The sequence below is a fragment of the Aquarana catesbeiana genome, linkage group LG01 (genome assembly GCF_042186555.1).
Source record: "Aquarana catesbeiana isolate 2022-GZ linkage group LG01, ASM4218655v1, whole genome shotgun sequence".
NCBI classification, from domain to species: domain Eukaryota; kingdom Metazoa; phylum Chordata; class Amphibia; order Anura; family Ranidae; genus Aquarana; species Aquarana catesbeiana.
In genome coordinates, this window is record NC_133324.1 from 391,571,362 (window position 1) to 391,643,450 (window position 72,089).

Here is a 72,089-nt window from a genome sequence, read left to right on the forward strand (position 1 = left end):
CATGAATAATCAAGAGTGCTCATTTTAAAGGCTTATATGTAAGTTATTGTCATAAAAAGTGTTTGGGGACCTGGGTCCTGCCCCACGGGACATGTATCAATGCAAAAAATATTTTTAAAAACGGACGTTTTTTCGGGAGCAGTGATTTTTTAAATGCTTAAAGTGAAACAATAAAAATGAAATATTCCTTTAAATATTGTGCCTGGGGGGTGTCTATAGTATGCCTGTAAAGTGGCACATTTTTCCTGTGTTTAGAACAGTACCACAGCAAAATGACATTTCTAAAAGAAAAATTGTCATTTAAAACTGATCATGGCTGTAATGAATTGTTGGGTCTCGGCAATATAGATAAAACTCATTGAAAAAAAGAGCATGGGATCCCCCCCAGTCCATTACCAGGCCCTTTGGGTCTGGTATGAATATTAAGGGGAACCCTGAACCAAAATTAAAAAAAAAAAAATTGCGTGGGGGTTCCCCCTAAAATCCATACCAGGCCCTTCGGGTCTGATATGGAAATTAAGGGGAACCCTGCGCCAAAATTTTTAAAAAATGGCGTAGGGGTCCCCCTCAAAATCCATACCAGACCCTTATCCGAGCACGCAACCTGGCAGGCCGCAGAAAAAGAGGGGGGATGAGAGAGCGCCCCCCCTCCTGAACCGTACCAGGCAACATGCCCTCAACATGGGGAGGGTGCTTTGGGGTAGCCCCTCAAAGCACCTTGTCCCCATGTTAATAGGGACAAGGGCCTCATCCCCACAACCCTTGCCCGGTGGTTGTGGGGGTTTGCGGGCAGGGGGCTTATCGGAATCTGGAAGCCTCCTTTAACAAGGGGACCCCCAGATTGTGGCCCCCCCTGTGTGAATTGGTAACGGGGTGCAAATGTACCCCTACCATTTCATAAAAAAAGTGTCAAAATGTTAAAAATGACAAGACACAGCTTGGGGACAAGTCCTTTATTAAAAAATAAAAATGTCCCACAATGTCCATTCATCTTCTTCTTCATGCCATGACGGACCGCAAAAGAAAAAATAAATCTGCCACCGATCCTCCTCTACGAGAGGCTTCCGGCATGTGTTGCTTCTTTACTGATGACAGTTCCTATATAACTGAGGGCGGGGCTACCCAGTGACGTACCCAGGTGACCCCACCCCCTCTGATGCCATGGGGACTTTCCCACGGCTTCCCTGTGGCATCAGAGAGGGATGGAGTCACCCGTTTACGTAACCGGGTGGCCCCGCCCCCCTCTGATGCCACGGGGAAGCCATGGAAAAGTCCCCATGGCATCAGAGGGGATGGGGTTACCCGGGTACGTCACAGGGTGGCCCCACCCTCAGTCAAGAACTATCAAATCTTTTTTCATCGGCGGAGCGATATAAGATGAATGGACATCGTGGGACATTTTTATTTTTTTTATTTTTTAAAAAGGACTTGTCCCCAAGCTGTGTCTTGTCGTTTTTAACATTTTGACACTTTTTTTGTGAAATGGAAGGGCTACATTTGTACCCCGTTACCATTTCACATGCGGGGGCCGGGATCTGGGGGCCCCCTTGTTAAAGGGGGCTTCCAGATTCCGATAAGCCCCCTGCCCGCAGACCCCCACAACCACTGGGCAAGGGTTGTGGGGATGAGGCCCTTGTCCCTATCAACATGGGCACAAGGTGCTTTGAGGGGCTACCCCAAAGCACCCTCCCCATGTTGAGGGCATGTGGCCTGGTACGGTTCAGGAAGGGGGCACTCTCTCATTCCCCCCTCTTTTCCTGAGGCCTACCATATTGCGTGCTTGGATAGGGGTCTGGTATGGATTTTTATGGGGACCCTATGCCATTTTTTTAAAAATTTTGGCGCAGGGTTCCCCTTAAAATCCATACCAGACCTGAAGGGTCTGGTATGGATTTTGGGGGGACCCCTATGCCTTCATTTAAAAATTTAATGCAGGGTTCCCCTTAATTTCCATATCAGACCCGAAGGGCCTGACATTAACAGTGACTTTAACAGTGTTCCAGTGGCTTTCGAATTTGCCCTGAACGCTGCATATTGTTTGGGGTTCGCAGAACATCCAAACAACCAAAGTTTGGCCCGAACTTATGCTCAGGCCGAACCGTTCGCCCATCCCTAGTAAAAAAAATGTGCACCCTATATGTGCATCAACCTAAATTAAATAATATTGTGAACAACCACTAGATGTCTCCAGTGGATAAGCATATGATAATCAACATGTGAAATCTGATACAATATTCACACAAAGTGCATACGTGCAAACAATTGAACAAAAATACCCCCAGATATCTCCAGTGGGTATATAAGAAAATGTAAAGTGTCCAAAAAATCATTTAAATGTAGTGTCCATAAACTTCCATCAAAAAACTTCTAATAGTGCATAAGTGCTAAGCCTCTTCCATCAAGAAAGTGACTGTAGATCCTCCTCTACCAACACCCATCACACAGCCTTCTCACGGGAACTACATTACTCCCATTACAGGAGTCATATACAGCGGATGATCTCTCAAATGCTGCAACGATTCAATGAACAGGCTCCCAAACCATATAAGTGCAATCCTTCAGGTGTCCAGTCGTCAGCAAGGCATTAAAGGATAAAACAGCCTCCCATGGTGAATTACGTAGAATGTATTGTATAAAAATTGTGCTACATCAGCACTTGGAATAAAAAATGTTTTCACATGTTGATTATCATATGTTTATCCACTGGAGACATCTAGTGGTTGTTCTTTCACAAATTCCCCTTATTAGTTTTGTTGCTCTTCTTTGGACTCTTTCCAGTTCCAGCACATCACTTCTGAGAACTGGTGACCAGAATTGGACAGAATACTGAATACAGAATACAGAAGCCTAACCAGAGTTTTATAGAGTGGTAGGATTATAGTTTTATCCCTGGAGTATATCCCTTTTTCATGAATGCTAATAGTCTGCGGGCTTTGGCAGCTGCAGCTTCACATTGCATGCTATTGCTCAATCTGTCATCTACTAGGACCCCCAGATCTTTCTCCTTCCTTGATTCCCCCAGCGGTTGTCCCCCTAGTGAATAGTTTGCATTTATGTTTTTTGCCCACAAGTGCGTTACCTTCAATTTTTCCACATTAAACCTAATTTGCCATGTATTTGCCCACTCCATTATTTTGTTCAGGTCTTTCTGTAAAATTTCTATATCCTGATGTGAAGTTATTGCCCTGCTTGTCTTCTGCAAAAACTGAGATTGTGTTATTCATCCCATCCTCTATATCATTTACGAATAACTTGAATAGAATTGGTCCCAAGACAGAACCCTGGGGCACCCCACTTACCACTCCAGACCAGTCTGGGTACACGTTATTTATCACCACCCTTTGGACACGCCCCTGTAACCAGTTTTTTACCCAAGAACAAACCTTATGGTCCATGCCTGCAGACCTCAGCCTGTAGATTAAGCGCTTATGGGGGACTGTATCGGATGTCTTTGCAAAATCCAGGTACACTAAATCCACTGGCCTTCGCCTGTCTAGATGGCAGCTCACTTCTTCGTAGAATGTTAACAGATTGGTCTGGCAAGAACGACCTTTCGTTAAACCCATGTTGATAACTACTTATGATATTTTTTCTTCAGTAAATTTTGAGATATAGTCCCTTATCATCCCATCCAATAATTTACCAACAATTGATGTTAGACTGACTGGGCTGGGATTCCAAGGATTTATCTCTGTCCTTTTTTGAATATTGGTACTTCATTGGCTTTTCTCCAATCAGCTGGTACAAATCCTGTCAGTATGCTGTCCACAAAGATTAGGAACAATGGTCTGGCTATAACCTGACTGAGTTCTCTGAGGACTCTCGGGTGTAAGTCATCTAGTCCTGGTGATTTATTATTATGTATTAAGTTTATCTTTCCTTCACTAGGGTATGCCCTATGATAAGTCACTAACAGTACTGTGGCGGACACATTTTGACCATACTCTTACCAGAGAGGCCATGGCCATTTGACGAGTGTGCAAGTGTGGTGGTGATGCCCGTGGAGGATTAGAAACACAGAAGAGAATGCATGTATACAATTGTTTTGGCACTGTAAGCACAGTGCACTTTCAAAACAGACACTAATGATTGATTCACAGAGGATCAGCATTGGAAAGCAATTGGACACTTTGTATGTGGACTATTATGTTTGAGTTCACTAATGAAATAAGAAAGGCGATTTTTGCATTTTTGATGTTTGAAAATATTCATGCACACGAGCACTTCATGTTAATGATTAATTTATAAGTTTCACGTGGTTGATTAATAGTGCGGGTATTATTGCTACATATGAAAAAGGGTCTTAGGCATTACCTCTTCAAAGTGCCACATTTTAGGGTCTGGAATGGTGGCAGGAATTTAGACCTTTTAACCTTGAATCAGGTACCTTATAGGGCAGCCATCAATAGTGGTCTCTCTCTTTGATGACCGGAAACCTGGGGTCCTTGCACAGGCATTTGAGCATAAAAGACCCCATTCACAATTGCCTGCAAGACCCTAGTCCTCTGCGGTACGGTTCGCACCAGAACTCCTGAACATAGCAAAAGTTCAGACTCGAACTCCAAACCCCATTGAAGTCTAAGTTCAGACCCGAACGTGAAAAATCAAAAGTTCCCATTTTGAAGGCTTATATGCAAGTTATTGGCCATAAAAAGGTATGAGGTGCCGGGTACTGCCCTAAGGGACATTTATAAATGCAAAAAAAACTTTTAAAAAATATTGTTTTTAAAGGAGCAGTGATTTTATTGATGCTTAAAGTGAAACAATAAAACATGAAAAATTCCTTTAAATATAGTGCCTGAGGGGTCCCTTTAGTCTGCCGTTAAAGTGGCAGAACCTACTGCAGCAAAACTGACATTTCTAAAGAAAAAAAAAAACATTTAAATTGCCAGAAATACAATACCTTTGCAGGCAATAGAAAATAAATGGCATGGGGTCCCCTTCAAAATCCATACCAGACTCTTATCTGAGCATGCAGCCTGGCAGGTCAGGAAAGGGGGGATGAGTAAGCACTCCCCTCCTGAATCATACCAGGTCACATGCCCTCAACATGGGGTGCGTGCTGGGGGGTGTTGATGGGGACAAAGGCCTCTTCCCGACAACCCTGGGCTGGGGACGGGGAGCTTATCTAAATCCTGAAGCCCCCTTTAACAAGGGGGCCCCCACATCCCAGCCCCCCTCTATGTGAATGAGTATGAGGTACATAGTACCTCTACCCAAATCAGCCTTCATACTGTCTTTTTAAAAAAAAAATATTTAAAAAAAATATCAATGTTATTGAGGAGTTTCTTCTGTAGCAGTATATATGGAATATATTTGGCTCTTTTAAAGTGGTAATAAACTCTATTTTGAACTTGTACCTACAGGCCTAAGTCTTACCTATAGGTACAGTGAATATCTCTTAAACCTGAGGTGTTTAGGAGATATTAATACCCGAAGCAGCCGGTGACATCACCGGCATATGCGCACTGCACTCTGCAAGGATGGCATGCCATAACTTCAGAGCTGTATACAACAGCCGATGACTCCTCTGTGCATGCGCGGGAGTGACTTCACCGCAGCTAGGCCATTCAAACAACCAGAACCTGCAAGCATAGAAGGAAGACCTGGTGAAGATGGAAGCCCTGTCAGCGGGGATAAAGGGCAGTGAGCTTCGGTTCCTGATAGCCCTGAGAAAGTTCTCCTCTTCCTCCTACTGCTGTGCCTCCAGTACCTAGTCTATTAGGTCATGCAGTGTGTGCTCATTGAGGAAGTCCTTGTTAACCACTCAACTATGCATCCGCAAACCTCTTACCTCCTAGGTTTGCCACAAATCCACTGTACGCTGAATCCAAAACTCATCCCTAATCTTGGTTAGTACAGAAGATTTGTTATGAATGAAACAGTATAAAACTGAAAATACCATCCAAAATATTTTTTGGTAATGTATCATTTAATATATGAAATTTGAATACATGTAATTTTATTACAATTGGACTTCACTTTCTTATTGAAAACGAATAGACAATATTAAAAGCACATTTAACATGTATCCGTTTGTATTTATGTAATTATGCTTTTGATACTTTTGGGACTACAACAAAGAGTTTCATGGTTTCTTAAAAAGTTAGTTATCATAGCCAATAAGTGCAACCAAAGCAGTTTCATAATCTCCAGTGGTTTCTGCCTACAAATCAAAGAAAAACATGCATTTAGTATCACAGTAGATATACAAATAGCTAAACAAGAACTTTAACCTAAATGCAGTCAATAGGTCAATAACACAGCTCAACCAGTATCATCAAATCAGCCTTCATACTGTCTTTTAAAAAAAAAAATATATAAAAAAATATCAATGTTATTGAGGAGTTTCTTCTGTAGCAGTATATATGGAACATATTTGGCTCTTTTAAAGTGGTAATAAACTCTATTTTAAACTTGTACCTACAGGCCTAAGTCTTACCTATAGGTACAGTGAATATCTCTTAAACCTGCGGTGTTTAGGAGATATTAATACCCGAAGCAGCCGGTGCCATCACCGGCATATGCGCACTGCACTCTGCAGGGATGGCATGCCATAACTTCAGAGCTGTATACAACAGCCGATGACTCCTCTGTTCGTGCGTGGGAGTGACTTCACCGCAGCTAGGCCATTCAAACAACCAGAACCTGCAAGCATAGAAGGAAGACCTGTTGAAGATGGAAGCCCTGTCAGCGGTGACAGTGCTAATGTGCTAGTATACGGTGCATACTAGCACATTATGGCTTAAACCACCTGGGGACCCAAATTTATTATTTTTTGATCAAAGAATTTACTACCACTTTAAAGAAAAATTGCCATAACTGCATTTTGCATGTAAGGTGGTCACATATAATCCCAATGCAATTTCAGAAAAAAATAGATCCACATGCTCCCCCATACCCATAAGTACCTGACATTTTTCTTTACTAATAGCAGTTGAATTTATTGGTATGGGACCAAAAGAAAGGTGAGTGTGTGCTGCCTGTGGGACTACCAATAAAATGTATCTTTTTCTTTGTCCTGCAATGCTAGAATTATGATTAAAAAAACTCTTTTATTACTTGTAACATTCCAAAAGAGTGATTTGATAACCCTGAAAGAACTAGGTCAGCCCACCAAATAGGAAGGAAGTCTAAGTCATACCTTAATATCCTCACGCAGGGAGGTTTTATACATCTGTGTATATCGAGCTTTAATTGCTTTCATGTCAACTTCGGAATGTGAAGTTATCACCCTGTTCAGGACTTTATCACGAGTCCCCAAGCCCTGTGAACAAATTAAATTAATTGAATACTAATGATTATTCTTATTTGTAGAAGTATCACATACTACATATATTTGTACATTATTTCCATGACAACTTAACAGGCTTTATATAGAAAAAGCACTAGTGACTAGAGATTATTTAGTTTATTTACAAGTTGCAGTGTGAGTTAATTTGCCTAGTAAATGTTAATAAATTAGGTAAAAACGAAATTATGTGTAATGGAAATAAAAAAAAAAGACAGGATATAACACATGACTGGTTGATTGGTGTAAGCATAGCTTTGCCTGATTTACTAGGCTCAGTGAATGTTCACTTTGGTGAGTGAAAGGTCTTTACTAGGGATAAGTTTGTGTTTGTTCCAAACAGGTTTGTGTCCTCCCACTTACAGGGAGGAATGCCAGATGCCATCACTTACCTAGGCAAAGTCTGTCCTCCCCAGGAGCTAGCTGCTGATGTTATTTAAAAGCTGGTATTGCTGGTGCCATGCGAACATGGAAGATGAATGTTGATGGCATTGGATTACCAGATGGCACCCCTGTATTTCTATTTTCTGAACTGTTGGAACTCTTGCCCACACTTTCTTTGTTTCCTCCAATCTGGTTCCTCCTGTTTATTGTGTGCTGAAAACCCCTTAATAAATGCCCCACACTTTGCATTTAGCCTCCATATGCTCTCTCTCTCTGTTCAATTCTATTTCATTACAAACTGAGCCCAACGTGCCAAGGTATTTGGCTGTTTCCTGGTATAAAGATTGTGGAATCCTGTTCTGAGACATTAGACCTCCTTTGCGGGCATAGGTATTCATTGATCAACCATGCAGATCAGCTGACTGATTTACACACTGCCTAGTTTTTCATGTAACATATGTTTTATAGAGGATGATGATTTTTAAAAACTAAAAATAATAACAAATAATAATGACAATAATATATTAATACTAATTATTATTAATACATTTATGCACTATTATTCAGGAGCCCCAAAACAGCAACTATTTCAAATCCTAAATAAAGCTCTAATGTAAAGAAAAACGAAAACAAGTTTATTGCCCTTGGAGGCTGATGAGAATTTATACCTGTATTAAGTAGTAAAATTAGCAGCAATTCTGCAGTTTTTAAAGAGAGCAAAATCATCTCTTCTATTCAAAGACATAGGCACTCAAAAGTTGATTCAATAAAGGAATCTTTACTTGTGTGAATATTCATTTTAATTATCGAATTAAAAAGCAAATGTTCACAGTAAAAAAAGCACAGAAGATTTTCACATGATTGGACAATTGAAGTGAATATTTACAGAATATTGAAAATTCCTAAAAACAAATTCCATGCACAGGTATTTTATACATAGTTACATTGTTCAGGCTTGGAACAGCATAACAATGTATATACCATACCTGGCCAATGCTCCTGAAAGCTGGAAATCACTGAAGTAGACACTGCTACTCCAGTGGTCTCCCCTTTTTTCTGGGTGCTTGCCCAGCGGCTGCACTTCTGCTTAAAGTGATAGTTTTTTTGTTTTTTTAAATAACAAACATGTTATACTTACCTCCTCTGTGCAAGGGTTTTGCACAGAGTGGCCCCGGTCCTCCTTTTCTGGGATCCCCCCACGGCGCTCTTGGCTTCTCCTGTTCTCAAGTGCCCCCACGGAAAGCCGCATTCCATAGGGGCACTCGTGCGGGAGCGTACCCGAGTCCTGCTGCTGCATCCATTGACACAGACAGCAGGACTCAGCCCCACCCCCGACTCCCGTGTCACTGTATTTGATTGACAGCAGAGGGAGCCAATGGCTCCTGCTGCTATGAATCTATCCAATGAGGACCTAAGACAGTGACTGGAGCTGCTGTGCTTGTCCCCGTTGCTGGAATGATTGGGTACAGGTAAGAAAAAGAGGGGGGTCTGGTGTGGGGGTGCTGCAGCACAAAAGGTTTTTCACCTTAATGCATAGAATGCATTAAAGTGAAAAACCGTGACAGTTTACAACTCCTTTAATGAACACAGGAGGTCAGGCACTTGACACTGGTGCTATTCAGAGAATGTTTTGACATTTCTGAATGATTGCAAAGCATTCCCTGATTGAATGAGTAGAGAGGCTGGTGGTAATGTCACACTCTCCACCTCGTCCAATCAGAGAGTGCTTTGCGTTCATTTAAAGAATGCAAAGCATTCTCTGAAATGGCACCTGTGATGGATGTCAGTTTTGACATTCATGCCCCTTCCATCTGTGCTTGGTGGACATGCCTGGCCCCATGACAGCTCTATGGGTGACCTGATGTAAACAAACTCCGCTGTCTGTTTATATCAGGCTACATCTGGTCCATCACATTTATATCCAGAAAAGTGGAAAAGGACACAGTCTTTTTCATTTTTTTACCAGACCTGATCAGAGGTAGGTGAGTGTAAACGATCACAAATCCATTTACTTCCGCCTGTCCATAGGGCTGCAAATAGCTTCTGAGCATGTCCGCCTGAAAAAGCAGAAGTGCAACTGCTCTTGCTTGCAGCAAATGGAATTCACTGAAGTAGCAATATCTACTTCAGTGATTACCACATTACAGACATTCCTATATAGGCCAGGTATGGTATATACTGTACATAGCTACATTGATCCAAGCTGGACTAATAGTGACACCATGGTGACATTGTACTGCTCTGGTTTTTAATTTGTTCTTTTAAGCTCAATTAAATAAACTGTGTTTTGAGTTCCAGATGTATTTGGCATTCAAAAGTTTACCTAAAGTTTAAAGTTGGTTGGAAACTATAGCAAGTGTAAGTTAAGATAAAGTCAATTATTTTCTACAGCTAAGGGTCCTTTTTAATAGAGTGTAAAGAGAACAGGACTTGGCTCACTAGTTGATAGAAAGGATGTATTTTTAGCTAACCGTACCAGGAGGAGCTAACAAGCATAGGTTATAGCATACTCAACAGGTTTGGTAAAATGTGTCTAAACCCAAAATACAAAAAATCTCCAATGTGATGGCTGCATTTGTTTTTTTATTTAGGCTTTTTATTCTATTATTTTCACCTGGTAATTCTGTCAGTAACTCACTTCCTGCACCTGAGTGGTTGCACTCATTTAATTCCTGTATCTTTAGAGGAAGCCCCCATTGTAGCCCAGGCTGCTGTCTAGATTTCTACTACAAGTACTCCTCTTTTCATTTACATTATGTGGGGGAGGTAATTTGTAGTTTAAAGGGTTAGTTCACTGTTGCCAAAAAACTGCCTATGCAGGTAAGGGGGGTATGTAGATAAAAACAAACTGTGCAGCTCTAACTAAAATTTATTGATGCCCTTGCTAGGTGTATGCCATTTGAGTACCTCATAAAGCGTGACTGGAATACTAGCAGGATATTGCTAGGACTTTGGTGAAAGAGGCCTAGTCATTACTGCTCCCCTCAACCATCACAGAAGTGAGCTTTTTTTCTGATTCAAATTCAAAGGGTTGGGTATAGTGTGACTTCACTGACCAAATATGGCCTCATGGTGTATTATGTACCTCTTATTCGTTCATTCATTCATTCATGAGGGAAGGCGGGTTCTGTGGGCCCCCTTACCATTAAATGGTCTGATATGGGATTTGGGGCACACCCATTTCTTTTTTGTGGGGATTCATCATTATTTTCTTATACCAAACCCCACCTAGGAGGCTAAGGGCATCCTTAATAATTAAAGGAATTTAGCTTTTTTTGATGTTTAACTTGTGGAATATATGACAACATCATCAAGGTATCACAACATTCCTAGATAAGGAGTTAACTTTACAGCTTCAGAAAAAAGACCAGATGTGATTCCAAATGCACCAAAATAGGATTTTTATAACAGCTTACCTGTAATATCCTTTTCTTGGAGTACATCACGGGACACAGAGCCATAGTAGTTACTATGTGGTACTATGTGGTTATAGGCCACCTTCGGGTGATGGACACTGGCACACCCTAAGACAGGAAGTCCATTCCCTATATAACCCCTCCCACTACTGGGAGTACCTCAGTTTTTGTAGCAAAGCAATATACGTGTATTAGAAGAGGAGAGGGACCTCTGTGTCCCGTGATGTACTCCAAGAAAATGATTTTACAGGTAAGCTGTTATAAAAATCCTATTTTCTTTATCGTACATCACGGGACACAGAGCCATAGTAGTTACTATGTGGGATGCCACAGAGCAATGCCAACTGAGGGGAGCGAGACACAACAAAAGTAGGGCACCATGAAACTAGAGGACTTATACTGCTGCCTGCAGTACACTACATCCAAAGGCAATATCCTCATGCCTTTTTACATCCACCTGTTAGAATCTGGTAAATGTATGGACTGAAGACCAAGTTGCGGCCTTGCAGATTTGAGCCATGGAAGCTTGGTGATGCACTGCCCACGAAGCACTAACAGCCCTAGTGGAGTGCGCTTTGATTTGAGAGGGTGGAATCTTCCTCTTCAAATCATAAGCTTGAACAATTACTTACCAAATCCATTTAGAAATAATAGCTTTTGATGCTGACTGTCCTCTTTTAGGACCTTCAAAATGACCAAGGGAATATGCCATATTGGCTCAAAAGGCTGTTTCTGCAATGCCGACAGAACTAAATTCAAGTCCCAAGGGTTCAGGGGGGATCTAACCGGAGGATTAAGCCACGTTACCCCCTGAATAAAGCTACGACCCAAAGAATGCAAAGCAAGTGGTCATTGAAATAATACCTATAAGGCCGAGACCTGTCCTTTGACAGTATTTAAGGCCAGCTTCATTTCTAACCCCATCTGCAGAAAGTCAAGGATTATACCTATGACATACTTCTTGGGGTGCCAACCCCTGGATTCACACCAGGAGACATATGCCTTCCAGACTCTATAATATATGATTCTGGAGGCCGACTTCCTTGCATTCATCAAGGTAGATACCACTGAACCTGATAGCCCATTCTTCTTCAGAATGTTGGTCTCAATAGTCAAACCGTTAAATTTAGCGTTTGTAAGATAGAATAGAATACCGGACCTTGCGAGAGAAGGTCTGGATGTAGTGGTAGGGTCCACAGGTCCCCTACTGCCTTTCTTATGATCTCTGTATACCAGGATCTTCTGGGCGACGCTGGGGCCACAAGATTCACCGACTTCCCTTCCTGCTTGACCCTGTGAAGAAGTAGTGGAAGTAGCAGAATAGGAGGGAATGCATAAATCAGTGAGAACTGATTCCACGGGAACACCAAGGCATCTGTTCCACACGCTATCGGATCCTTTGTTCTTGACACAAAGTTTTTGATCTTTTTGTTGAACCTGGACGCAAACAGATCTACGTCTGGGATCCCCCATCTTTAGCATATCGTCAGGAAGGTATCGGAGTGAAGGGACCATTCTCCCAGGAACAACTGCTGGCGACTCAAGTAGTCCGCCTGCCAATTTTCTATTCCTGGAATGAAGACTGCCGATAGGCTAGGTACATTGTTTTCTGCCCAAGTTAGGATATGATTCACCTCTCTCTGGGCCACACGACTTCTCGTGCCCCCTTGGCATTGTCGGATTGGATCCTGACAGGACAATTCCGTAACCTTAACGTCCAGGCCCTCAGGGCCAAGCGCGCTGCCCGAATCTCTAGAATGTTGATGGGTAAGGTCATTTCTGATCTGGACCATTTCCCTTGGACAGTCGCCTCTTCCAGGACTGCTCCCAAACCTGAAAGGCTGATATCTGTTTTTCCTGCGCACCCTTGGAGACAGACACATTGGGAAATCTAGAGCTTGGGCCCTCTTGTTCCAAGCCAATAGGATACTGTTTTGCAGTATCCTCGATTTAGCCTCGATTGAAACTGAGCATAAGGAACGGCCTCAAATGAAGTCACCATCTTTCCCAACAACCTCATGCAAAATCGAATAGAAGGATTCTTCTTTGCCTCTACCGCCTGAATCAGTTCCTTTATGGCACTGATCTTCACCTGGGGCAAGAATACCCTTTTCTGGTCTGTATCTATGATCAGACCCAAGTATTCTAATCTCCCTGATGGTTTTAAGGAGGATTTCTCTAGGTTGAGAATCCAACCTAGGTATTCCAAGTAAGTGACTGTTATGACCATACTTTGGTCTAAGCGGGCTACTGACTGGTCTATCAAGAGCAGATCATCTAGGTAAGCTATAATCGTTATACCTTGGGCTCTTAATCTGGCTAGAGGAGGAGCCAGGACCTTTGTAAAAACAGTTGAGATGCAATAGCTAGATCGAAAGGCAGAGCTACAAACTGAAAATGATGATTTTCTACCTCGAAACGTAGATATTTCTGGTGAGCGGGAAAAATAGGCACATGGAGGTATGCATCCTTGATGCCGATTGACGCCAGAAGTTCTCCACCTTGTAGGATGTAGGATCAGATTGACTTCATGTGAAAAGAGTGGATACTCAGAAACTGGTTTAGATCTTTGAGATCTAGAATGGGTCTGACATCTCCATTTGGTTTTGGTACCGTGAAAAGGTTTGATCTGAGAAAATGAGGAGATGGGAACTTTCGGAACTCTAGTTTGTACCCTAGAGTTATTGAGGAAGTCACCCATCTGTCTCGACACTCTTCCTGCCAGACCCTTGAGAACTGTAGAAGTCTTCATCCACTCGAGCGAGCGGGGGCGTCCCTTCATAAGGAGGCTTTAGTATTTTGTCTTGTAGGTTTCTTCCCCCAGGACTTCTTTTGTCCCTGGGGTTGACCCTGAGGTTTACCTCTTGAACTTAACGGCGGAGGCCGTCGTGACTGCCTGGAGGCAGATGCCCCTGGCACTGGAGAAAGAGCTTGTTTAAATGAAATACGTTTATTCCTCTTCTTAACTGGTAAAAGGGTACTTTTTACACTAGAAATTTTTTGGATGTATTTATTCAAATCATCCCCGAACAGCCATTCACTGTGAAAAAGAAAACTAGCCAGGAGCTTCTTGCATGGCGCTTCAGCTGATCAATTTTTCAACCATACGATTCTACGCATATGCACCAGCCCAAGAGTAAGGTGTGAGGCCTGGAGAATAGAATCCCTCATAGCGTCTATTGCAAAACATAAAGCCCCTGGTAGCTCGGCTAAATCCTGGGCCTGCTGATCAGAAATAACGAGCACCTGTTTAAACTGGTCTCTCAAGGACTGACATACACCAATTGCTGCCAGTGCAGGCTGAGTCACTGAACCTGTCATTGAAAAAGTGCTTTTAAATAGGAATTCCAACTTCTTATCTGTTGGATCCCTAATCATTTGAGAATTGTCTACCGGACAAGTCAAACTTTTATTCACAGAGGATATAGCAGTGTCATTTGCTGATATCCCCCACTTTTTAGTGAGTTTTTCCTCCATAGGTAAAGTGTTGAAAACTTTTTAGGAGGGAAAAAATGTTTATCTGGGTGATCCCACTCAGAATACATAAGCTTTTCCAGCAATGGATGGACAGGAAAGGCATGCACAGCTTGAGGAGGCTTTAGCAAACCCAAACAAGAAGTGGGATTATCAACCGACTCAGTTAGGGGTAGCATAAATGTGGAACGGACCATTTCAGTAAGAGATTGCACCATTAATCTTTCAGATTGTGCAGCTGATCCTTCTGCATTTGACCCCTCAGAAAAGGAGTCATCAGCCTCTTCACGGTCCCCTGAGAGAAATTCGTCTTCTCCCGACCCCAGTTCCTCAGTTTGAGGGTCCTGGGTAATGGAAGGGGACCTGTCGCATTTTGTCCCACACTGGGATGCGATTAAAGCCGCTAACCTTTCTTCCAAACCTGTCATGGCTGAGGAAAAAACCTCTTCAGTAAGACAGACAGGGGCTGCAGTATTGGAAACAGTTGCAACATTTGACAGCCCTGATGGCTCACTCTGCCCAGTCACCTCAGGTCTCTCAGGGGGCCATTAAGATGATTTTAGGGTTTTTTGAGCTTGAGGGAGTCCCTTTTGAGCCCTTTTTTTGGGTGATTCTACCTCCCCTTCTGACCATAGCCCGATGCACACATGCAGAGGTACTACCAGAAGAAATTGCACCCACTGCTTGAGCAAATAGTCCAGCAACTGCCGCTCCTAATAGTGCTCAGCCTGGTGCTTTAGTAAATGTGCCAAGGGAATGCCTGTGTCACCACTTACATGCCCCCTTTTTGCTCTTGTGTCCCTCTGACAGCTGCAGTCAGCAAAATGGAGCTTTTAAAATGTACTCCCACACTGGATGTTGCTGCATGCCAACGCCGTGCTAAGCCACGCCCCCTCCATATTCCCACCGCGCCCTCCTCCTCTTTTTTAAAAAGAGCATTTTCCAGCACGAGCATGGGCCTCCGATCCGACGGGATCGGCATGTGTGTGTGGGGGGGTGGCGAGGAGGAGAGCTGACAGACCTGCCTGCAGAGGCAGTGGAGAATGATCGTTATGGCTTCCACCTCTCTCAGGGAGAGGGGGAAAGCTTCTGTCCAGGTGGGGGGGTGGTTTTGGAAAAAAATCCCCCCCAACATCTTACCGGAGGGAAGTCTGCAGCTTCTGCTGATACAGAGTGATCTGAGGAAAGCATGACAAGGTACATGCTCTATACAGCCCCCAGTGGTGACTTTTAGGCATGACAACATTTACTTTTAAAAGGAGACAATTCATAAGAAAATTAAATTCCTTAGAAATCTCCACTTACCTTTCCCGCTGCAGGGATTCTGCGGTAAAACCAACAGGCCCAATCTTCACCCCTCACGTTGGGATCCGTTAAAAAACCTTCATTAAGCGGGGCCCCTATTTATGGGGGGATCCACACTCTGGACCCATAAAGCACCCCACCAGGAAAACGTTATGGCTGAAAAAACCAAAGCACTGGATCACGGGGTCCAGCTCTCTAAAAAGAGAAGTGTTATGTTTCTTCCACCACGAGGCCCGGGTACCATTCAATTCGGCCTAAAAAGACTCTTTGAATGGATCCGGTTGCATAGCCTGCCCCAGCAAGGAATATTCTAGTGGAGCACAGCATAGCACATCTTTACTCATGACCAACACCTAAGACACTGGCGAAAAAACTGAGGTACTCCCAGTAGTGGGAGGGGTTATATAGGGAGTGGACTTTCTGTCTTAGGGTGTGCCAATGTCCATCACCTGAAGGTGGCCTATAACCACATAGTAACTACTATGGCTCTGTGTCCCTTGATGTACGATAAAGAAATATTGTTGGCTATTAAAGTGTTTGTAAACCCTCTCATATACACAGCGAAGTGAATAACCTCAGGTGATATACAGTGATGAAACAAATCCTTCTACATACGTTTTACTTGTTTATCTGCAGTATTCTATTTTATACATCCTCTCAAAATGATGATTTTGGATGAAATCCTTCTGCATTTTTCAGTATAACAGAGGAGGGGGGTGGAGAGCTGCAGTTAGAGTGTGTGAGAGCTGATCTGAAGAAAGGAACACACCCGCTTCACACACAGCAGAACTATGGTCTGAATAGACAAGCTGTGTGCTGAGCTCTCCTCCTCATCACACATTTAATCTCATGTGTTGGTTAAAGTGACTCATGCTGATAACAGAGGAACGAAGCACCAGAGAGAAACGACACTTAGAGCTTTGGAGAGAGACAAGTAAACACTACATATACTGTATATTTGCTTTGTTCAGATTTCATGACTGAGGTTTACAACCACTATTTTAATAATTATAAGACATTAGATTGCTGATCCAGGGAACCAGGCTATGTTTGAGGTTCAGAAAGGAATTCGTTCACTATTAGAAAAAATGTAAACAATGCTGATTAATGGTTTTATTGCCTTCCTCTTGATCAGCTGTGGGTTTAAGGTTCTGCAGAAGCAAGGTTGTTAATATCATTTTTGTTTATTAGTTGAATTCAAAGGATGTGTCCTAACTATATAAGTGTATCTATCTATGTAACATTTCCTGAACAGAAGGTGCCACAGTATACTGCCACTACAAGTGTAAGGTCTCATAAAGCACATTGTACATGTCAATGAACCTGCAATGACCAAATATCAATGAAAGGGAGAAAATCCATTTCAATGCAATGTGTTTGTGTGGTTTACTAGATTGTTTCTGTTGCAGATCATTTTATACAAAGCAATTTAAATAAACCTTACAATTAATAAAATGCTTTTATAGAACTAAAGTTCTATAGATGTACATTAATTTGTGGAAATTGAATGTGACAGTTTTAAGCAAAATAAAAATAGCCTTATTCTTACCTTCATTGCAAGATGCAGTTTTTCTGCAAAGAAACCTGGTTTGTCTACAGCATATTTCACTAAAATAGAAAAATGTACATTCAAATATTAATTTCAGTAAGTACATATGAATGTTCTGATGATTTATGCAGATATTATTTTCAGGCACTAAGAGAATTGAATTTGGAAGTTCAAAATGAATCATGTACAGTTATACATGGGAATGTGCACAAGGAAGAGAGAAACTTAGCTTTTTAGGCATTTGTGACAACATACTGAGAAGTATTTTAGTATTTTCGACATTAACTCCTGTCCAAATAAGAGTTCCTATATATAATTCTGATCTTTCAAGCAATATGCCATTGCCATTTTTGGATACTGTAGGGCTACTCTGTATGTTAATCAAATACTCCCTAAAAAAATTGCCCAGTGAAAAGTATGTTACCCACCAAGTAAGATTCTACAGGATAGAATATGTGTCAATAGTCAATTAAACGGCTTTGTAGTGATCGTCATAACAACAGGGTTTTATTAGACATGCTTTATCTAAGAATAAAAAATACAGGTTTTTACAATATATTTTGTGTCTCAGTCACCTAATATATATATGCAAAGTAAAGGGCGTTTTTCAAATTCCAACTTTGTGATATAGAAGTAAAGTAATTTTACTTATTGCAAGGAACCACATCACAAGTGTAGCTCATATAAGCAGTGGCTGTACTTTCTCAACATGTTTGGCTGTCAGTTTCAGGAGAAAAATAGGTGATCTAATTCAGTAACACATAAACATATAAATATGTCATAACAACATTTCACCAAACATGTTATATCTATGCATTTTCATGTATTTATAGAACTTATATAAAGCATAAAAACAATAAAAACAATGTTTTTGCCCTAATCTTCACAACTATGGGACAATTGCAAAACCTATACAAATATTCATATAAAGCACTGCATATCCTCCACAAAAATATATATGTTTTGTACTGTATATGCATAGAAACTTTGGTAAATTTGAGATAGTGAATGTGCACTTGCTTCCTCCTCTCCTAGATCCCAAACAAGAGGTGCACCTCCTGGCTACAGAGTGGATGCTGGCCTGATCCATTGGACCACCTTGACATTTTTTAATTTTTTTGTGTCTTATGTAAGTTCTATGAATGCATGAAAATAAATAGTTACAACAAGTTTGGTGAAATGTTGTTGTGTGACATACAGTATATACGGTATACTTATATGTTATAATTTTATCTCCCCTCTTTTTATCCTGAGAAAGCAGACAGCGGACATAGGGGCCATGTCCTTGTGACTAAAGAGGAGAGGGACCTTCTGATTTGTTATCCACTCTCAGTTCAAAAGCTTGCATCTCTGATGGTATGAGGGTGCATGCGTATGGAATGGGCAGCTTGCACATCCTGAAAGGCACCATCAGTGGTCAAATATATAATCAGGCTTTAGAGCAAAATATTCTCTCATTCAAATGACTTCTTTTTCAGGGAATGCCTTGCATATTTCTGCAGGAAAATGCGAAACCACATACTGCCTCTATGACACCATGGTTTCGTAGTAGAAACGCTTGGCATGCCTGCAGCCCAAACTTTTCACCAATTGACAAAATTTGGAGAATTTTGATACAAAAAAACACGACAAAGAAGACCCAGGACTGTTGAACATTTAGAATCCTATATCAGGCAAGAATGGGACAACATTCAAAAATTCCAGCAACTGGTTTCCTCTTTTGAGTGTTGTCAAAAGAAGAGGGGATGCTACACTGTGGTAAACATGGCCCTGTCCCAACTACAGTAAGGGAAAAAAGTATTTGATCCCCTGCTGATTTTGTACGTTTGCCCACTGACAAAGAAATAATCAGTCTATAAGTTTAATGAGGGATTCCAATCTCTCCACCGTGTCCAAGACCAAAGAGCTGTCCAAGGATGTCAGGGACAAGATTGTAGACCTACACAAGGCTGAAATAGGCTACAAGTCCATCGTAAAGCAGCTTGTTGAGACGGTGACAACAGTTGGTGCGATTATTCGCAAATGGAAGAAACACAAAATAACTGTCAATATCCCTCGGTCTGGGGCTCCATGCAACATCTCACCTTGTGGAGATTCAATGATCATAAAAACAGTGAGGAATCAGCCCAGAACTACACTTGTCAATGATCTCAAGGTAGCTGGAACCATAGTCACCAAGATAACAATTGGTAACACACTATGCCATGGAAGACTATAATCCTGCAGCGCCCACAAGGCCCCTCTGCTCAAGAAAGCACATGTACAGGCCCATCTGAAGTTTGCTAATGAACATCTAAATGATTCAGAGGAGAACTGGGTGAAAGTGTTGAGGTCAGATAAAACCAAAATCAAGCTCTATGGTATCAACTCAACTCGCCGTGTTTGGAGGAGGAGGAATGCTGCCTATGACCCCAAGAACACCATCCATACTGTCAAACATGGAGGTGGAAACATTATGCTTTGGGGGTGTTTTGCTGCTAAGGGGACAGGACAACTTCACTGCATGAAAGGGACTATGGACGGGGCCATGTTCCATCAAATCTTGGGTGAGAACCTCCTTCCCTCAGCCAAGGCAATGAAAACGGGTCGTGGATGGGTATTCCAGCAATGACCCAAAACACACGGCCAAGGCAACAAAGGGCTCAAGAAGAAGCACATTAAGGTTCTGGAGTGGCCTAGCGTTTATTGATTGGTTTGCGCAAAAGTTATAGCATCTGCAAAATAGGGGATAGTTTTATGGCATTTTTATTAATATTTTTTTTTACTAGTAATGGCGGCGATCAGCGATTTTTATTGTGACTGCGACATTATTGCGGACACATCGGACAATTTTGACAAATTTTTGGGACCATTGGCATTAATACAGCGATCAATGCTATAAAATTGCATTGATTACTGTAAAAATGTCACTGGCAGTGAAGGGGTTAACCACTAGGGGGCGGGGAGGGGTTAAGTGTGTCCTGGGCAGTGATTGTAACTGTGGGGGGGATGGGCTAGCAGTGACATGACACTGATCGCTGCTTCTGATGACAGGGAGCAGACGATCGGTGTCCTGTCACTAGGCAGAACGTGGAGATGCTGTTTACATCGGCATCTCCCCGTTCTTTAGCTCCGTGACACAATCGCGGGTATCCCAGCGGCGATTGAGTCCACGGGTCCCGCGGGCACGGTCATGGAGCTCGCAGCAGGTGCACGCACGCGTGCATGGCGGGAAATTCAAAGTAACGTACAGGTATGTTACTTTGCCCAGCCGTGCCATTCTGCCGACGTATATGTGCTGACAGCGGTGGGCAAGTAGTTAATGACTTGGAGAGGATCTGCAAAGAGGAGCGGGACAAAATCCTTCCTGAGATGTGTGCAAACCTGGTAGCCAACTACAAGAAATGTCTGACCTCTGTGATTGCCAACAATGGTTTTGCCACCAAGTGCTAAGTCATGTTTTGCAAAGGGGTCAAATACTTATTTCACTCATTAAAATGCATATCAATTTTTATTTTGTTTAAAATGCATTTTTCTGTATTTTTTTTTGTTTGTTATTCTGTCTCTCATTGTTAAAATAAACCTACCATTAAAATTATAGACTGATCATTTCTTTGTCAGTCGGCAAACTTACAAAATCAGCAGGGGATCACATACTTTTTTCCCTCACTTATATTTTTTTATTCTTTATTTTGTTGCTGCCATCATTTCCAGAATTACCTTATTTTTTTCCCTAAAATGGTACATTTTCTCTGTTTAAGCATTTGACATGTTTTCAATGTTCTATTGTGAATAAAATATGGGTTTATAAGATTTGCAAATCATTGCATGCTATTTTTGTGTAAATTTTACACAGCGTCCCAACTTTTTTGGAATTGGGGTTGTATATGTATTGTATATATTACCATATTTGCATTTCCACATGTATGTGCCTAACACCAATGTGCATAAAATGTCTTTAATGATAAGATATGCAGAATTCAGGATATGATTCACAAGGGTTGATTTACTAAAAGGGTTTAGAATATAAAAGCTACAGTATGTTCAGCTAAAACTTAATCATGTGCAAGGGAATTTAAAAATGCAGGATTTTGTACACATGAATGGATGGTGTAAGTGAATACCTGTCAGTATTTCAGTAAAGTGTTTATACTGTACATACCAATAGCTACCAAGCACTTCTCAATATCTCCCTTTAGCTCCAGATCCAAAGCCTTATTGAGATCATGTTTGCTGTAAGTGGAATACTTTTCAAACACTGCATGAGGAAATGAAAAATTATACAATTTGTTACTTATAAATAACATGTAGGTACATTTTCTTGGTATTTGTAGGCTCATTTACCAAAAATTGTTGAAAAATTGTAATAGTCTCTTTAATCTTTACTGTGAGTAAGGTCCACCCATCCTCCTGCAGATTCCACCCCCACCCCACCCCCCCCGTTCTTTCCAGTACCCTTCAGCCCAACTGAGCCCTTGAGCCTGCTCAAGAGTCGCATGGCCACCATAAAGCCTTCATATTTTTGCTCCCACTGCAACATAGGAATAATCTTTTCCCTAACAGAGACAAATGACATTGTTGGACAAATACTGGTGAAATAATGTTTTAACAATCAGACCATCACTTTCTCCTGTTTACCTTTTTTTAAGTGTGAAAAGCTTCGACTGGTGAAGATTTCAATGAATACCAGAACATTTGCTTTCTTCTGCTTTTCTCCAGCTTCATACAAAGCCTGATAAAAATACTAATGTCAGCTAGCCCAATCAAGAGACTATTTAAAGCACATACCTGTACCAATAAATATACTGTAGTTCATAATAAATAAGAAAACCTCTTTACAATAATTTGTACCTTTGCATCTCGATCAGCAAGGTTTTCATCAACATAGCATTCTTCACTACGAGTTCCCTGCAATCAGATTTTGAAAATATTATATATTTTTTAAAAATGTGTTTGTTTGTTTTTTTTATTAATTTCATATATATAATACAATCTCACAAAGAGGCTGATTATTCACTCAGTAAATTGTATCTGTGTTCACTTTACATACCCAATCATGTGCAGATGTAATAACTAAACAATAATTTGTTTTTTACAGGATTGGATAGTAAGAGACATTTTGCAGCATTTATGGACATTCTTAACTCCTCTAGTAAATCGGTTGCAATATCTCAAAGATAACTGTACCTTTAAAAGGGAAAGTAAAGCCTTCTGAAAATCTCCAGATGTGTCATCTATTATATCCTTTTCGAGATCAGTTTTGAATTCTGGGGTGGATAATGTTAATATTATGAATTTCACATAGCTATAATATACAATCACCATGTAACTTACATGTATGTTCTTATTAAGTATAACATTTTTAATAAAGTTTTGCAAATAAAATATTTTCATAATTAATGTTGACTGCTTAATAACCTCTTAGCAAATGTATGTGCAGTAATCATTATCTTGTATATTGCATAAGATACAGTCTGATACTTCCCTTGTTGGATAGGGACAGGCCTCTGGTTTAGATCAAAACTAATTTTTTTTTTAATTTTGGTTTATTAGAGTCTGACTCTGAGTTTTGACGGTGAAACGAATAGAGTGCTTAGCCAATTACCAAGCACCGAACCTTTGGCTATGCAGAAAAATCATATTAAGTAGCAGTATTACTACCACTACTAAATATTACAGCTTCCGCAGGGCACCTGGCTGTTAGGGAGCCGCGGCCAACTTCCAAACAACCCTGACTCATCTTCTCTGGCCAATAAGCTGTCAGCTAAGCATTACCCACTGTAATGTAAATGTAAACAATAGGACAGGAGATGGATGACTGACATCCCTGACCAAACATGGACATGGATAGATTTGTTTAATGGTATTTGCAACCATACCCACCCCTTTGTTGAAATTTCAGCTGTCAGCATGGACACTGTCAATCAGCAAGTGTAGCAACTGGACCAGACAGATCATGTGGGTCTCAGAATTCTTTTGTTTCAGCAGGCATTAGGTGTTGTTTATCATGAATGATGATAGATTTACATTGTGGGACTTTTTTTTTTTTTTTTTATGTTTTGATATAGGATTTGCCAAACAGTGTAGGGTTGTGGGGAAGAGGCTGTTTTATTCTTCAGCATGAGGACAAAGTGTTTTTGCAGGGGGATACCTTCCCTATGTTGAGGCATGTGACCTGGTCTAGATCAGGAGGTGCATAATTGCCTCCAACCTTTCCTGGCTAGCCAGGCAGTATTCTTTGTTTTTCACCATAGGAACAAGGTTAAAAAATATATAATAAAGGCTTCTTTCTGCAAGACGTCAGCCAACTGACTTCTACAGGGGTATCCCCACATTCTTGCAAGACCACACTAGAGATAGATGGTCAACTCCTGGGGGTGAGTGCACATCTATGTGGGGCACCCAGTCTGAGCACATCTGCACAAGGATACGTTACTAGGCACAAGCACTTTATACCATCACTTATTGGAACTGCATAAGATATTAATGCGTATATATTTATGTACCTACACTAAGCAAATTGTTTTTTTAAATTGTTTATTGCTTTTCAGTAATTGTTTCACTGCAACTGGTGTATCGTTGTACAATTTACTAGCATCCACAGGTGCTTGGGTTTAAATTTTCGTTGTAATAGAATAATAATGCTGGGATATGGTTTGGCATAGGGTGGGGGATGAGGGTACATTTGGGTAATCCTTGGACATATTTTTTAAGGAAGTATACATAACAGAATATAATTATTTAGCAACTAACAATTAAACCATCACCCTTATGTGCAGTCATCAGAAGAGCCAGGTCAACTCTTTGTAATTCTACCATATCAGCAGAGTGGAACTGAATACTAGTTAAAAAAAAATCGAATTTGCCAGTGGGGCTAGTAAAGCCAATGCCAGTCTTTACTAATCCACAGTGGCAAATTAATCACAATACAAACTAAGATTATTGCCAAGATAAATCTTGTATGGTGATATAACCTCTACCTACATATGCTGGTCTATATAATCTTAGAGATTATTTAACCATACTTTCAAAAAAATATACATATTTTGCCTATATCTATCATCACCATGGCATGCTTTGCTGCCACATTTTTTTTGGTATTAGGTTGTCTCATCTATGTTTCAGATATTTTAGAGCCATAGATTCCCTTTTATTTTACTGTTTTTATATATGGTAAGACTTTGTGAATTGTAATTTGTATTTTTATTAATATTGTTGTTATTAATATTGTTAATATGAAAACATTAACAATAGATATAACACCAATAAAATATAATTGATTTAATTTGTCCATGGACCCAGTACCTTTACTGTATGCTTTCTTGACTTGCTCTATTTGCTGCTTAGTTCTTGTTACCAAGATTTCAATGAGTGTGTCTTCATCTGTTCCAAGACCCTGTGAAAGAATGTATTTTTTTAAGGAACAAACATACATTTGTATAGTTGTGTTTCTCATGCTTTATATTGAACATGTTTTAAAGTACAGTATATCTGAACCCTAACATAAATGTTTCCTCAAAGGGTGATAAATCATTAAAGTGATAAATCATTAAAGAAACATCATAGCACTTTCAGAAATCAAACTTCGTTGACATAAATAGCTTGTTTTGCAGTTTTTGCAAGAAAATAACATGGCCCCCTCCAGAACTAAAGGGAACCCATTCATCACACTAAAAGTGTAAGGTAATTTCACAGGAAGTGATAGCTGAATATTAGTCGGAAAACTTCTCTTAGAGAACATCAATCAATCTATTGTATGGCCAGGCTGTTTCTTGGTAATACCTGCACAGATGGCATGACGCTATCTGTGAAACGGGAAGGCACACAGACAGAGAAAGCATGAGCATGCCTGCCTGCAGACTGCACCTGGAGATACCCATCCAAGAGTAAGCCACCGCTGTACTGAAATGCCACAGCAAGCCTGGCCACCTTTGGTACAAAAGTGGTTGTATCTGGGGAAATCAAGTAATATAAAAATATCAGGAATTAAAAATGTTATATGCAAGATCTAAAATAAATTAGTACAGGAGCCAAAAAAGGTCCTATGAGCCGCACATCACTACAAGACCTGTGTATAGAGTGTGAAACAGTCTTAGCCCGGGCTTCAACCAGGCCACAGCCCCCAATGTGTTTTGCCCCTCCCCTGGGTCTTAGACATGGGAAAGTCCAGGCTGAGGCTGTTTCACACTCTGTACACAGGGTCTTATAGTGATGTGCGGCTCATAGGACCTTTTTTTCTCCTGTATTGATATCTGGAGCTGAGACAAGCTCCTTCCTTGCCTGTACTCCCAGCGGTTGATTCATACAAGGGGACCTGTCGAAGCCTCGAGCAGTACCCCCAAATCTTGTATTGGTTCACAGTGACTACAACAAATTAAGTTTAACTTTTAAGGTCCACATTCACTTTAAATATACAATTATTATGTCATAAATAGAGCTCTCCAAGAACTAAGATGTTCACTGTATAAAACTTCAAAATGTATCCCTGTGACGCAACATAGCAAAAAAAAAAATCTTGGGGATAGTTTTGCATAACTAAACACACTGCACCTTTAGATACAATACCTTTGTTGCACGTTTAAGCTCATCAGCATCAAACTGAGCTGGGGTTTTTAACAAACCCAACATGAGGGGTTCAAGTTTACCACTGAGAGCTTTCTTCAGGCTTTCATCCAAAGTCTGCAAAAAAAAAAAAAGAATACAATTAATAGAAACATGTCTATCTAGCTATAACTGTCTATTAAATAAACAGGAGTGTATGTATAGAACATTACCTAGCTGTTTGTCCATTGAAACTACATGTACATTTATTCTGTGAGGGAGCAAAATCAAATGTTCTTAGGCTACATTGTCTGCAGTTTGAATGTGTGAATGTGGAAAATGCCACATTATGCTAGGTAGTGGTGATGAGCATACTTATTTCCTATGATGTTTAGCACCATCCACTGCAGTGATCATAACGTGACTTTTTCTTTATCCACACATTCGAATTGTAGAGAATATTGCCTGAGCACGTTCGATTTTGCCCCATTTGCACAGCTATGGAATTTTTTAAAATAAATTCACTCATACTCCTTAGACTATTTAATTATATATATATATATATATATATATATATATATATATATATAGTATCTCACAAAAGTGAGTACACCCCTCATATTTTTGTAAACCGCTGGCAACAAAAAAAGTGAGTGAGTACACCCCTAAGTGAAAATGTGCAAATTGGGCCCAATTAGCAATTTTCCCTCCCCAGTGTCATGTGACTCGTTAGTGTTACAAGGTCTCAGGTGTAAAAGGGGGATCAGGTGTGTTAAATTTGGTGTTATCGCTCTCACTCTCTCATACTGGTCACTGGAAGTTCAACACGGCATCTCATGGCAAAGAACTCTCTGAGGATTGTTGCTCTACATAACGTGTTCCTAGGCTATAAGAGGATTGCCAAGACCCTAAAACTGAGCTGCAGCACAGTGGCCAAGACCATACAGCGTTTTCACTCAGGACAGGTTTCACTCAGAACAGACCTCGCCATGGTCGACCAAAGAAGTTGAGTGCATGTGCTCAGCGTCATATCCAGAGGTTGTCTTTGGGAAAAAGACATATGAGTGCTGCCAGCATTGCTGCAGAGGTTCAAGGGGTGGGGGGGTCAGCCTGTCAGTGCTCAGACCATAAGTCACACACTGCATCAAATTGGTCTGCATGGCTGTGGGAAGAAAGCATTTTCTAAAGATGATACACAAGAAAGCCAAAGCCCGCAAACAGTTTGCTGAAGACAAGCAGAATAAGGTCATGGATTACTGGAACCATGTCCTGTGGTCTGATGAGAACAAAATAAACATATTTGGTTCAGATGGTGTCAAGCGTGTGTGGTGGCAACCAGGTGAGGAGTACAAAGACAAGTGTGTCTTGACTACGTTCAAGCATAGTAATGAGGGAACCATGAATGTCAACATGTATTGTGACATACTGAAGCAGAGCATGATCCGCTCCCTTCAGAGACTGGGCTGCAGGGCAGTATTCCAACATGATAACGACCCCAAACACACCTCCAAGACGACCGCTTCCTTGCTAAAGAAGCTGAGGGTAAAGATAATGGACTGGCCAAGCATGTTTCCAGACCTAAACCCTATTGACCATCTGTGGGGCATCCGCAAACGGAAGGTGGAGGAGTGCAAGGTCTCTAACATCCACCAGCCCCGTAATGTCATCATGGAGGGGTGGAAGAGGACTCCAGTGGCAACCTGTGAAGCTCTGGTGAACTCCATGCCCAAGAGGGTTAAGGCAGTGCTGGAAAATAATGGTGGCCACACAAAATATTGACACTTTGGACCCAATTTGGACATTTTCACTTAGGGGTGTACTCACTTTTGTTGCCAGCGGTTTAGACATTAATGGCTGTGTGTTGAGTTATTTTGAGAGGACAGCAAATTTACACTGTTATACAAGCTGTACACTCACTTCTTTACATTGTAGCAAAGTGTAATTTCTTCTGTGTTGTCACATGAAAAGATTATATATATATATATATATATATATATATATATATATATACTTTTGTGAGATACTGTATACAGGCATACCCCACTTTTAAGTACACAAAGGGGTTTATTTACTAAAGCTGGAAAGTGCAAAATCAGGCTCACTTCTGCATAGAAACCAATGAGCTTCTAACCCCAGCTTGTTCAATTAAGCTTTGGTAATCAAAGCTTGAAGCTCATTGGTTTCTATGCAGAAGTGAGCCTGATTTTGCACTTTCTAGCTTTAGTAAATAAACCCCATTGCGTACTTAAAAGTGGGGTATGCCTGTATATACAGCGAGTAAAATAAGTATTTTCTAGGTAAATACATTTCTAAAGGTTTCTATTGACATGCAATGTTCACCACATGTCGGTAACAACCCATGCAATCCAGAAATACAAAGAAACCAAAACAAATACGTTGGAAATGGAATGACACATGGAAAAAGTATTGAACGCGCTAACTGATATTTATTTAATACTTCGTACAAAATCCTTTGTTGGTAATGACAGCTTCAAGATGCCTCCTGCATGGAGAAACTAGTTGCATGAACTGCTCAGATGTGATTTTGGCCCATTCTTCCACACAGTCTTCAAATCTTGAAGGTTCCATGAGCCTCTTCTATAAATTCTGATCTTTCTTTCTTTTTTTAGATTTTTTATTGGATTCAAGTCAGACGATTGACTGGGACATTCTAGCAGCTTTATTTTCTTTCTTTGAAACCAATTGAGAGTTTCCTTGGCTTTGTGTTTGGGACCATGCCATGCTGAAATATCCACCCTCGTTTCATCTTCATCATCCTGGTGGATGGCAGCAGATTTTTATCAAGAATGTCTTGGTACATTTTTCAATTCATCCTTCCTTCAATGAAATGAAGTTTGCCAGTACTTTATGCTGAAAAACAGCCCCACACCATGATGTTCCCACCTCCAATCTTCACTGTGGGTATGGTGTTTTTTGTGGTGATGTGCAGTGCCATTTGACCTCCAAACATAATGTGTATTATGGCATCCAAAGAGTTCAATTTTGGCCTTAGCTGACCACTTTATATTTTCCGGGCTTGTCTAAATGTTGTGCAGCAAATTTTAAACAAGCTTCAGCATGCTTTTTCTTTAGCAATGGAGTCTTGCGTGGTGAGCGTGCATACAAGCCATGGCGGTTGAGTGAATTACTCATTGTTTTCTTTGAAACAATTTTACCTGCTAAATCCAGGTCTTTCTGAAGCTCTCCACAAGTGGTCCTTGGCTCTTGGAGAACTCTTCTGATAATTCTTTTCTTTCCACTGTCAGAAATCTTGCGAGGAGCACCTGGTTGTGGCCGGTTTATAGTGAAATATTGCTCTTTCCACTTGCAGATTATGGCCCCAACAGTGCTGTATATACTGTATATATATATATATATATCTATATATATCTATATATAGATATATATAGATATATATATATAGATATATCTATATATATATATATCTATATATATATATATAGATATATATATATATATAGATATATATATCTATATATATATATATATTACTGTAACAAGCTGTTAACCCCCTACACCTCTTCACATTCCTACATATGTAAATGTGTGTCAAGCTAGAAATAATTATTCTTGGTTCCAAGTAAAAAATACATCCCTGGCCAATCCCCAAGACATGTTTAATGAACCAAACATTTTTCATGGGTGGTTTAGCATAAGGTATATAAAGCAGCACCCGAAAAATGCAAGATAGATAATGAAGGGGGTTAATATTTTGTAACTACCATTGCATTTCTATACAATACCTTTCCAGTTTTCTTTTGGTAAGCAACTTTAATTTCTTGGCGTTGTTCATTGGTTCTTTTTGTTAAAATGTCAACAATAGTTCCTTCATCAACACCTAAAGACAAATATGATCATGTAAAGAATAACATTTAATAGATGGGTAGCTATATCTTGGTAATTCAAAACACCATTAGGATATGCTTTAACCTCCCTGGCGGTATGATTATTTCAGATTTTAGGTGCTGAAAGCGGTACAATTATGTTGCACAGAAATTTGGCATTTTATATTATAGGCCTGTAATTCTTAGGAATAATTCACTTAAATCTGTCCAAACAAGAGTCTAGTAGACAAACCGGGTATGATAATGTTTGAAAAATGAAATCAAAAATTATAATATAATAAATAACTATAAATAATTATACCAAATAATAATATAATAATAATCATAATAATAATTATTCAATAATGTAATCAAATCAAAAACACTGAAATTTGCGCAATTGCAGAATTGTCGATTTCGTTACTTTTCCCCACAAATCACTATCACTCAATTCTGCAAGTGATTCTAATTTATTATCGCTGTTTTCTAGCTGGTCTAAAGCCACTTTTGATGTAAAGGGACAGTTTTGGTTGCTATGGACAATCTCCAGTTTCCAGGCAGAAAGAACAGTTTTTATAATATAAAACTGCATGCAGGGCACTGGACAGACCACTAGGGACAAATGGGATGTGTAATTATTTAATACAGTACTGTAATCAGTAAGATTACAGTATACTGTACTGTGTGTTTCACATTTTGAATTTGCCGCCGAACTCTGTCCCCGTGCGTTGCATCGCTCGCAGGGAAAGAGCTCGGCACTGTAAATCGAGCGAGACACGGCAGCTCGCCGATCACAGCAGGGAGACATCGCAGGATCCAGGGGACAAGGTAAGTATCCTCTACATGGATCCTGCAATGTGATCCCGAGTCTGGCTCGGGGATACCGCTTTTGGTATTGAAAATCCACCCAGAGCCAGACTCGGGAATACCGCTAGGGGGGTTAATGTGATACTGACCTGTTCTTGTAGCATTATAACTTACACTGATTGTTTATTTTTTAAAACACATACAATCGGTTTTGCAGGAAGTATGTTATATGTAATTGAATTAGATAAGGCATCACTGCCATATAGGGATGGGCCAAACACCCCCCCCCCCCGGTTCGGTTCGCACCAGAACATACCGAACAGGCAAAAAATTCGGCAGAACACACGAACACTGTTAAAGTCTATGGGACACGAACATTAATAATCAAAAGTGCTCATTTTGAAGGCTTATATGCAAGTTATTGTCATAAAAAGTGTTTGGGGACCCGGGTCCTGCCCCAGGGGACATGTATTAATGCAAAAAAAAGTTTTAAAAAACGTCAGTTTTTTCGGGAGCAGTGATTTTAATAATGCTTAAAGTGAAACAATAAATGTGAAATATTCCTTTAAATTTCGTACCTGGGTGGTGTCTATTGTATGCCTCTAAAGTGGCGCATTTTTCCAGTGTTTAGAACAGTCCCTGCACAAAATGACATATCTAAAGGAAAAAAAGTCATTTAAAAGTACTCGCGGCTATAATGAATTGTCGGGTCCCGGCAATACAGATAAAAGTCATTGAAAAAAATGGCATGGGATCCCCCCCAGTCCATTACCAGGCCCTTTGGGTCTGGTATGAATATTAAGGGGAACCCCGAAACAAAATTAAAAAAAAAAAATTGCGTGGGGGTCCCCCAAATTCCATACCAGGCCCTTCAGGTCTGGTATGGATATTAAGGGGAACCCTGCGCCAAATTTAAAAAAAAAGGCGTAGGGGTCCCCCTCCAAATCCATACCAGACCCTTCCATACCAGACCCCTATCCGAGCACGCAACCTGGCAGGCCGCAGGAAAAGTGTGGGGGACAAGAGAGCCCCCCCCTTCCTGAACCATACCAGGCCACATGCCCTCAACATGGGGAGGGTGCTTTGGGGTAGCCGCCAAAGCACCTTGTCCCCATGTTGATGGGGACAAGGGCCTCATCCCCACAACCCTTGCCGGTGGTTGTGGGGGTCTGTGGGCAGGGGGCTTATTGGAATCTGGAAGCCCCCTTTAACAAGGGGACCCCCAGATCCCGGCCCCCCCCTGTTTTAAATGGTAACGGGTACATTGTACCCGTACCATTTCACAAAAAAAACAGTCAAACAGTCTGATCTAGTAGTTTTGCTTCATATACCATGTTTCCATTGGTGTGCGCAGCCTATTTCATTAGAGTGTGCACCCCAAAGCACAAACATACATGTGTGTATATCAGAAAACCAGTGGATGGTGTCTGTAGAGCAGAGATTGGTGTCAGCAGAGCAGTGGACTGTGTCAGTAGCTTCTTTCTTTTTTTTTACAATCTTTTATAGGAGCCCTGTTGGGGGGCTTCAGTGAAATATCTGGGGTCTAAACAAACCACTGATGTCTCACTTTTAAACTTGAAAGAGACTAAAGACAGAGATTCCCAAGTCCCTTTCTCTGCAGTCCCAGCTGCACTGGACAGTGAATGAACGGGAAGTGCTGAGAGGCTCCCTGTTCATTCACAGACTTCAGCTAAGAATGAACACAGGAGCGATCGGTACAGATCACTCACTGTGTTTATTCAAAAAAGGAAGGGGCCAGGAAATTAAATATTTACTGGCCCCTTTCTCAGTCCTAAAAGATTCCCTGCAGCAGCTGGAGGGAGAGGAGAAGGGGGAAGCTGGCAGAACTGCAGGGGGAAATGGGGGCTCTAGGAAGCAGAGAGAATCAGCGCCGCACTGAGTGATTAGGGTGTGCCCAGGCACACCTGGCACACCTTGTGCACGCGCCTATGCATGTTTCATTGTTCAGGCTACAACATAGATGACTGCCCAACATATAACGCTGAATGATCCTGTATATAAGTGTATATACTGTGGGGTAGATTTACTAAAGGCAAACAGACTGTGCCCTTTGCAGGTGCAGTTGCACCTCTGCAAGTGCATTTGCTTTAGAGCTTAGTAAATGAGATGAAGCTTCATTTTGCAAAGAATACCAAATCACATGCAAGAAACAAAAAACAGCATTTTTTGCTTGCTCATGATTGGATGATGAGAATTGGCAAAGCTTCCCCTCATTTACTAAGTTCTGGAGCAACTGAACTTGCAGAGATGCAACTGTACTTGCAAGGCGCAACGTCTGTTTGCCTTTAGTAAATTAACCCCAATGCAAGATATTTTCAGGCATCATTGTCATTTTGCATATATATATATATATATATATATATATATATATATATATATTTAAAAGCTAAAAACTCTTACCTTTTGCTGTAATTGCCTTCTCCAGTGCACTGGCATCCTCCATGGGATTAACCCTAGGTTTTGCCCATTCTGCTCCACCTTGTACTTCATGTGCATCCTGGGGATATTTTTATTAACATGATATTACTGGGTGTTAATTGTTATTAAATAAAACAAAACACTTAATGGGTACTCCGTAGGCTTTTCAATGTTCTTTTGCTTTTAACTATCAAAGTAAGTTCAATCAATAGTTTAAATATATAAATGTGCTGTATTTACTAATAGACATATTCTGCATTCTGTTGATACTCTTATTTCACTGAGGAGGTCTGTCTATTTGAAAACAATATATGTTGTACTCTCTTTAGTCACTATGAAGCAAAACAATCACAATGTAGACAGGAGCCAAATACCCTGCAATTTTTGCTTAGGCAAGTGGCATGATGGAGCTCAGAGCAGCATTTTTATTCTTTCAAAATTGTGCAAAAGTTTAAAACCAACGTCATTTGCAAAATTGATGCAAAGGTAGAAATTATACAATACTTGCAGGGATTTTAAACAGAAGCAAATGGTCCAAAAAGCAATGGCAGAAACTTAAAGGGGTTGATTTACTGAAGGCAAATAGACTGTGCATTATGCTAGTACATTTTCCCCAGAGTTAGTGAATGTGTTGAAGCTTCAGGTAGAACTGTAGACAACACTTTTTTTCATTGAACAGAGTAAATAGAGAGGGAGAATCTCCCTAACAGCATTTTTCACATTAGGTGATGGGAATCAGACAAGTTTCACCACATTCACTAAGCTCCAGGGAAAATGAGTGCAACTGCAGTTTCAAAGTGCACAGTCTTTTTGTCTTTAGTAATTCAACCCCAAAGTGTATATAAACCCAAGAACCAGCTTACCAGTCTTTACATATGGAAGCTGCATTAGTCTTCTTTTTAGCTTTTATTTCCTTTATTTTCCCTACTGTCATAAACATACATCCCTAAGGTGAAAACACTCACTCATTGTATGGTATCTTTGAAGAAGAAATGTGGTTACCCTAGGACAGGAAGTGTGTTAGAACTACCGAACAACTCCTCTTCTTTTCAAGTTCATAATATGAGAAGGGGGTGGGACGCAGAGTTCAATGCAGGAATTTAAAGGCTAATATTTCTCAATTGTCAAGGGGCACAGCAAGTCAAAAATAGGATATATTGCTGCTTACAGGAGGTTGAGAATGTGGAAAACAGAAGAAAATATAGGCCAGCCATATACAGTATAAACCCTCCTCTACCCAGCATTCCTCAGTTTTTGCTAGTGTCCTAGGAGATTGGATGCCATTTCTACAACTCTGCAGAAAAGAAATTAACAATTTCTTGCTAACCTTTTATCTTCGTGGAATATTTTCCTTGGTGACTTTACTCAAATTCCTTGTTACACAGTTACTATTTTTTCTCATTGATTTCAATCAAGATTCCTGCATTGCACTTAAGCGGGTATATACATGGTAGCTATCAGGCATGGTATATCCTCAACAATAACTTTGGAAACCATACCCAGACCTTGCTGGACTAGACAATTGTGGGACTAGAATGTTATGTGATATACGGGCACTGTGGTCTGCCTTGTAATGCCTACCAGGCTGGAGTGTACTGTGCTGGTTAGTCTCAGAGCACTTTCCTGGGGCCGAAGCTTTTGCACAACCTTCAGTGTGACCTTGCATCTGAAGACTCAATTACTAAGTAAGGTCAGTTAGGCTAAAGCATTGGGAGCTACCTCAGTGTCACACAGTTGGGTGCCTGTTCAAATGTCTTGCCACTGCTGGTTTTACTGCATTATGGGCTTAAGATAAGGGACTAAATGCTGATGTTAGCAGCTAGGTGGAGTGCTGTGCATGTTATTTAGCTTAAAGGTCCCTGTTCCTGAAGCACCAGATCGATCATCAGGCCTGCAATCTTGTTCCACCGCCTGCTTACAATGACTTGGTTATGTCCACCAGCATGAAACTCTCATCAATACCAGCTGCTGGGGTTTGTGAGTACTCAAGGCTTTGCCTCATATTGGGCCTAGTGCTTTTCACTATGCAGCTCAACATGTCTTCTCAAAAATGCACTCACTGCTGTAGATGATCTCAGAACCTTCTCTGCTGGCAGTTCTGGAGGGTTTACACAGTATATCCCCTGAAGAAACCAACGCCTGTAAACAAGAACCTTGGACTCCTATTGTTCTACAGTCATCTTCACCAGAGTCTTCTTTAGCTTCATTGGTTAGGGATGGGGTTTTTCCAATTTCTGACAGGACCTCAATTTCCACTTTTTTATCTGTTTTTGTCCAAGTACTGGAGCAATCTGCTCACAGAGGCTCGAAGCTTGCTCTTGCTCCATGTACAGCAGAGTCTATCTCTGATCCGTTTGAGCTCCTAAATCAATCTGTGCTTGAGGCCCCTGCTACTATCTCTGATTCAGAGTCAGATTCTCAAAAGCCTTCGCCTGGAGAGGCCTTTTCCGAGCCATCTGCAGATGACTCAAACTTACAAGGGATTGATCATGTAACCTGATCAGTTAAGTATGTTCTATAGTGCGCCTAGAGGATCAGCCTGCTACTACAGCTGAAAAGACCCACCTGTAATTTAAATCATTCCTCTGGGCTGGAAACACACTGTAGGATCCTGGGCTCCTCCTGAGAGTGTGTCATATTTTTTTCTACTTTTAGAGGGAATTTGCTACTCTTTGGTCTCTCCCCCAACATAGATGCTCCAGTGATCCACATTAACAAGCATACAATCTAACAAGTATATGGTGTTCTCACTCTCTAAGGTTTCATTGACAGTTAAATACCCTAGATCCCAGTTTGAATTTGCCAGGGGGACTCTCTGGCCTGTGTTGGCAGTGACTTTATTTAGTCAAACTGTGAAATAATGGATAAAACCCCTTATAGAGGATCCCTTCATTGCTGGGGTAACCTCTCATTTTATAGAGCACGTTGAGCAAATGTCTCGAGCTTTAAGCTTTAATCTCGATAGCTTGTTACAAGCATCTAAATTTTTCTTGCATGGGTTTAATGCCCAATCACATACATAGGGCACTCTCTCCCTATGCCTGGGATGTCATGATATGTCCAAGACACCAGGGCCGCTGATAGAAATCACGGGGCCCCGTACAGCCTACCTGATGGGGCCCCCTTCAGCCCCACCCCTGGTCCCTCCTTCAGCCCCACCCCTGGTCCGCCCCTATACAGAGAGACTAGGGTATACAAAGAGAATAGGGTATACATAAAGGCTAAATTGTGGGCGTGGCTAATTTAAAAATATGCGCCACACGGAGCTGGAAAATGAACGTGGTTTAAATTCCGCTTAATTATTGGGCATGGCTTAAAGGGGTGTGGTTAGAGTCTAAGATAACTTCTCCGCAGGATGTGGAAACCTTGCAAAAAGACCTGAACAAATGAATGGGGTGGGCGACTACATGGCAAATGAGGTTCAATGTAGAAAAATGTAAAATAATGCATTGGGTGGCAAAAATATGAATGCAATCTATACACTGGGGGGAGAACCTCTGGGGGAATCTAGGATGGAAAAGGACCTGGGGGTCCTAGTAGATGATAGGCTCAGCAATGGCATGCAATGCCAAGCTGCTGCTAATAAAGCAAACAGAATATTGGCATGCAATAAAAGGGGGATCAACTCCAGAGATAAAACGATAATTCTCCTGCTCTACAAGACTCTGGTCCGGCCGCACCTGGAGTATGCTTTCCAGTTCTGGGCACCAGTCCTCAGGAGGGATGTACTGGAAATGGAGCGAGTACAAAGAAGGGCAACAAAGCTAATAAAGGGTCTGGAGGATCTTAGTTATGAGGAAAGGTTGCAAGCACTGAACTTATTCTCTCTGGAGAAGAGACGCTTGAGAGGGGATATGATTTCAATTTACAAATACTGTACTGGTGACCCCACAATAGGGATAAAACTTTTTCACAGAAGAGAGTTTAATAAGACTCGTGGCCACTCATTACAATTAGAAGAAAAGAGGTTTAACCTTAAACTACGTAGAGGGTTCTTTACTGTAAGAGTGGTAAGGATGTGGAATTCCCTTCCACAGGCGGTGGTCTCAGCGGGGAGCATTGATAGCTTCAAGAAACTATTAGATAATCACCTGAATGACCGCAACATACAGGGATATGTAATGTAATACTGACACATAATCACACACATAGGTTGGACTTGATGGACTTGTGTCTTTTTTCAACCTCACCTACTATGTAACTATGTAACTATGACTGTGTATAGGATTCAGATGATACTGTGCTGCGTTCAAAACTGCACTGTCCAATTTGTCACAGTCAAACAGTTCTACATGAAAAAGAAGATGCCATTTATGTCAGCTAAGCCCACTTTAAAAAATACGTTTTTTATAAACTTTTAATTAGAAGTAATATTATGTCTAAGGGCCGGTGTCTTGCCGAGAATGTTCCCTCGACGGATAAGTTCCCCCCCTGTACTGCGCAGGCGCAGCGCCTGCGCAGTACATACTACTCTCAGCCGCCGGAGATAGCCGAAGCTCAAATGCTTCAATCAGCTGTACACGGCGCCTGCGCTCTGGGTCCAGATTCCTTCCCCACCATCCAAGTGGACCTAGAGGGGGAATCTAAAAGTGCCGAGCGCAGCGAGGCCGTGCCCGAAGCGTGGCGAGCGAAGCGAGCCCGCGAGGGGCCCTCTTCCAGGCGCCGTGTACAGCTGATTTTCAGCTGTTGTGCTTCGGCTATTTCCGCCGATACCTACTGCGCAGGCGCAGTTGAGGGGGGAACTTATACGCCGAGCGGAACTTTCTCGGCAGAACACCAGTTCACACCATGCCTGCATCTGAATTGTGAAGGACTGTGCTGTGGATTCCTCTACAATTAAACCTGCATGCAAAATGCACTGCTTTTGCAATCTGCAATAAAAAGTTGACACCCAAAATGCAGGTTGCAAACGTAGTGTGTTTGCCCTGCACCTGCCAGCTCTGGATCACCGTGATCTGGTTGCAGCGCATGTTAAAAAGTAGTGCATACACTCCTTTGGTGCATTGCAATTTTAGCCCATTCAAAATGAATGAGCTTGAAATTGCACTGCACAGACCCACATGTGAATTGCACAGGAACGCACAGTGTATTCCTGTGTGATTCAGCTCCAGGCATGGTGTGATCCAGTGATCTAAAAATTTAGATAGAAGTAATAAAAAGTAGGGTTTGCTGACATTGATGGCATCTCCTTTTTCATGTAGCACTTCTGTGAGAAATTGGGCAGTGCAGTTTAAAACCCAATTTCTCACAGTCAGGACAGCTGTGCTACATGAAAAAGCAGACATTAAACTTTACATTGCAGTTTATGTGACTGGGCTAACCTGCAGTCCCCCGAGAATCCAGATCCACTGCTACCATAATGCAGCTCATGCATGCAGAGTGCACACCAGAAGAACCTGGGAACGATCATCCTCGAAGCCAGTCACAACACCTCCGCCCTCTCAAACTACAGTATCTCATAGTCAGGCTCCGCCTCTCTGCTTCTGAGATGTTTACCCCGGAGTGAGTGCTCATTGAGAGCAGTTGAACAGCTGCTGAGGGAGGAGCGGAGGAGGGGGGAGTTGGAGAAAGACTTTTTTTTTCTTCTGCAATCTGTTCAGATTGCTTGGGCCCCCCCTGGTGGCCGGGCCGGTACAACAGGGCCAGTTGTACTGGCTTATCAGCGGCCCTGCAATAGACATCTGATCTTTTCTTTTCAGACCTGCACTTGAGAACATTATTAGCAACACTGCTGATGGTCAGAGTGTGCTCCTAATTTAACAAAGGAGATCTATGGAAAGAGTGGAGGAACCCTATCCTTCTCAATCATCTACTACAGCAGTAGGAGCAAATAGGTTTTCAGAGCCTACCACTCACCATGGGGCTCAAGACCAGAGGTCATCTAACTCTCTGGTCATCCTTCTGCATGAAGGTGCAGCCCTCTTTCCACTTGTTGTTCATCTTACTGGGACCTTTGACAGTTTATCTTTACAGCAACTGGGTGTCCAAGTCACCCTCTGTGGCCTTTAATGTAGACATTTGACTATAGTAGTTTATTCTTGACAGTAGGATCTCATTCATTTCACTCCTCCCTGTAGGGAAGCTCTTTGCCTTCGGAGTTGATTGCATCCTTTGTGGTACTTGATACCTCTCTTTCCTATCACTCTTCAACAGGGACTTGTTTCTCTGGGGGTTGACCCAATGAGTTTTGACCACATCTTGTTGTTTGGTCAAGTTTCCTCCCATTTAGGTAGTTTGCTTTTTCCTCTGTTCTTGGTGGATTGTTGGTTGGTCCTCCAGTCTTTCACTAGTGGGGGCCCCTTGGTCTAGCAGGCAGAAGTTTCCTCTTGGTGGTGATTCTTTGTCCTGCTCTAGAGCATTTCTGGCCCTTTCCTCTCTTGCAGGGGATTCACCTCATTTACCTTTGACTCTGGAATTGTTTCTTCAGAAACCTCTGTAATGTGGGTGGTTCGCAGATTTGTTTGGGCAATAGCTATAGCCCATCCTTTAGCTAGACTTCTTTGGAAATCTTAGCTGTTTCTGAATTATTTTGCCCTTTTTCTTCTGGTCTATTAAGGGACACAGGTCCCACCCCTCTATTTTTGTTTGACCCTATTGGGATCATTTACTAAAACCGGAGAGTGCAAAATATGATGCAGCTCTGCATAGAAACCAATCCACGTCCATTTTTTTTTTTTTTTTTTTTTGTCAAAGCCTAATTGAAAAAGCTGAAGTTAGAAGCTGATTGGCTAACATGCACAGCTGCACCAGATTTTGCACTCTCCAGTTTTAGTAACTCAACCCCTATGTACTGCTCACGATATTGAGGCATTCTGAGTAGAGTATACTGGGGCTGGCGTACAATTCTTATAGTAAATAAAACTTTTTTTCTTTGCACTCAAACAGATATAACAAAATATTTTAAATGTTTTTTTTTAACAGACCAAAAGAGGGCAGATAAGAGGAGTTTATATTTTCGGTTCACATACACTTTAACAGTACAAACTCTATACTTTTCTCAAAGCTATCTACTAGCTTTCAACCACAGCAACCTGTTATTCATGAATTCATTATAAATGTTTTCAAATGTGGAGTAAATCAATGAAAATTATTACAATACCAGCCAAAGGGTATTTTTAATCTATCTCCTTGTCATTTTTTAATACGTTTCTGGAAATTTTATTAAAACCTTAAATAATTGACAATTACATTGCGAAGTACATTATATGGTCAAAATACAGTAAGTGTTACATTGTACATGAGCTATTTTCATGACATTTACTACTCCCATATATCTAGTTTATGTTGCAAATCTTTTCAGTGTATATTAGTGAACAATACAGTTTTACGTACAGTGCATGTCTCTTTTATTTGATGGCTGGCCTGCAGCATTTGTTGAACCACAGAGCAAGTTGCTTGTTGCTCCATTTTCTAAAACAGCAGATAAAAATGCAGTAAGTTTATAATATATGAACAACAAAAGCAATCCAGTATTCAATGATTCAGAGGGACGAGAATAGATCAGTGCCCCAATGAAGCAAAAGTGTGCCCTTTTCCAGAACATAAGGGGGGAGATTTACTTAAACTGGTGCACACAGAATCTGGTGCAGCTGATCATAGTAACAAATCAGTTTCTAGGTTTTATATTCAAAGCTTAATTGAACAAGCTGAAGTTAGAAGCTGACTGGTCACTATGCACAGCTGCAACAGATTCTGTGTGCACCAGTTTTAGTAAATTTCTCCCATAGGGTTGCATACAGAGCTATAGGACAGAGTAACCATTATTTAATGTAGTGTCTATGGAGGAATAAAACATGTTGGCTAAAGAGCATAATTTGAAGCAGTTTTCCCAAGTTATATGCATGTTTTTATGAAAGCCAACGTTTATTGAGTACTCTCTAATTTGATCATACAACACAGCCTTTGATTTGGGTCAATTTATTACCAGTATCCCCTGGGCACTGGTAATAAATGTACATGTTTTTCTAAGCATTATTTTATATCTTCCCATTTTTTTAAACAATTTACTATTAGTTAAACCTCTAAATGTGATGATGAACTTAATAAAAAAAAGTAGTAGTAGCCCCTGAATCTGTCAGAAATACCACCGGTTTAACCAGATTTTAAGTCAAGATGCAAGGTCCACTTATATTCCACCTCCCCCATGTAAAACACAGCATTACTTATGAAAAACACACATTGAGAGAAAAAGATAAAATATGCTTACCTTATATCCTGACTTCTGCCCGGGAAATCTAAAATAATGTTTTACCCCTTTCCAGCTATCTTCTGTGCACTTCTATGTAATAGAGATGAAAAGAGGAGATTTTTGTAGTTCAAATCAAGAGAGCAGCCTTGGGTGACAATGCTGCTCCTCCATAGATACAAGACAGTAATAGAACATTGTCAGTCTAGGCCAGAAAGTGTTGTTGTGTGAGGGGAACACTAGGTGAAAATGTAAGAAAAAGGTCTGCAGAAATAAAACAAATACAGACACTACATCTAGACTAATGAAATGCAATATAATACTTTCTTGTAATTCTGCAATATATTATATATTTTGGCTTAGATACCCTTTAAGGATTATTAAGCAGTGAATAAGGGCTACACCTTTACTCACTCTACAAAAAAATATGTGTGTACCTTCCCTATTTTTAGCATTGGTCAAGACATCCCCTTCCTGATGTATGATTTGGTCATTGCCTTGAGTTTTCTACATTAGGTGAGGATTTGCATGGCTTCTTGGAGATATTTTCTAAATTCCTCTGGATATTAATCATAGAAGCACATAAAGTATGTAGCATTGCCCCTAGATGGAGAGCCTGAAGTAGCAGAAAAAAATGAAATGGCACATCTGTGAAATTCTGCTGTCATTTTGGGTCTTGCTTTTTGCCCCGGAAGACGTCTTTTGATGACCAAACGCTGTTGGCAGAGCCTACTACTGACGTCATCGCGTTACAGGAAGTGGATGTCTATGCCAGCTTGGTGAATGTATTTACATGGGAGTTCTTTTGAATAATATGTGAGTGTATTTCTTTGCTTAATAAATAAACGTTTTTACACTATGGAGAGGCCTTCTTGTTGCTTTTCTTTAAATAGAAAATACCAACATAGTTCTAGAGTCCAGTGAGTCTTAAAAGGAACACAAAAAATCCATAAAAAAGATTAATCCTTAAAAGTCTGAAGTGTTCACCAAGGAAGGGGTTAACTCGGTGTGGTATGTAATGAGCCCCATGCTACTCCGTCAACCAGCGGGAGAACTGACAAATGCAAAGATAAAATTGAAAGAAAGAGCGCACCAGCCTCTTAGTGCAGGGTTAGGCAGCCCCCAGCACGCCAAGCCTCTTTTACCAGCACTTGACCCCCCCCCCCCCATCAGCAGAGCAGTGCAGGGAAGTGTCAGTGAGACACTAATGCATTTCAATTTCAGAATTCCCCACACCGCACCTACACTGAGGGGGAGGTACTGTGCCCCCACACATTGTAAAAGATGGGAAACATTGTTTGGTTCTCACTTTTCTGTAGCTACGATCATCAGCTTTTGAGATAGGGAAGAGATTGGGTGCAGTTCTGCTAGAGGGGGCGGTCCCTGTTTCCAGGAGGAGGAAGACTGTTTTGGCCACTGCTAAAGCCAATCACAGTCCTGCTAGCCCCGTCCACCATCTGGAGAAAGATGACTCACTTGGTTGCCACTACCAATCTCAGAACGAAGGGATTTAAGACATTATTCCTGAACCTTTGTGTCACTTACTACTGACCCCGGCATTCTTTGTCCATTTAAGCCACAGCCAGTATTCAGCGCAATGAAAATCACACCCAACCACTTTTTCTCAGCTATGGGGGCCCAACTTTTGATCCTGCACACAAGCCCAATGCTTTCAGAAAATGCCCCTGACCCGAGCACATCATTGCACATCCATTCCATATGCTTGTATGTGACATCACATACATCACATACATCATATACATCACATACAAGCACGTGGGCTGGATGCGAGAGGTGGATCAGCAGGATGAGTGTGCCAGGACAGGTAGATGTGACTCATCTCTGTTTCCTTTCACCACTCTGCATATCACACATATCATAGATGAGAAGAGGATACAGTGGTGGAGCAGATGAGTGGGATGGTACAGCGGTGGGGAAAATGAGCAGGAGGGGTTCAGAGGTGGAACAGAAGAGCAGGAGGGTACAGCGGTATGGCAGATGTACAGTGAGGTACAGTGGTGGAAGAGATGAGAAGGGGGTTCAACAGTGGGACAAAAGAGCAGGGGGGAACAGTGATGGGCCAGATGAGCAGGAGGGTTCAGTGTTGGGCCAGATGAGCAGGGGGGTTCAGTGTTGGGCCAGATGAGCAGAGGGGTTCAGTGTTGGGCCAGATGAGCAGGGGTGTTCAGCGTTTGGCCAGATGAGAAGGGGGGTTCAGTGTTGGGCAAGATGAGCAGGGGGGTAGAGCAGTGGGGAAGATGTGAAAGAATGTGTATTGGTGGGGCAGGAGAGTTAGAGTGGTGGGGCAGGAGAGCAGGGGAAACAGTGGTGGGGCAGCAGAGCAGGGGGTACAGAGGTGGAGCAGAAGAGCAAGGGGGTACAGAGGTGAGACAGATGTGCAGGAGGTATATTGGTGGGGCAGATGAAAAAGCGGGTTACAGTGGTGGGGCAGATGAGCAGTTGAGTTCAGTGTTAAGACAGATGAGAAGGTGATTCAGTAGTGAGACAGAAGAGCATGGGGATACGGCAGTGGAGCAGATGTGCAGGCAGGTACAGCAGTGGGGCAGATGAGAAAATGGGTACATTAATGGGGCAGATGAGCAGAGGGGTTACAGTGGTGTGACAGAAGAGCAAGGGGGTACAGTGGTGGGGCAGATGTGCAGGAGGTACAGTGGTGGGAGGGATGAAAAAGGGATTAAGCAGTGGGACAGAACAGCAGGAGGGTACAGTGATGGGCAGATGAGCAGGGGTTTACAGTGCTGGGACAGATGACCGGGGGGGGGGGGGGTCAGTGTTGGGCCAGATGAGAAGGGGGTTACAGCAGTGGGAAAGATGAGCGGGGGGTTCAGTGTTGGGGCAGAGGAGAAAGGAGGTACATTGGTGGGACAGATGAGCAGGGGGTTACAGCGTTGAGACAGAGGAGCAGGGGGTGGGGGCAGATGTCCAGAGGGGTGCAGAGGAGAAAGGAGGTACATTGGTGGAACACATAAGCAGGGGGTTACAGTGATGGGGCAGAAGAGTAGGGGGAAACAGAGGTGGGACAGATGTGCAGGAGGTACAGTTGTGAGGCAGATGAGAAAGGGGGTTACAGTGGTGGGGCAGATGAGAAGATAAGTTCAGTGTTAGGACAGAAAAGAAGATGGTTCAGTGATGGAGCAGATGTGCATGGAGGTACAGTGGTGGGGCAGATGAGAAAGGGGGAACATTGGTGGGGCAGATGAGCAGGGGGTTACAGTGATGGGACAGAAGAGCAGGGTGGTACAGTGGTGGGGCAGATGTACAGGGGGTTACAGTGGTGGGGAAGAAGTGCGGGGTAGTACAGTGGTGGGGCAGATGTGCAGGGGGGTACAGTGGTGGGGCAGATGAGAAAAGGGAACATTGGTGGGGAAGATGAGCAGGGGGTTACAGTGGTGGGACAGAAGAGCAGGGTGGTACAGTGGTGGGGCAGATGTACAGGGTGTTACAGTGGTGGGGCAGATGTGCAGGGTAATAGAGTGGTGGGGCAGATGTGCAGGGGGTTACAGTGGTGGGGCAGATGAGAAAGGGGGTACATTGGTGGGGCAGATGAGAAAGGGGGTACATTGGTGGGGCAGATGAGCAGGGTGGTACAGTGGTGGGGCAGATGTACAAGGGGTTACAGTGGTGGGGCAGATGTGCAGGGTAATACAGTGGTGGGGCAGATGTGCAGGGGGATACAGTGGTGGGGCAGATGTGCAGGGAGTTACAGTGGTGGGGCAGATGTGCAGGGAGTTACAGTGGTGGGGCAGATGAGAAAGGGGGATACATTGGTGGGGCAGAGGAGCAGGGTCATACAGTGGTGGGGCAGATGTGCAGGGGGTTACAGTGGTGGGGCAGATGAGCAGGGGAGTTACAGTGGTGGAGCAGATGAGCAGGGGGGTTCCATGTTGGGGCAGATGAGCAGGGGGTACAGTGGTGGGGCAGATGTGCAGGGGGGTACAGTGGTGGGGCAGATGTGCACGGGAGTACAGTGGTGGGGCAGATGTACAGTGTTGGGGCAGATGTGCAGGGGGGTACAGTGGTTGGGCAGATGTACAGTAGTGGGGCAGATGTGCAGGGGGTACAGTGGTGGGGCAGATGTACAGTGGTGGTGCAGATGTGCAGGGGGGTACAGTGGTGGGGCAGATGTTCAGGGGGTTACAATGGTGAAACAGATTTGCAGGGGGGACAGTGATCTGAGGTGTGAAGGTGCATGAATTTGGGCTGATCTGATGTGTGAAGGTGCAGGAATTGGGGCTGATCTGAGGCGTGAGAGTGCAGGATGTTAATTTCTCACTACTAAAGTAGTTTACAGCATTTTGTTTCTAAAAAATCCTTTTCGTGATTGAGAGTGTGAAGTTGACATTTTTTTGTTATAAAACCGGCACGCTCAATTTCTTTGAAAATATTTTTCGGCACACTGTGCTCAAAAGGTTGTTTACCCCCGTCCTAGTGGAATACTGTTTATTGTTTAGAGATAAAAAGTATGAAAGTAACACTAAACACTCACATTTAGTACAGAGAAGGTGCGTGTCGGTGTAAAGCTGTGGTGGCTCTTCGGAGTGCAGTGCTCTAGGTTGGATCCAGGGTAGCCTGACAGTCAGAGTTCTCAGTGTGTTATCATACAGCCGCTGAAAAGCTGCACATGAAACGCCTGCTCACAACGAGGATCCTCTGATGACAGAGAGATTCAGCCCAGATACACATCCACATGGTCATAGGGTAGAGACAGCTAAAGTCCGAAGCTTGGGTTGCTATGACAACCCATTTCAGAGGGTGTGGCCTCCTTCTTCCATGCCCTCTGAAACGCATTGTCAAAACATCCCAAACACACTGAATTTTTACTGTCAGACTGCCCTGGATCCAGCCTGGAGCACTGCACTCCGGAGAGCCACCACAGCTTTACACAGACGCGCTTCTTATCTGTACTAAATGTGAGTGTTTAGTGTTACTTTGCTACTTTTTACCTCTAAACAATAAATAGTATTGCACTAGGAGCCGGTGTGCTCTGTCTTTCTATTTTATCTTGTTCTCGCTTTGCATGATTTTTTAATGCTAATAATCTGGATATGTATAAGCGTGTTAAGCTTTGGCACTACAAATATATGATCTCAGGAAGAGACGCTGTTTCACTTGCTTGCACATTTTGCATGGGACTTTTGACTTTTCTATTTAACTACTATACTGTATGTTTTTTTTTCATAATGTATGTATGAATATATGTTTTTTCTTTATTTTTTGCACTGTGAACACATATTGATTTTTTCTTAGTACAACACATTATTTTTTTAACTGCAAACAATAGAAGGGTTATCTTCTTTTTGTGTTGGCTGATTTACTTTGATTTTGGTTATTATTTGTTTATTTGTGCACAAGTGAGTGGTTTTCACCTAGAGCTCACTTTGATTTTGTGAAGCTAGCCCAAGGAAAGATCCTGCAGCAATTTTATGGTTGGCTCTGTTGATTGGTGTAGGAACAGTGCACTAAAGGCCTTACTGGGTCTAAGGTCGAAGAGAGCTACAAATGATCCTCTGTAATTATTATGCATTTCAGCTTGTGTGAAAAAATGCTGCATGCAGTAGCATGAGCCTTTCTATAAATAAATTAGTTTTAAAAATGCATTAAAACTCTACAACAAAGAAACAAAGAAAGCCAGCCGCCGGCTTACATCACAGAGCCAGTCCAGGCTCTAAAAAGATCTAGACCATATGGTCAGGATCCACCCAGAAGCTTGGACCGTCACCTGGCACAGCCTCTAAGCAAACTGCTGAGTGCCTAAGCCAGGCACTTTGCCCACTCCACAGCCCAGTGCTCCAGTGAGTGCGGTAGAGGCAGAGCAGAGAGCTGGCGACTGACAGTCACCAGCTTTTTGCAGACTGAGGACCAAGAGCTGAGTGATCAGCAGTATTTAATCACTCAGTTTTTGGTCTTCGAGGAAGCAGGGAACAGCTGTGGCTGGGATCGGTGCTGCAGCCATCTATAGTAGGTAAATATGATTTGTTGTTTTTTTTTTATGTGATTCCCGAACTTCTCTTTTAAAATACATATGCAATGCACATGATTTTACAGTACTGATGTTTAGGTTTTTTGAGGGGTTTCTTTTGCGATCTGTGTCCCACTGGGGAGGCTTCCCTTCACTTCCTGTCCATTAAACACATTAGGAAGTGAAAGGAACTGTGGTAAACCCTTCTTCACAGTTATTAATGAACCAAGTGTACCCATTGAAAGATTTACTCTCTATTCCCTTTCTGGTGACAACTCAAAAATTTGGATTGACCCAAATGGAGACGATGAATCTCCCCAGAGGAGACATAGACAGTTAATAAAAAACAAAAAAAAACTAACAGAATTTCACATCCTTCCACACTCATTAAAATACAAATTTAGTGTATCAGACAACTGACATGTTGTTGTTCAACAGTTAATGCTACCTCCATTCTCTTGATTCAACACAAAGTACCAATTTAGGTAAATGTGCCCAACTCTATTGTACTCTGAAATTGGGGTCCCCTATGCTCCACCAGTTCTTTTATTTGGGTGTTGCATTTGATGAGAAAGCACTTCATGGCTAAATGTGTGAACATGATGATGGCACAGGAAGCATAAAAGGTCATACTAAGCAGGAAAATTATAAAATTCATCCTTCTGTAAATTTTGGAACTTACAACAAAAATGTGTTGATATCAATGTCTAGTAAATATGAGCAATCGAGACTGAAAGTTAGAATACTCAAAATAGTTTGCTGATCATTGCTTGAGACAGAACATCAAAGTGGCAATGACCAAACTAGAATAAATTAACTAATATAAGCCAGCAAGCCAAATACTAACCTTTAAACCATTGGCTCTCTGACCTTTATATGCAATTATAATTAATATGAAGTTTTTGTTTTAGTACTTTTTGTTACTTGACGAGCCATTTCAATTTTTGCAGTGTGTTATATCATATGTCCCAGTGTGCTTCATTAAGGTACCCCATTGAAATCAATGGGCTGCCAAACTACCCTAATGCATTTTTTTCCAACGCAACTGTGTTGCCATGTTCTGTGGCATATAAACAAAAAATTAAGAGAAAAAGTGAATTCGTACATGAGGAACATGCAAGAGTCACGTTAAAATATTTAAGTACTGTTTAATGAACAAATTCACAATAAACGCCAATCCAAAAATATCCTGAAAACACAGGTACCATCACCATTAAAAAGACAAGACAGTCATGTGCAGACACAGATGGCCACCTATCACAACCAGCCATTCATACTAAGCATATGAAATCATTCAGAAAAAATAAGCATAAATGGTTTCAAACTACAGAGCATTACTAAAAGTCCTAGTAGCATGGGGGGAGGACATCAGGTGATGAACAGTAGAAGCTGAATGAATATGGGGTGGTTGTGGCAGCAAAACTTGATCAGCACTGTGTAATAATGTAGAAGGCAGAACTAGACATGGAGGGGTGAACAAAAATGTTGGAGGACCATGATAGAAAGTCCCTGGGTGGAGGGATGCATGGGAGACTCAGCAGCCACTACAAGGCACGGATGTTAGTGAGCTGGGAGGTCAGTGCCTCTCTCAGCCGGGGATGGCTCACAGGACTGCAGACTTGAATAGAAAGTGCTGGCTACTGAAGCAGGAGGAACGGGATTATGCTGTATGTATGACGCTGTGGGACGGATGCCAAACAACAGACACAGAGAATAACTGGAGATAACAGTCCCGAATCAGGGATGCATAAAGGTAGGATCTCACCCAGTGTTGATTGCCGTCCGCGTCAGGGAAAAGAAGGTTTGAAGCTGTCACCGTCTCCTGTTTATAAAGTGCCTTTTAGCAAATAGTTCGGTCATGCTGGGAGTCATCCAGCGTGTGCCTCTATCAGGTGTAGCAAATATACATTAGGAGGGAGCAGACCTGGGTGGACGCTGCAAGTAAAGTCCGGGTTGCTGAGGCTGCAGTCTCCCCCTCGTCTGGTTTCTGCAAGTGGATTCAAACAACCGCTAGTCTCGCGGGTCAGCGTGATCCAAGCTGGTAGGTGGGTCTGTGAGTCAGCAGATACGCTATGAGCAGCGTAATGGCGTCATGCTGACGCGTTTCATCCGTAGATCGGATTTCATCAGAGCATGCGCAGTAGCAGACATCATCCACTTATATAGTGTTAAGACGGGACCACGTGGGTTACCGCGTCTCGTTGCCAAGGCTACCACGCCGTTCACTGACAGCCATACACATAGAAAGGACAAGTAACATGACTAGCAGAGCAAATCCGTGAGTGCAAACAGAAAAGGAAAAATAAAAGAATAAAACGAAGAAGGAAGGGAAAAGGGGGAGGGAGAAAAAAAAAAAAAAAGGAGGAGGGGGGGGTTTACGAGGCAGTAGGATTGTCAGTAAGGACTACAGGCAGGAGGAACCGGCCATCAGGAGAAGATGTGGAATAATGGCAATAGGTATATTTATGGGGTTAAAAACACACCAAGGTTGCACTCATTATTTAACCCCTGAGGGTGCATACTGTTGATATTATATATCCACATCTTCTCCTTCTGGTACAGTATCCTGTCGAAGTCACCCCTTCTTTGAGGGAGATTGAGCCTATAAATACCTTTAAAGATAAGCCCATCAGGTTTGCCCCCATGTACCTGCAAAAAATGTAAAGGGATAGGTCGTTCGTCGTCCTTACCCAGGATACTCTGGATATGTTCGCTCACTCTGACCCTCAGTGGTCTCTTAGTTTTCCCCACATAGTGTTTCCCACAGGGGCAGGTGAGCATATAGATCACCCTGGTTGTATTGCAATTAATAAAGTTGTTAATTTTGAAGAGTTTTTTGCCATCAGAATCGGTAAATGTATTTGTACGTTCAACATACTTGCACACTGAACAGCGACCACACCTAAACATGCCCTTCAGGGGCGGAAGCTGTGTCAGCCAGTTAGGGGTAGATGATCTTTGGTACTCAGAGTGAATTAGGCTATCTTTTAGCTTTTTTGAGCGTCGAGCCGTTAGGAGAGGTCTGGTGCCTACAATTTTACCCAGGATGGGCGACTCAGACAAGATGTGCCAGTGTTGGTTAAGTATTGACCTAACTTGGTCCCAGTGGGCACCGAATTTGGTAATGATCCTTGGAGGCCCCTGGGAATCCAGGAGTTTCGGATCCTTTTTCTTCTTCGCAAGAAGTGTTAGCCGATCTGTCCGAGTGGCCCTCCTTCTGGCCTCCCTGATGCAGGAATGGGAGTAGCCTCTTTCCCTGAATCTATTATAGAGGTCTTTGGACTCGGCGATAAAGTCATCTGGGTCAGAACAATTTCTTCTGGCCCTGAGAAATTGGCCTACAGGAATGGCCTTGATCAAAGATTTAGGATGGTCACTTGATGCTTGAAGTAGGGTATTAGCTGCTGTGGGCTTTCTAAAGGTTTTGGTCTTAATCAAGCCATTATCGATATAGATAGTTAGATCAAGGAAAGAAAGGCTAAGGGGATGAAAAGTGTAAGTCCAATGTTTCTGTCATTAGAGTTTAGCTCATTCATGAAGGTGTGTAGCTCATGTTCGGAGCCACCCCAGATCATGAGGACATCATCTATGTACCTCAGCCACGTGACACAGTGGCTGAGGTACAATGACGAAGAATACACCAGATCCTCTTCCCACATACCAAGATGTAGGCATGCATATGAGGGCGCCCAAGGTGCTCCCATTGAGGTTCCCCTTATTTGTTGGTAGAAGATTCCTAGAAATTGGAAGCAATTATGTTCAAGTAAAAAAGTAAGGATTTTGCCTATGAATTCATTATGCTGTCCATAAGATGGAAACCTGCGCTCAAGGAAGAATTGGACTGCCCGTAGTCCCCAGGAATGTGGTATTGAGGTGTACAACGATTCAACATCAATACCCACTAATAAGGCCCCAGATGGCATGACAAGAGTGTTCAGTCGCCGCAAAACGTCCATAGTATCTTGCACAAATGAGGGCAGATCAGGGACAAGGTCCTTAATAAGGGCATCAATGAATTTGCCAACTTTTTCAAGCGGACCGTTAACGGCGGACACAATAGGTCTGCCGGGTGGATTCTGTAAAGATTTGTGGAGCTACTAGGACTTTTAGTAATGCTCTGTAGTTTGAAACCATTTATGCTTATTTTTTCTGAATGATTTCATATGCTTAGTATGAATGGCTGGTTGTGATAGGTGGCCATCTGTGTCTGCACATGACTGTCTTGTCTTTTTAATGGTGATGGTACCTGTGTTTTCAGGATATTTTTGGATTGGCGTTTATTGTGAATTTGTTCATTAAACAGTACTTAAATATTTTAACGTGACTCTTGCATGTTCCTCATGTACGAATTCACTTTTTCTCTTAATTTTTTGTTTATATGTAGCAAGAATTCAGAGGAACACACCCACTATTGATTGGCGCTAGCAACCGTCACTAACCTCACACAGACGTGGATGGACTTTATCCTCAGTCTGTTATAATTATATTTAAATTACAGAGTTTTGTGGTTCTTTTATGGTCCTCTCTTTTTTTGTCATGTTCTGTGGCATGCTATAATGCAAGTGTATTGCTTTACCGCAACACAGCAATAAATATAATGTGTATTGCCATGAGCATTACTGCAATGCAAAGATATGAATTGGCTCCTTAATAAATAACATGTTACCCAAATATGTTAAATGTATTTGTTTAAGATATCCTGATCAGGTTTTCTTTCTATTTTATTTTCTATTATTCAATTTAGTTGTCACATTTTCAATAAACGATTGATTACTTGTTATCATCTGCTTAACCGCTAAAACTACTCCAAGTCATTTTTTTGCATCAACTCTCATAAATCCAGTGGTTTTGTCTTTGTCTCACACACCGTGACACACCCTTGGTTTAATATTATGTTCTTCTTTCCTTGAAACTATGCCCATTTATATATTTTATAGGCATTTTCTGAGGTTTTATTGCCTTTTTAATAGGATAACTAAGCTACAGAAAATGAGCACAAATTCTGCTTCTGTAAGTTTCAAGCCTACTTCAAATTTCTCTCTGTATGCAAATCATGATGGTAATTACATTGCCAGATAGTTTTCCAAGAGTCACCTTACATTAGAACTACTTATTAAAGTAGAGTTAATAGGGGATCAGCAGCATAGCTACACTTTTCCTGACTCAGGTGTAAAATGTTCCCTTGTTCTCTGTAACACTTCTTCCTCCTAATACTATTATATATAAAATATCCAATGGTTGCCACTACACACCTATCAGAGATAAAAAATGGGCCTGGGTGCGCAGCAAAGACTGTAGTGCATATAAACCAAAAGAGAGAGTGGCACTCACGGGTCTTGAACGGTGAATGCAAAACAAAGGTTTTATTTTGACTTTTTGACAAGGCACAAGCTTGTCTTCCTTAGTAGTTGTGCCTCATAAAAACGTTGAAATAAAACCTTCACTGTGTGTTCACCTTTCAAGACCCGTGAGTGCCGCTCTCTCTTTAGGATTTTATATTTATTTATTTATTTAATTTAAAAAAAAAAAAAAATTGGGGGGGGGGGTGTTATTCACTTCCTGCTATGAAACAGAAAAGGAAGTGATATAAGTTGTCCCTAAAGTAAAATAAATCATCTCCTAGACAGTTGTCACAGGTACAAGTGCCTCCAGTGGAAAATGTCCCATCTGTTTCTGTTCCAGTCTAAACTTTTATATTTTGTTTCACTTTTAGTCCCATTGACAGTAGTCACCTGGACAAATGAATGCATGAGTCAGTTTTTCTAGCACCTAGAGTGAATTTTATAGCCAGAGGCTTTCAATGAGCTAAAAAATGTCTCTCCTCGGGCCCAGAGGTCCAGTAGAATTCCTCCCCCCCTCCATTAAGAATCAACAAATTAATGAAAAGATTTAATGATTTGTCTCTAATTGTTTTATCAGAACAAAGAATTTGCTTCATCAATCTTAAAGATTAGGCTTTGCAGAAATCTTTAAAACAAAAACATGATTTTCACCTTAAACTATATCTTTATTCCTCAAGAAGTAGTGCTAAGTGCCTTTTATTGAAAACCTAATGCCGCGTACACACGGTTGGAATCTCCGACAGAAAAAGTTTGATGGGAGCTTTTGGGCGGATATTCCGATCTTGTGTATGCCCCATCGGACTTTTTCTGTCGGAATTTCCAACGGACTTAGATAGAGAACATGTTCTAAATTTTTCCGTCGGAAATGCCGATGGAGGTTATCCCGTTAGCAAGTCCGACCGTGTGTACGCGGCATAAGAGAAACAAGGAGGCTACCATTGCTGAACTCATTCAAAAAGGCAAATTGTGTGGCTGGCTATACCTTTAAAAAATTTGACCCACTGTCCTGGAACAAGAATACTGCTAGTGAAGTCAGAGGAAAGTCAGAAAGTAAGAACACCATATCTGTATAATTTGATCTAGGTCCATGGCTCAAATATTGAAGGCATTGCATAACATCTGGACAACTTGTATATTTAAAGGGAGCACACAGGCTGACATAAAATGTTACTATTCAGTATGCTCAACAAATGCTATTCACTACATTCCACAGATTTTTTTCTACCATTGGCTTTATAAGGATGTGTTTTTCTCTCATGTAAAGTGACTCTGCCCTTTAACATTCAAGCAGTGAAATGAGGACATTTACAAAGTGCAGGTACGGAGGGTATCATTGGAGCCGGAATGTAGCTAGATATGCATTAAATTGACTTGATCCTTTACTCTACTGCAAATTTTCAGAAAAAAACACAAAGCGTTATCAGTATCTGAGTTCAAATGACAATCAAAAGGAGGAAATACTTTTTAAAGAAAATCTTTGAATGGTAGATTTTTTTTAGTACAAGTGTTTCATGAATAGGAGGAGCAGGTGACTAGCCATGAATCTCATCTGTCTCTGTAAATACAAATGAAATGTTATGTGTATTGTGATAAACACTGGGAGCAGCACTGACAGGCTCTGAATTCAATTTGTTTCTGTTCTGTGGTTAAAACCACTTATTTGCTCTTCCCCAGAGCAATTGTAAAAAAAGAAAAAAATTACATTCTACAATGGAGTATATTGTCCTACAAGGTCTTGGTTCCTTTTTAACACAAATAATCAATTTCCTTTATTTATTGCAAATAAAGCTAATTTGGTAAAAAAAATAAAAATAGCTTAGAAAAAACAAAAACTTACCTTCTGTGTCCTGCCTTGCACTTAGGATTAGAGCTCCTGAAGTTATGCTCTATAAAGCAAAGACCCATGTTCTTTATAATTCTTTTTGGGCCACACCTAAAGAAAAAAAAATAGAACCCGTATAATTGGCTGTGACACAGACTTGATTATGCAGTCATTCGTGTGAAGAAAGAACATGTTTCTAATAACATACACACAATAGACAAACTGACAAAAAAAAAAATGAGTAAAATAACTTTTATTGGTATAAGAAACTAATATACTGTACTTTTAAAAAGGCTTAAACGTCAACTCCTCCTGCTAATAATAAATTTACTTATTATTGCCTGAGGAATGCTATCACCCAAAAAGGGCACAAATCTTATAAATGTAATATAGTGCAAACATACTTAAAACCCTTTAAAATATTATGGCCTGCAGTGCACGTAGATAAAAAAAAAGACCATCCGTACAGTGTGTCTGTGTATGTATATGCTTTAATAATAGCAATCATGTAGTTAATAAAGGAAAACAATTTAAACCTCAAAAATTATCTGTGTATGATACAGCCAGAGTTTTGGAAATAAGAAATGTACTCTTCATGCTGGATAAAATTCCCTTAAAATATTGAACTATCAATCAGCAATTATATCTGCTTCCAGAAGTCTTTCACCTTTAAAACCTGTTTCCTGTACAGGGCAATTCTCACATATACAGTATGTAAAAATGACTTAGAACCCCCATACATTTATAAAGTTTATCAAATGCAGATTTTTAGGAAAAATGCACAATGAATTTTAGTGCACACAAACACAAGAGATTATGTTACACCATGTAAATAGATACCAAACATGTAACACTTTAACTTTTCACCCATAAAGTAGGTATAAAGTAGGTATATACAGATTTTCACAGCACTTCTAATAAGAAAATAAAGAGAGTTCATGATAAAAAACCTCTATCTGTTGCTGTAGAAATAAGTCTATTGGTTCCGTTGAATGCAATGATGAATATGTTTGTACTCCACAGATATCTGTCTGCAATGTATAGGCCATTCTTTATACCATCCTCGGTGCAATAATTCTCCAAACAAAAACAAGGAACATGGAGATAAGCAGAACAATCCAAATGTTCTTTTAGGTATAAAATAATCATCTCACCAGAATATAGCTTATCAAAAGTTCACAAGTTAAGGAAATGACAGGCCAATACAGGAGAAGACACTGGCCTAACTGTAAGCATGGTCTGATGCATGTCAAGATATAGTGCGTCCAGGGCTAGTTTTTTTGGCAGGAACGCGGGGAAAGCAGTTCAGGCACCTTCAGGACTGTCTGTATGTAATGGCAAGGGGTGCTGGAGTGTGCTGCAGGGTCTATTCATGCTCACTGCTGGGAGATTTATTCCAACTGAAGGGGATCTATTTTTGCAGGGGGTCTATTGTTGCTAAGGAGGTCTATTGTTGCTGGGGGGGTCAGTTGTTGCTAGGAGAGATTTACTATTGAGCAAGGGGTCTATTATTGCTGGCTTCCGGAGAGTATATTGTTGCTGGCTGTGGGGAAATCTGCTGTTGCTGCCGGGAGTCTATTGTTGCTGGGGGGGATTTTGTTGCAGGTGGTCCATTGTTGTTAGGGGATCTATTGTTACTGGTTGCAGGGGGTCTATTTTACTTCTTTTCTTGTTATCATTACCAAAGTCCCAAATTCCATACAAATTACTTAGCACCACAAAATTATGTTTGGTTCTGTATTGTCTAAAAGGGCAGTACCGGGAGGTGGGTAGGGGATGGACTCTAGGAATGGTGCTCGGAGGTGGGTGGGGTGGAGAAAAGGGGTGCCTCGGAAAGGAAGAGTTCCCGCACCTATTCTCTGAGAAAAAAAAGCCCTGAGTGCGCCAGTCAACAGCAGAGAGTTTGAAGCTAGAAGCCACCACATGGGAGAGGTCATGCACCAGCAAACTACACATCACTGACATTTTTCACTGTAATAGCATTGTCAGAGGGATGTAAGAACACAGACTGAATACGAACATGAAAAAGGTGGGACTCTGCCAGTCATGTGAGACCCATGACAATTTTCATTTCTCCTTTGAACCACCTTTTTAAAGGATTTTCTAAATGGTTTATCTTTATAACCACATTTTCTCAGTCTCTTGTAAAACCCATCACCTTCCACTTTGGCTGTGCCAGACAGAGGATTTTTGAGGGTTAAGTAATTTTCATTCCTTTATTGGGTAACCATATGACTACTATGATTGAAGTATTGTCCTGTGCTCATTCATATGAAGCGTTCATTAACCACTTCAGCTCCGGAAGGATTTACTCTCTTAAAGAGGAGGTTTAGCCTGGGTGAAAAAAATTAAAAGTCAGCAGCTACAAATACTGTAGCTGCTGACTTTTAATATCAGGGCACTTACCTGTCCAGCCAATCTTCAGATCGACTCCCGGGTGCTGCTGCTGCCATTCCTTGTAAGGGAACCTAGTAATGAAGCTTTTCGACTTCACAGCGGGCTCCCTACTGCGCATGCGTGAAGCGCGCTGCACTTTCTAATTGGCCTGGTGGTGGGGGAAGGAGGAGGGGGGCTGGACTTCTGGGAGATCGGGCCACGACCCGTCTCCGGGAGTGGGGATGGGGACCTGTCAAAAACAGGTCCCCCGTTCCCCCCCTGCCCCTAAAAGGTGCCAAATGTGGCACCGGAAGGGGGGAGGAAGCGTATAAGCAAGAGTTACACTTTTGGGTGGAACTCCGCTTTAATGACTAGCCATTTTTTGCGATACTGCACTGCATCCCTTTAACTGACAATTGCGCGGTCATGTGACGCTGTACCCAAACAAAATTGATGTCCTTTTTTTTCACAAATAGAGCTTTCTTTTGGTGGTATTTGATCACCTCTGTGGTTTTTATTTTTTGTGCAATAAACAAAAAAACACTGCCAATTTTGAAAACAAAACAATATTTTTTGTTTTCTGCTATAATACATATCCAAAAAAATATATATTTAAAAAAAAAAATGTTTTCATCAGTTTAGGCTGATATGTATTCTGCTACATATTTTTCATAAAATAAGCATATATTGATTGGTTTGTGCAAAAGTTATAGCTTCTATAAAATAGGGGAAAGATTTAGGGACTTTTTATATTTTTTTTTGTTTTTACTAGTAATGGCAGAGATCAGCGAATTTTAGCAGGACTGCGACATTGCGAAGAGACAAATCTGACCCTAAGTGACAATTTTTGTTGACCGGTGACACCAATACAGTGATCAGTGCTATAAAAATGGCACTGGCAGGGAAGGGGTTAACACAGGTGATCAAAGGGTTAAGTGTGTCCTAGGGAGGTGCTTTCTAACAGGAAACACAATCGGTGGTTCCTGTGGGAAATGCCACTATTTTCAAAAAACTCCTAGATGGGTATCTTATTGAACACAATATTCAGGGATATGGAAAGTGGTAGAGACATACAGTATCTCACAAAAGTGAGTACACCCCTCACATTTTTGTAACTATTTTATTAGATCTTTTCATGTGACAACACTGAAGAAATGACACTTTGCTACAATGTAAATTAGTGAGCGTACAGCTTGTGTAACAGTGTAAATTTGCTGTCCCCTCAAAATAACTCAACACACAGGCATTAATGTCTAAACCACTGGCAACAAAAGTGAGTACACCCCTAAGTGAAAATGTCCAAATTGGGCACAAAGTGTCAATATTTTGTGTGGCCACCATTAATGCCCAGCACTGCCTTAACCCTCTTGGGCATGGAATTCACCAGAGCTTCACAGGTTGCCACTAGAGTCCTCTTCCACTCCTCCATGACGACATCACGGATCTGGTGGATGTTAGAGACCTTGCGCTGCTCCACCTTGCCTTTGAGGATGCCCCACAGATGCTCAATAGGGTTTAAGTCTGGAGACATGCTTGGCAAGCCCATCACCTTTACCCTCAGCTCCTTTAGCAAGGCAGTGGTTGACTTGGAGGTGTAAGCATGGGGTACCCCTATAAATCTATACCAGAGCCTTATCCAAACCTTATATAGCTGGCTGGCCAGGGAAGGGAGGCAGTGACCCTGTGATTCCCCCTCCTGACCTATACCAGGCCATATGTCCTGAACATGACAGGTACCTTGGCAGAACCCCCCTGGTAAAGCAGCTTGTCCCTATGTTAATAAAGAAAATTGCCTCTTCCCCACATATCTGGTTGTGGGGTTTGTGGGTGGGGACTTACTGGAAACCAGAGTATTGGGATGCCTAGATACCACCCTCCATGTAAATAAGTAAGGGGTACATAGTAACTGTATTCACAAAAAAAAAATGTAAACAGTATAAAAACACACTTGTTTTGAAAAGTTCTTTAACCACTTCAGCCCTGGAAGGATTTGCCCCCTTCCTGACCATTTTTTGCGATACGGCACTGCGTCGCTTTAACTGACAATTGCGCGGCCATGCGACATTGTACCCAAACAAAATTGACACCCCTTGAGCGCCCCCCAGTGTTAACCCATGCCCTGCCAATGACATTTATACAGTAATCAGTGGCTTTTTTTAGCTCTGATCGCTGTATAAAAACAGATTTTTAAACAGCTTACCTGTAAAATCCTTTTCTTGGAGTACATCACGGGACACAGAGCACCATAATAATGACTATGTGGGATGTCCTAAAGCAATGCACCTGAGGGGGAGGGACACATTATCCCTAAGCCCAACGGGCCTGAGACTATAAAGCTGCCTGCAACACGCTGTGGCCAAAAACAGCCTCCTTTTGAGATCTCACATCCACCTGGTAAAACCTGGTGAACATATGAACTGAAGACCAAGCGACCGCTTTGCAAACCTGAGCCATAGACACCTGTTGGCGTACTACCCATGATGCACTAATCCCTCTAGTGGAGTGTGCTTTTAAATCCCGGGGTGGAACCCTGCGCCTTAATCCATACGCTTGGATAATAGTCTGACGAATGCACCTGGATATAGTTGAACTTGTTGCTGGCTGTCCTTTTTTAAGACCTTCAGGCAAGACAAAAAAAAAGTCAGTCTTCCGAAAGGGAGCTGACATTTCCAAGTAAACTTTTATCGCCCTCACCACATCCAGTGAGTGAAGCGATCTTTCCTCCCTAGTCTTAGGGTTTGGAAAAAAGGAAGGTAAAACGATATCCTGATTCAAATGAAATTTGGAAACCACCTTAGGTAGAAAATCCGGACGAGGGCGCATGACCACTCTGTCCTGATGAAGAATCATAAAAGGTTCTTTGCAACAAAGGGCGGCCAATTCTGACACCCTTCTAGCCGATGTTATAGCCACTAAGAAAACTAATTTCCTGGTCAATAGGACAAAAGGGATATGCCTAATAGGTTCAAAGGGTTGACTCTGTAAGGCTGACAGTACCAAATTTAGGTCCCAGGGACATAAAGGTGGTTTAAGCGGCGGCCTCAGGTGTGCTACTCCCTTGACAAAGGTTCGCACCAAAGAATGGGATGCAATTGGTCTTTGGAAAAAAAACGATAAGGCCGAAATCTGTCCTTTAATTGTCCCTAAAGCGAGCTGCAAGTGTACTCCTGCTTGAAGAAAGGCAAGAACCCTTCCAATCGTATACCTACGAGGGTTCCATTTTCTTTCCTCACACCAAGTAATGTATGACTTCCAGACTCTACAATAGATAGCTCTAGAAACTGACTTTCTAGCGTTTATCAAAGTAGACAAGACTGAACCCATAATACCACGGTCTTGCAATAGTCTGGTCTCAATAGCCAGGCCATCAAATTCAGCAACCGTAAAGAAGGATGGAATATGGGCCCTTGGGACAACAGGTCTGGACGGCAAGGTAGGACCAATGGGTCCCCTACTGCCAACTTCACAATCTCCGAGTACCATGATCTCCTGGGCCACGCTGGGGCCACTAAGATCACTGGCTTTTGTTCCTTGTGTATTCTGCGTAGTAAGTGCGGCAGAATTTGGATCAGAGGGAAGGCATATATCAGAGAATACTGATCCCAAGGCACTACTAATGCGTCTATCCCGACAGCAAGCGGATCCTTGGTCCTGGATACAAACCTGTCCAGCTTGGCATTGAATCTGGATGCCAGCAGATCCACATCTGGGGTCCCCCAGTATTGGCAGATCTGTAGAAAAACCTCGGGATGCAGGGACCATTCCCCTGGTAACAATTTTTGGCGACTTAGGAAATCTGCCTGCCAATTGTCCACCCCCGGAATAAACACTGCTGACAGAAACGGCACATGTTTTTCTGCCCAAGTCAATATATGATCTACCTCTCTTTGGGCTGCCCGACTCCTGGTACCTCCCTCATGGTTGATATATGCCACTACCGTGGAGTTGTCAGACTGGACTCTGACAGGAAGACCCCGCAATTTGGATGTCCAGAATCGCAGAGCCAAGCAAGCTGCCCGAATCTCCAATAGATTGATGGGCAGGGTCCTTTCTGTCTGGGACCATATTCCCTGAACAGACGCTTCCTCTAGGACTGCTCCCCAGCTGAGAAGACTGGCGTCCGTGGTTACGACTTTCCAAGCTACCGGTGGGAAAGATTCCCCTCTTTTCAAGTTGCTGGTTCTTAACCACCAAGAGAGGTTCCATAGAACCTGTGGAGATAGAACCATAGGCTGATCCAAGGTTTGAGCTGACTTGTTCCAGGCCTTTAGAATACTGTTCTGGAACATTCTGGAGTGGAACTGTGCATATGGCACTGCGCTGAAGGATGACACCATCTTGCCCAGTAACCTCATGCACAGCCGAATAGAAGGTGTTAGTTCTTTTTTCACCTTCTGTACAAGATCCACTATGGAGGCGACCTTTAAGGGAGGAAGAAACACCTTTTCTTGGGCGGTGTCCAAAACCAGACCCAGATACACCAAGGCTTGGGTTGGACAAAGAGCTGACTTGTCCATATTTAGCATCCAACCTAGGCGTTGTAAAAGCCATACTGTTCTTGACACATTTTGAACTAGTATGGGGCGAGAACATTCCCTTAGAAGAAGATCGTCTAGATATCCTACTACAGAGACTTTCTGAGACCTTAGGGAAGCCAACACTGGGGCCAGAATCTTTGTGAAGACCCTGGGGGCTGTGGCCAGACCGAAAGGTAGTGCCACAAATTGGAAATGACTGCCCTCTACAGCGAAGCGAAGGAACCTTTGATGTGGACCGAAGATCGGCACATGAAGGTACGCGTCCTTGATATCTATTGATGCTAAATAGTCTCCCTTTCTCAGGGATTTTATTATTGAACAAACCGACTCCATGCGGAAGGATCAGACGTCTACAAAGAAGTTGAGAGCCTTGAGGTCCAAAATGGGCCTTACTTCCCCATTTGGTTTCGGCACGGTGAATAGGTTTGAGTAAAACCCCTTGAATCTTTCCTCGTGCGGAACCTTTACAATTACCCCCTGCATCAGCAGATGGTGTAAAGCTAGGAATAAGCATCTTCTTTTTTCTGGATCCGACGGAACCCTTGAGTACAGAAACCGATTCGGGGGGATCTCCCGGAACTCTATTCTGTAGCCGTATTTTACAGTGGAAATGACCCATCTGTCTTGAACCAGTTCTTCCCAGGCCTCCCCAAACAGCCGAAGCCTGCCCCCCACCCGCGAGAGCGGGGTGGCGCCCCTTCACAAGGTAGACTTGGAGCTGGGCTTGGGTGGCTTTTGGGTCCAGGGCTTCTTCTGACCCTGGGGTCTTTTAAAGCTAGACGGCTGAGGCCGTCAATACCGCTTAGGGGAAGAAGCACTAGGTCCTGGAGCATTGGGAATTTTATACGAGGGTTGCTTCCCTTTCTTTTTAATAGGGAGTAGGGCACTCTTTCCTCCAGAGATTTTTTGAATATATTTATCCAGATCTTCACCAAACAAGCGCTCTCCATGGAATGGAAAAGCTGCAAATAGCCTTTTACATGACGTCTCAGCAGACCAGTTCTTTAGCCACAAGACTCTGCGCATATGGATTGACAGTAACGCAAAATGAGACATCTGTTGAATGCGATTCCTCCTGGCAAGATAGGTTCTTCACCAACCTTTTAAAGCGATCCTTTAGGGATTGGCAAATCCCAATAGCTGCAACTGCTGCACCAGCCACTGAAAAGGAGGCTTTTAATAAGGACTCTAGCTTCTTATCAGCCGGATCCTTAAATACCTGGGCATTATCCACTGGACACGTTAAACTTTTATTTACTGAAGATATGGCGGCGTCCACCAAAGGTGTCCCCCATTTCTTCCTGAACTTCTCCTCCATAGGATATAAGTCAGAAAACCTTTTTGGAGGTAAGTATATCCTGCCAGGGTGCTCCCAGTCTGCGTAAACCACCTGCTCCAGTAATGGATGCAAAGGGAACGCTTGGGAAATTTGCTGAGGTCGCAAAGATCCCAAAGTAGAACAGGAGAGTCCAGACTCCTGAACCAGGGGTAACTTAAACCCAATTCGTACCATCTCAATTAGAGATTGGATAAACAATTTTGAGAATGGGAGGCTGAAATTGGCTCTTCAGAGCCAGAGTCCTCAGCCAAGGATTCTTCAGCCTCTCCTTCCTCCCAGTCTTTTATGACCACCTCTTCCAAATCCTCCACCCATTCTGGTTCCAGACCACCTGGACTCATCTGGCTATAAGAGTCATGGTGCTCTAGTGACTCACCACTTGGCCCAGGCTCAGGGGAGGGAGATCTATTACGCTCCCCCCCCCCCATGTTACAGAGGCAATCATGCCAGCTATTTTGCCCTCAAGGCCCGCTAAGGCAGATGCCAAATTATCCTTTGTAACATAATCTGAGGCAGGTATATTGGTAGTGGCCACTATGCCTGACAAATGCAATGGCTCAGCCAGGCCAGATGCCGCAGGTCTTTCTGGAGAAACTGAGGCCGTATCAGCATGGGGTTGGTCTCCTGTTTTTAGAGGAGGGACTCTTACCCCTATGCTTGCCTTGTTCCCTATACCTCGTTTTCTGGAAGACATTGCTTACACACGAGGAAGAAAAGGAGTACTCCCCACAAACTATAACCAGCCTTTAACCTGTCACCACTGTGTCCAAGACCACCAGACTCACGTGTCCAAATACCGCTCTGTGTTGTCCACGCGCACGCCTGGAGCTCCATCCCTATAAAGCTTTAGTTCGAGAGTGAGTGCGCGCATCAGCGATCGGCGGCACGCCCACCACACGGTGCATGCGCCATCCTGACGTGCACAGTAGCGGCACACGCGCACACCGACGGCGCACAAACACGCCGGCGGTGTGCACGCGGTGCGCTCGTGGCGCATGCGCACTCGCGCACGCCAGTATTCAAAATGCGCGCCAAAACTGGCCATCTGTAATCCCAGACACAGGCTTAAGGTTTACCAGCAGTTTTTGAAGAGAAATATATACATGTATATATGAAAAAATCCCAAATCCCAGGCCCAATCTTCCCCTATCACGCCGGGTAGCGCCTCTAAGGACCTTCAGGGACCGGGTCCCCCATATATTCCACACCACTGGACCTCTAAAGCACCCTTTTTGGTTTACCTTGGGCAAGATTGACCAGGAATACCAACTTAACAAGGGTCCAGCGCCTATATAGGACACATTACAAGCAATACCTCGTTCTTTAATAACCACTTTAGCCCCGGACCATTATGCTGCCTAAGGACCAGAGGACTTTTTCCAATTTGGCACTGCGTCGCTTTAACTGCTAATTGCGCGGTCATGCAATGCTGTACCCAAACGAAATTTGCGTCTTTTTCTTCCCACAAATAGAGCTTTCTTTTGATGGTATTTGATCACCTCTGCGGTTTTTATTTTTTGCGCTATAAACGGAAAAAGACCGAAAATTTTGAACAAAAATGATATTTTTGTTATAAAAAAAAATCCAATAAACTCAATTTTAGTCATACATTTAGGCCAAAATGTATTCGGCCACATGTCTTTGGTAAAAAAAATGTCAATAAGCGTATATTTATTTGTTTGCGCAAAAGTTATAGCGTCTACAAACTAGGGTACATTTTCTGGAATTTACACAGCTTTTAGTTTATGACTGCCTATGTCATTTCTTGAGGTGCTAAAATGGCAGGGCAGTACAAAACCCCCCCAAATTACCCCATTTTGGAAAGTAGACACCCCAAGGAAATTGCTGAGAGGCATGCTGAACCCATTGAATATTTATTTTTTTTGTCACAAGTGATTGAATAATGACAAAAAAAAAAAAATTACAAAAAGTTGTCACTAAATGATATATTGCTCACACAGGCCATGGGCCTATGTGGAATTGCACCCCAAAATACATTCAGCTGCTTCTCCTGAGTACAGGGATACCACATGTGTGGGACTTTTTGGGAGCCTAGCCACGTACGGGGCCCCGAAAACCAATCACCGCCTTCAGGATTTCTAAGGGCGTAAATTTTTTATTTCACTCCTCACTACCTATCACAGTTTTGAAGACCATAAAATGCCTAGATGGCACAACCCCCCCCCCCCCCAAATGACACCATTTTGGAAAGTAGACACCCCAAGCTATTTGCTGAGAGGCATGTTGAGTCCATGGAATATTTTATATTTTGACACAAGTTGCGGGAAAGTGACACATTTTTTTTTTTTTTGCACAAAGTTGTCACTAAATGATATATTGCTCACACAGGCCATGGGCATATGTGGAATTGCACCCCAAAATACATTTAGATGCTTCTCCTGAGTATGGGGATACCACATGTGTGGGACATTTTGGGAGCCTAGCCGCGTACGGGGCCCCGAAAACCAATCACCGCCTTCAGGATTTCTAAGGGTGTAAATTTTTGATTTCACTCTTCACTGCCTATCACAGTTTCGGAGGCCATGGAATGCCCATGTGGCACAAAACCCCCCCAAATGACCGCATTTTGGAAAGTAGACACCCCAAGCTATTTGCTGAGAGACATGGTGAATATTTTGCAGCTCTCATTTGTTTTTGAAAATGAAGAAAGACAAGAAAAAACATTTTTTTTTTCTTTTTTCAATTTTCAAAACTTTGTGACAAAAAGTGAGGTCTGCAAAATACTCCCTATACCACTCAGCAAATAGCTTAGGGTGTCTACTTTCCAAAATGGGGTCATTTGGGGGGGGTTTGTGCCACCTGGGCATTCCATGGCCTCCGAAACTGTGATAGGCAGTGAAGAGTGAAATCAAAAATTTACGCCCTTAGAAAGGCTGAAGGCAGTGCTTGGATTTCGGGGTCCTGTACGCGGCTAGGCTCCCAAAAAGTCTCACACATGTGGTATCCCTGTACTCAGGAGAAGCAGCAGAATGTATTTTGGGGTGTAATTTCACATATTCCCATGGCATGTTTGAGCAATATATCATTTAGTGACAACTTTGTGCAAAAAAAAAAAAAAAATTTGTCTCTTTCCCGCAACTTGTGTCACAATATAAAATATTCCATGGACTCGTCATGACTCTCAGCAAATAGCTTGGGGTGTCTACTTTCCAAAATGGGGTCATTTGAGGGGGTTTTGAACTGTCCTGGCATTTTATGCACAACATTTAGAAGCTTATGTCACACATCACCCACTCTTCTAACCACTTGAAGACAGAGCCCTTTCTGACACTTTTTGTTTACATGAAAAAATTATTTTTTTTGCAAGAAAATTACTTTGAACCCCCAAACATTATATATATTTTTAAAGCAAATGCCCTACAGATTAAAATGGTGGGTGTGTCATTTTTTTTTCACACAGTATTTGCGCAGCGATTTTTCAAACGCATTTTTTGGGGAAAAAACACACTTTTTAAAATTTTAATGCATTAAAACACACTATATTGCCCAAATGTTTGAAGAAATAAAAAAGTTGATCTTAGGCTGAGTACATGGATACCAAACATGACATGCTTTACAATTGCGCACAAACGTGCAGTGGCAACAAAATAAATACATTTTTAAAAGCCTTTAAAAGCCTTTACAGGTTACCACTTTAGATTTACAGAGGAGGTCCACTGCTAAAATTACTGCCCTCGATCTGACCTTCGCGGTGATACCTCACATGCATGGTGCAATTGCTGTTTACGCTTGACGACAGACCACCGCTTGCGTTCGCCTTAGCGCGAGAGCAGGGGGCAACCCTAGATCTCTCCTCTGCCCTCAAAGCATCTGACCACACCAAGATCGGTGTGATAAAATGCTTTCCCAATTTCCCAATGGCGCTGTTTACATCCGGTGAAATCTAAGTCATGAAATGCTCGTAGCTTCCGGTTTCTTAGGCCATAGAGAGCCAGAGAAAAACACGGAAGACGGTGGGGGGGGGGCATTCCCTCCCACTGCTTGTAAAAGCAGTCTAGAGGCTAATTAGTCGCTAGGATTGCTTTTACATGAAAGCCGACCGCTGGCTGAAAAGAATGATACCAAGATGATACCTAAACCTGCAGGCATCATTCTGGTATAACCACTCAAAGTCGTGAATGGCGTACCTGAAGACATAAAAATGGTTAACAATAAAACACAGTAAACGGTAAAGTATAAAAAATTGCATACCTGAAAAGCAAACATGATAAAACATAATAACAATAAAACATTGCAGAATAGAATACAGTAAAAAAGAGCAGAACAATAGAGAGAGAATAGAGAGAGAGAGAGAACAATAAAACGACAACTATTTTTTTTTATTTTATATATATATATTTTTTTTTTACACTTTTTTTTGTAACTAACTTTTATAACTGTAACCGGTTCCAGGTTCGGGTCTCTCAAAATGCGATGGCATCTTGGGAGACCCTGTGAAAGTGTGCCTAGTCTGTGCAATGCTGTACGCTACGCTAATACTCAACTAGTGTATGGTAGCGTTCAAAACATTCACCAATGCAAAGACCAGGATTGTCAGGACAGGAGGGACAATAATAGCGGGTGTCACGCCTATATCCGCGCTTGCTGCAGACACAACATCTTTTTTGGGGGGTTTGTTGGGTAGGGGTACTCGGGAGGACATAAAGAAATTGCCTCTCATGCAGCCGACTGCATTTGGTTGGGGATGTGAATGGGGGAAGTACGGGCGCTGCAGAAGTGGTGGGTTCCCAATTAGGATTGGCGAATGCAGCAGGAAGGGCATTATGGGCACGACGGGCCTGTGTTTGTCTTCTTCTTGGTGGCAGCGGGACACTAGTTGTACTTGCCACCTCACCAGCTTGAACTGCACTTATGGGACTTGCCACATCACCAAGTGTTACTGCAGTGCTGGTTTGACTAAGACCGGGGTGTACTAGGCCGCTGGTGCTTGCCAGTTCACCAAAACGCTACCAAAAAAACTGTTAGCGATCGCAGGGATCAGGCCTGACTCCGCGAATGCTGCAGTTATGCGTTTAGTGTTTTGTAAGTGACAGTGATCGATCGATACTGCACTTGGGTGGGCTAGGCTGGGCCGGGCGGAGGGGCAAAATGCAGGTGCTAGCAGGTATCTGGGCTGATCCCGCTAACACTGCGTTTTTGGGAACTCTAAACTGCTGGGGATGCTAGTATAGATCTGATCGGATCAGATATTGATCGTTCAGATACTACACCACTAAGGGAGGTGTACAGTGCGTGCGTGGGTGTTAGCGCTACTGGCACTAACCTGATGCTGCCTGGGGCTGGTTCTTGTCAGTTCACCAAAACGCTACCAAAAAAACTGTTAGCGATCGCAGGGATCAGGCCTGACTCCGCGAACGCTGCAGTTATGCGTTTAGTGTTTTGTAAGTGACAGTGATCGATCGATACTGCACTTGGGTGGGCTGGGCCGGGCGGAGGGGCAAAACGCAGGTGCTAGAAGGTATCTGGGCTGATCCCACTAACACTGCATTTTTGGGAACCCTAAACTGCTGGGGACGCTAGTATAGATCTGATCGGATCAGATATTGATCCGTTCAGATACTACACCACTAAGGGAGGTGTACGGTGCGTGCGTGGGTGTTAGCGGTACTGGTGCTAACCTGACACTGCCTGGGGCTGGTGCTTGCCAGTTCACCAAAACGCTACCAAAAAAACTGTTAGCGATTGCAGGGATCAGGCCTGACTCTGCGAATGCTGCAGTTATGCATTTAGTGTTTTGTAAGTGACAGTGATCGATCGATACTGCACTTGGGTGGGCTGGGCCAGGCGGAGGGGCAAAACGCAGGTGCTAGCAGGTATCTGGGCTGATCCCGCTAACGCTGCGTTTTTGGGAACCCTAAACTGCTGGGGACGCTAGTACAGATCTGATCGGATCAGATATTGATCCGTTCAGATACTATACCACTAAGGGAGGCGTATGCTGCGTGCGTGGGTGTTAGCGGTACTGGCGCTAATCTGACGCTGCCTGGGGCGACGCATATCACCGCCGGGCGATCAGGGGGCTAAACCTTTATTCGGTAATAAACGGCGGGTGCCCTGACACTATAAAAAATAAGCGAACTAACCGGCGTCACCCATAACAGTTATACGGTGATCAGTGGTGAAAGGGTTAACTAGGGGGCAATCAAGGGGTTAAAACATTTATTAGGAAGTATATGGGGATCCCTGTCGCTATAAAACGCTGACGGCGAACCTAAATATTTACCTCCCTAACTATCATCACCAGCGACACTAATACAGCGATCAGAAAAATGATCGCTTAGCGACACTGGCGACGGGGGGTGATCAAGGGGTTAAAACTTTATTGGGGGGGTTAGGGGGGGTTAGGGGGGTATCCTAGACCTAACAGTAACTGTCCCACCACACTAACTGTCACAAACTGACACCATGCAGTAATCAGAAAAAAACAAAAAAACTGCTTGGTGTCAGTGTGACGGGGGGGGGGTTGATCGGGGGGGGATCGGGGGGTAATCAGGGGGGGATCGGGGGTGTAATGTATGCCTGGCATGTTCTACTGTATGTGTGTGTGTTGTGCACTCACATTCCAGTCTTCTCTCCTCTGCGCCGGAACGTAAAATGCCGAGCCGAGGAGAGATTACATCATTTCCTCTGCCTCTGTGTACAATACAGAGGCAGGGAAATGATCCCATTGGCTGGGAGCGATTGCGAGGGGGGGGCCACGAATAAATGGCCTCCCCCTCACCACCAATCGGATCGGATTTAAGGATTTGACGACCGCCGCAGGCACCGGGGGGGTCCAATCGGACCCCCCACCCGCGGGCAGGCAAGGACGTACCTGTAAGTCCTTTTGCCTGCCCGTGCCGCTCTGATGACGTACATCGTCGTACGGCGGTCGTCAAGTGGTTAACTGAGGTTCGGGTACCATCCACTTTAGCTTTGTTATGCCATCCGAATGGATCCGATTATAACATCCTCAGTGGGACTTTTTTTTTTTTTGAAGAGCTTCAACAGCCATGACCGTCACCTTCAAGACACTGGCGAAAAAACGGAGGTACTTCCGATATAGAAGGGGTTATATGGGAGGAACCGTCTTACTATTGGTTGCCAGTGTCCAATCACCTAAAGGTAAGCGTATAACCCACATTGTCATTATTATGGTGCTCTGTGTCCAGTGATATACGATAAAGAAATGTCACTGGTCCCAAAAAGGTGTCAAAAGGGTCCGATCTGTCCCCCGCAATGTCGAAGTCACAATAAAAATCGCTGATCACCGCCATTACTAGTAAAAAAAATAATAAAAATGCCATAAAACTATCCCCTATTTTGTAGATGCTATAACTTTTGTGCAAACCAATCAATATACGCTTATTGCGATTTTTTTACCAAAAATATGTAGAAGAATACATATCAGCCTAAACTGAAGAAATGTGTTTGTTTTTTTAAAACATTTGGGATATTTATTACAGCATTTATTTTATAAAAAATCCTTTTTGTGATTAAGAGTGTGAAGTTGCCATTTTTTTGTTATAAAATCAGCACGCTCAATTTCTTTGAAAACATTTTTCGGCACACTGTGTTCAAAAGGTTGCCTACCCCTGTTCTAGGCTGTGACCATTTTGTGACAATATACTTTAATTTGTTTGCCATTATCTTAGCATTATAAATTAGCATAGTATTTCTATGGTATAATATCAATGCTATGGCAAGCAACACCCCAGAGACATTTGTGTTCTCATAGTGAGTAATTTGAATTTACAGTGACTACTAAATATGTTATGTAATGCTCCTGTTTAATCTTTCTCAACATATGTCCACACCCTCAAATAGACTGAAACACAATGCAAAGCCTTAACTTATACCTGTTGAATACATTAAAGAGGAGTTCCGCCCGCCCCTTTAAAAATTTAAAGTCAGCAGCTACACATACTGCAACTGCTGACTTTTAACATTAGGACACTTACGTGTCCTGGAGTCGGGCGATGTCGGCACCGCAGATGATGTTTACTTTGGCTGGTCGGGTGCTGCCGCCGCCATTGCTGGTGAGGGAACCCGGTAGTGTAGCCTTGGCCCAGTCTCCCGGAAGTGGGGACAGGGTACCTGTAAAAAACAGGTACCCACTCCCCCCCAAAAGGTGCCAAATGTGGCACTGGAGGGGGGGATCAGACAAGTGAAAGTTCAACACCCCACTATTGAAATAATAAATTAAAAAAAAAATGGCATTCCCCACCCCCAACTATACCAGGCCCTTTGGGTGTGGTATGGATTTTAAGGGGAACCCCATGCAAAGATTGAATAAAAACCAGCGTGAGGTCCTCCCCAAAATCCATACCAGACCCTTATCTGGTATGCCCCAAAGCACCCACCCCCCATGTTGAGGGCATGTGGCCTGGCTTGGTTCGGGGGGGGGGGGCGCTCACACGTCCCCTCCACTTTCCTGACCTGCAGGGCTGCATTCTCTGAAATCAGGGTCTGGTATGGGTTTTGGGGGATCCCACGCTGTTTAAAAAAATAAAAATAAATTCCGGCATTTTTTTTTATTCAGCTGTCAGTGGGGAAACCCATTGACAGCTGATGACTCATCAGTTGTTAAGGAAAATGTTTGGCCCATACTCATGCTCAGGCCAAACCATTCACCCATCCCTATTTGCAACTAATTCAGAATAATAGGATAATAATAGGATACAAATGTTGAACAAATGTTTGGATAAGCAAAGAGTTTGTTTCTTTATGTATTCTACACAAAAAAGTAATATGTGTGAAATGAACTTTAGTTTTTAAAGAATTTGCACACTTTAAACGCTATAGTTCCTTAAAATATTCAGACAGAGCACGTAGGTTTGCAAATATAACCCTTTCTGTTTTTACAGCTGTTCTTTTGAGAGCTGTAATGGGCTCTTCAAGATTCCAGTGATTACAAATTTCTTAAAGTAATTGTAAAGGCAGAAGGTTTTTAATTCTATGCATTAAGATAAAATGCCTTCTGTGTGCGGCAGCCCCCCTAATACTTACCTGAGGTCCCTCTAGATCCAGCGATATTGCAGGATTGTCTCGGCTGCCCGGGACACCCCTCCTCTTTGCCATTGCTCCCGCTGCTGTCAATCAAAGTCAGTCAGTCATACTATCTAGGTTAACTCACAACCAGTGGCGGCCCGTGTATTGTGGGCGCACGGCACTGCCCCCTTTAACACCTCCACTGCCCTCCCTATCCATGTGCCCGGCCCCTTTCAGGACGCTGGACACATGAATTACTATGGCAGGGATAGGCGGGGGGGTTTGTATTTTGAAGCACATGATTAGAGCCAGAGGCTCTAATAGGCTTCAAAATGGGATGGGCTCGAGGTGCAGAGCACTGAGTCCCGATCTCACCTGTTGTGTGATGATAGCGAATGGATTTTTGCTATGGTCACACTACAGTTCCTCCCCGCCAATCAGGAGGCAGGTCTTTGAGACCTGTTTCCCGATTGGCCAAAGCACCAG

At 42.4% G+C, this 72,089-nt stretch overlaps 1 protein-coding gene across 2 annotated transcripts; it reads right to left on the bottom strand.

The window, feature by feature from the left end:
• Positions 1 to 5,911: 5,911 nt before the first annotated feature.
• Positions 5,912 to 54,494, bottom strand: LOC141147148 (annexin A1-like). Of its 2 annotated transcripts, XM_073634284.1 has the most exons (14): positions 54,375 to 54,494; positions 41,237 to 41,308; positions 40,363 to 40,440; positions 33,013 to 33,109; positions 29,704 to 29,798; positions 25,964 to 26,077; positions 24,704 to 24,794; positions 22,586 to 22,665; positions 22,250 to 22,306; positions 22,037 to 22,130; positions 21,561 to 21,656; positions 17,420 to 17,478; positions 7,145 to 7,267; positions 5,912 to 6,166 (listed from the first exon to the last, which is right to left on the bottom strand). In XM_073634284.1, exons 3-14 carry the CDS (start codon positions 40,435 to 40,437, stop codon positions 6,107 to 6,109), a joined length of 1,041 nt encoding a protein of 346 aa, XP_073490385.1. In that variant the 5' UTR covers positions 40,438 to 40,440; positions 41,237 to 41,308; positions 54,375 to 54,494; the 3' UTR covers positions 5,912 to 6,106. The 2 variants fall into 2 exon arrangements, with proteins under 2 accessions (XP_073490385.1, XP_073490394.1); XM_073634293.1 differs by lacking the exon at positions 41,237 to 41,308 and having other exon boundaries at positions 54,375 to 54,452.
• Positions 54,495 to 72,089: the final 17,595 nt, after the last annotated feature.

Bases quoted from the DNA above. Each gene is read 5' to 3' on its own strand.
- LOC141147148 (XM_073634284.1), bottom strand. From the start codon at position 40,437: ATGGAGCAACAAGCAACTTGCTCTGTGGTTCAACAAATGCTGCAGGCC. The intron at 33,110-40,362 runs GTACGTAAAACT...AAATATCCCCAG, and splicing joins AAATAAAAGAGACATGCACT to GATGCACATGAAGTACAAGG. The intron at 22,307-22,585 runs GTACAGTTATCT...ATCTGATTGCAG, and splicing joins CTTTACTTTCCCTTTTAAAG to GGAACTCGTAGTGAAGAATG.